Genomic DNA, 71186 nt, shown 5'->3' on the forward strand with positions numbered 1-71186 from the left:
CAGTTGTCCCAAAATATCTACCCACCTAACGATCATATCATTAAAGGGCATTTATGTCTTATCACGTCGGGCTGCTCCCTAGGCTATAAATAGCTGCCCCCTACAACCACTAGCTGGTTGGATGCTCTGAGAGAAACTGACACTTGTCATTTGAGAGCATCCCATCCTCCGAGGACTTTGAGCGAAAATCATCAAGTGAGGAAAACCCAAACCCAAACACCTACAAACCCAAAGTGATTGATCATCACTGAAGAGATTGATCCTGCGTGGATCCGACGCTTGTTACCTTTGAAGACTGTGCATCTTCCAGACGGTTGGGCGTCATGGTCTAGAGCATCCAAGAGGAAATTGTGGATCGCCGAGTGACCGAGTCTGTGAAGGTTTGGAAGTCACCTGAAGACTTACCACGAGTGATTGGGCGAGGTCTGTGTGACCTTAGCTCAAGGGGAATATGGTGAGGACTAAGTGTCCTGAGCTGCGTGTTCAGGACTGGGTGTCCGGGGCTGTGTGTCCTCAGGTTTAAATACCTAGCCGCCCTAACCAGACGTACAACTGTCACAGCAGTTGGAACTGGTCTACCAAATCTTTGTCTTCACCGAGCTAATTGGTTTCAATTCCTCAACCCTTCTATTTCCTCATTTCTATGTTGTGTGCTTGTTCATATCTGTTTGAAGACTTTGACTGAAGACTTTCTCAATTTCCTCAGTTCAATTTCTTCAGTCTGTTTGTCTTCATTCTGTTTATCCTGTGTTTACGCTTTCTGTACTCTGTGCTTGTTTTCATTTCATCATGAAGACCATGCTCATGCTCTATTACGTTTACTTCTGAGTACTTATTCCGCTGCAAGTAGTTCTTCTCTTAGGAATTTCCTCACCCTGAAATTCCTCGGTGAAGAATTCATAAAAATCGCCTATTCACCCCCCTCTAGTCGACTTAACGCACTTTCAGTTTTTTAGGGGTAAAACAAAGTTTATTGATCAAAAGTCGCATGAGGAGGGATACAAATTGGGTCATGTGGTTGGCAAGCTAAAGATGGCACCCATGATCCAAGAAATGAGCAAACTTTGCTATACTATGGGCATTGGCATTGGCTGCACGCCCCTCGTAAGAAAAAATACAGTTAAACATCCTAGACCGAATTCTAATCTCGTTGATCACCACTCCATAGCTTCCTTGGTTTTCTTCTTTTATGTCGTGGATCACCTGTTTTGAGTCTGACATGACGACAAAGTTTTGAAGCATGAGATCCTCAGCCAAAGATATTGCTTTGCGGCACGCAATTGCTTCAAGAGTAGTCACATTTTTCCATACAAAAAGAGAGAGATGCAGTTGTGATATACTCTCTGGTTTCATTACGGGCCACATGTGCCGCAAATCCTCCTAGTCCATTCCTCACGACCCCAACATCCACTTGGATTTTAACATAGCCAGGAGGTGGAGCTTTTGGTTGTCTTGCACCTGATGAGACTGCCCGCCCTCCCTGACTAGTAACAGGTTTCACTTCCAACACCGAGGGGTCAGCAATAAAATGGTTATAAATTGGTGTGTTGCATGAGGGCTCTAAAAATTACTCTCATGGATTGATTTATAGCTTACCGACCTAATGGCTCATAGCATCACCACAAACTTGATGAAAGCCTCGTCAGATAAGGTATCAATCATGGTGAAAAACCACTATTTTGTGCTTGGCTCAATAGTCACAACTAGGTGTTCTGCTAGCTTGTCGTCAACTAGAGCCCATATGCACCTGGACATAGTGCATTCAAGTAGTAAATGTCTCCATGAGTCCACGGCCCCCGCACGGACCACAAGCGCAGTTAGGAGCCATATTTCGGTTCATTCGGACATCCTTTGTTGGTAGGGAATGCCTTGCTAATCACTAGAAGAACATTCTGATCTTTGCTGGTATGTGCATCTTCAATAAAAGCTTCCATGATCCCATGTCCTGGTTTGTACTTGAAGATCCCGCCGAGCCTTCTAGCCAGGCCTCCCGGCACTGCTTAGTTTCTACTAACATATTGTATGCTGATCTAACAAAGAAAAACCCTTTTTTTCTCAAAATTCCAAGACCAGTAGTCTGTCATGTTTCGGGTTGGCGAGGGGATAATCACTGGAACATCGATGGACAAAAAGACGTTTTGGATCTTCTCCCTGTCCCAAGTGCCCATTGTTGCATCTATAAGTTCTGCCATAAGTTGATGTGGGCCATTCACTTTGTTGTCATATGGTCGCATCATTACATCATGAGGTAACCAATTATCCATCTAGATATTTGTTGTGTTGTCGTTATCTATTTGTTGGATCAGTCCCTACTTGAGGGTGTCCCTTCCCTCCAGAAGTGATCACCAAATCTTTTTCTTTCAAGGATACCTCAAAGATTGATGTATCAGAAGCTTAGATAGAAGGAGCCAAGAAAGGCTTTGCGTTTGTTACAACTTAGCCACGGCTTCGAAAGCCATACAAACGAGCCACATGCGGACTACTCGCCACTAGCTTGGGTGAGAACTCAAGGTCGTAGTCAAGATAGATGGTCTGGGAAGTATACTGACTTAAGGATCCTTGCCCCAAGAGATTTTGGGTGTTGAAGAATACGCCAAGATCGTCTAGCCAGCAGGGCTAGCTTAAAAAGTTCAAAGTCCTTGAACGCCAACCCCTCCATAGCTTATGATTGTGTCATTGACTCCCAAGAGATCCAGCTGGGTTTTCTATGATCATCCTTGCTGCCCCACCAGAATTTCCAAATCAACATGTTCATATGTTCACAAAGACCTCTGGGTAATTTGAAACAAGACATAGAGAATACCAATACTTCTTGTGCCACTGATTTAACCAAGACTTCCTTCCCTGCAGTGGACATGGTCATTTCAATCCATCCCTCCACTTTGCTCCATAGCCTATCTTTAATAAGGTATTTAAAGTCTCCATTCTTTGAAGGGCCATTATCAGAATTCAGAAGGCATCCTTAAATATTTCTCGTTTAGAGTTTCATTGAAAACATTTAGAATGCTTTTTATTTCTTGTCTCACATTCTCCAAACAACCCTTGCTGAAATAAATGGATGACTTTACATAGTTGATCCTTTAGCCTGACTAGTAAGTGTGCACGTGCAACACACGTTCGATAGTGCCATTCATTTTTTTTATTTCACATTTTCTTAATTAGTTTTATTTCTGTGGTTGTTTGTTCGTCTACACCTTTTTTTCAAATAGGTAAAGAAAAAAATGGAAATGTCATATGTGCTATTGTCAAAAATAAAAATGAAAATGAGTTTTGTACTTAATAACCATCATCTGGGATGACAAGTGTAATATTATGAAAAATTATTTGTTTGAAAAAAATATTGTGATAAATATTTCCAGTCAGTGTTTAGATCATATGTAGTGTTGTGGAAATCCCACCAGTACAAGGCTCAAACCATCAAATATCATAAAATCTTGTAGTCCATTTGTACCAGCAAGGTGAACGCCTTGTTCCTCTGCAAGCTTATGCTTCTTTCGATTCAGATTCCATCAAAAGTCTTCCACTCTACAAGTAATAGGTAGAATGCATGTAAGTGTAATCAATTCTTTAGGATTTGAAAATATCATTGTCACTCTTATGCATATCACAAAGTCTCCTCGGAAGGATTGTATCTCAGTTAGCTTCAGAAGCGCCTCTAGAGCAAGAGCGAGGGGGAAACAGATTCACAACGAGCTACAACTAATATAATCTATATATAGTTATAAAGCAAGTTGGAGGTCAACTTCTGAAGGGCTCACCGATCCACACCAGAATAATCACGGGAGAAACATTAACCATATCACAGTTGAGCTACAATAAACTAAACCTTGGTAGCAAATGCAAGGCTATCAACAAATATAACTAAGGAAGTCCTACCTTTGAATTGAATATGGACCAACATGATATGCTTTTGTACCAATCTACACTAATCCCTATTGCAACAAATAATAATGGCTGGCACAGTTGTACGCCACTAAAATTACTATTAAAATGTCACTTCAATCCAGTGCCGGGATAAAAATGAAACCTTGAACATAATCCCCCAACAACAAAATACACATGTAAATTGTAGTACCAAAATTGAGTTGACTGGTGATGTATTCGGATTTCAGGATGAGGCAACCTGAAGACTAACTACACCTATTTGTCAGAACACGGAACTAACTACAGTCAATCTTTCATGTGGTCTATTCAAATCAAGCTCAAAGATTAGAAATACCTATCAGTAATCAAGTCAACAAGGTCAAGAAGGAAGTCTCCCTCCGAAGATGGAATTAAAGATAACAAAGAAAAATGGATTAGGGGGAGTTTTAGAGGTCGGCTGCGTTACGCTAACAGAGCCGGCCCGTGATTGACCACATGGAACCCTATACCACGAGTCAGGTGAGAAATGATACATGAAAGCATGCTTTGTTAATAACTATTGTCGTGCACTGGTGGAGTGCTTTTGTTGCTTCAACTCCATCTAAAGTCCTATCAATAAATACTCTAAACTCCAACTCCACCAGGTCAATAAAAACTCAGAAGTCCTAGCTACATATTTGATTGAACAGTCAATATGGACTTCAAAATGCCATTGACAGGATGACGGTACATCAAACAGAAAAATTAGTTGCTTTAGAATTCCATGTTGAAGCTTTATATGTGGTCTATGTCATGTATCTGTTCTTCTGTTCCATATTCCGAAACAAAGAAGCATGTCTAAACTCTGCAGCATAGGATCTCGTGTATATGTCCTACCTGTTACATTGCCCATTTACTTTTTACATGGCCTTCTGTTCACCACAATAACTAAATTAGGCCCAAAGAACTTAGTCCTCTTAATTCACAACTTGATACACATAAAACTTATACCATGAGATAAAAAATCAAGTGAGCGAGCACAAAAAAGCAAAAAAGCAGCTACCTTAATCAATTAGAAGAACCACGATCTGACGCATGAGAACATACTGCTATGAAAAAGAAAGCGAGCACACTTGTAGGCAAAACAAGCAAGCAAGCAGCCATCTTAATTAACAGTTGGACCTTTTAGAACAATTTGGTTGACATGAGATTAATTACCTGCAGGTTTCGTGGGTGCAGCAAATCGGTTCTGTAGAGACGGCCAGCAAGCAAGTATCATGGCGGACTTGCGGCCAGTTTCCGACAGACGGGCTATTCGGTTTAGTTAGTACCTTGGCGTCGTCTAGACCGTGCCGTGAAGCTCCGTATGCACCTGTGTTGTGGCTGGTGCGTGGGCATGAACGTGAACGACGAAGGAAGGAAACATATTACTGGCTTCTCTGGCTCCTGGATAGGTTGGCGGCCATGCGCGCGACGATAGAGGAGGGCGGCAGCATACCTGGGGCAACGATCGGAGGAGCGGGAGCGGATGGCGGTGGCCTGCGCTTGCTTCCATCAGAGGAGGAGCCGGTCCGAGCTCGTTTTATGTGCGGCGGCGGCGACCCACGCTCGCGTCCTTCAACACGAAGCCGTCGTCAACGCCTCCTGGCGACAGCGAGAGACGGGGTGCTAAACCTGTGGCTGAGGACGGCAGCCTCCAGCAGGAGGTTGGAGGTGGAGGAGAGTGGTGTCTGCGCCGGGAAGATTTGGCGTGGGTGAGGGGTAGGCGGATCGGCCGTGGTTCGTTCGTGCGGCGGCCGCTCACGTCCCAAGTCCCAACAGGCAGCGAGAGGCATCGTGTGCTCGGGCGATTAGTTTCCTACTTTCGCGTCGCGTGATTAGGGTGGGGCGGGTCCTGGAATTCCATATTTTCCTTCACGGTGAAGTATGGTCAGTCAATTTAAATTACTAAGGGCACACAAAAAACGAATCAAGTTAAGAACAACCGTTAGATTAAGTTTAGTGGGACTAATTGTGTGGTGTTGGCTGGGTCGTGCGGTGTTGTGGGGCAAATGACGGGGTGCACGTAAAAAAGTTCTTGTTTGATTGTTTTTACTAGTAATGGGAGTAATGGGAGTAATAGGATGCCTGACAATATGTATCCAACAATTGGTTGAGTGTATGTTTTTTGAGCGGTATATGCGAGCATCTATCTTTGTACTGCGTTGAGAAAAAAAACTAAAATGGGCGGGGCCAGTCCATCGCTCGCTTAGCTCTTAGTGCGGCATGTCAGACATTTTTTGCCGCAATGAGCGGCGAATAGGAGGAATTGCCACATATGGTTGTGTTTGTTTGGGTTTCAGTTTCAACAGATTCAGCTGTGGGCTTGCTGTGCTGGCAAAACAGCTATGCTGAGGAAACAACTGTAGTGAAGGTTAGCTGTTTGGCAACGCAGCTGTGAAAACGACTGTGAGCTGGTGAAAAGCCTGAAATGCCCTTAGAGCACTGAGACCAGTGTAACTTGTTGATTCAGTGTTAATAGATTTTTTAAATGGTATTTTGACTGAGAGGGAATGATTTGTTCTATGTTAATGCATAAAATATTTCATAATAATAATTTTCTCACTTTCTTGCTCATATATACATTTGCCCATACAATACAAAAGATAGTCCATATAATTAATAATCGGTACAAAAGAGAGCTAAAGGATTAGACCGTCTATATAACTAATAATCCATACATATAATTAGAGGTCCGTACAAATACTAATCTATGTAGCTTGTCGCGCAATAAACAAAGAGCTCGCAATCCTATCTCGCGTGTCGTTCATGTTGCCTTCATCGGATGAAGTGGGAACGACATCGCCAAGCAAAGGTGTTGACCGTGAGACTGCAGGCATGTAATTTTCATTATCATCACATTTATCAAACTCTTTATCGCGTAGCTTGCTGTCCCTGATGAAATTGTGAAGCGTCATACAAGCGCTGATAATCATCGTCTGACTTCCCACCTTGAAGTGTGGCACATCCCTTAGGATGCGCCATTTCTGCTTGAGCACACCAAATATGCGTTCAATCACGTTCCGAAGAGAAGAGTAAAGATAATTGAACACCTCAAATTTACCACTCGCTGAGCGGCGGCCAGACCGAAATTCGGCAAGGTGGTAGGTTGTCCCTTTGTAAGGAGCTAGATACCCCACCCGGTTAGGATAACCAGAATCAACAAGGTAGTACATATCTACATCCATCGAGAATAAATTTGAGCACATGTACAAATTAATACAAACAATCTGTACAAAATTAGAACACTTGATTTGCGTACCTTCAGGAGGTGCAGGATAAGTACTAGCATACTTCAATATACTGTGGTGGAAAATCCGTGTGTCATGTACCGACCCCGCCCAACCGACAACGACAAAGGTAAATCTCATGTCAAAGTCACAAACTGCCAACACATTTTGACTTGTGTAACTATGTCGACCCATATAGTTGCAGGTCTCTTTAGCGGGAACTATAACGGGAATGTGAGTTTCATCAATTGCACCAATACAACCTTTGAAGTGAGGCCAGAAACGTTTGTCCCTAATTTTTGGATGCACATCTGTGAATGTAGGATCTCTAGGTTTGATGATGTCTCCTCCTAGAGAATTTACACAATGCAACACATGATTGAACTTCCTATGGATTGTTTCAGTTGACCGAACAAACCGATCTTCAGCTTGGCGAAATGATTGAGGGCCTCCAAGCATCCACAAGAACATGCCTAGACTTTCCAATGAGTTCATCTTGCTAGTTGACTCCAAATGGTAGTCACTCACTAAAAGATCATGCAAACTCAAGAAAACATCTGGATACATTCTAAACATTTTGTAGCAATATTTAGGACGTGCCAACTTTTCCATAACCCATTCATGACCAGTTTGTACTGCAATCCTCCTAGGCTGCCTAAGTTGCGTATTCAAACAAGTTTTGCTGTAGTGCATAGCCATTTGGCCCAAGGTTGCAAGATCAGTACTTAACTTGAGCAAGTTTTTGTTGACATCGATTTCGGCCAAAGTGAAACATGGTGCTTAGATATTACTAAAATAAAGTAATTTATATAAAAATAGCATGATGATTTTCTACCGCGCCACTCAATATAAAACAATAGGCCCGGAAATAAAAGGGAAGGGAATAAGCCATATCGCCATGTAAATTAGAGGATATATACACATACGCCATCATCAACGACGAAATCCTGATGTCGACACAAATTCAAGTTTTATAGACGATGCTAATATTGTCAATATATTATATCGCATTTACGAGAATTATTCTATCGTCATGAATGAAATATCAGCGACAATCACGTAAAACAATATGCTGCATGGCAGTGTAAAAAAAATCAAGTCACCGTATAATCATGAACTTGTGAATATTTTCTCATGCCATTAAAATCAATTTGGCTCAGCTATCCCAGTCATACAAATGGCTAAGTACATGTGTGGTGCAAGTACGAGCTATACGATGCATGCATGTGTTATGCATGGGTTAATTATACGGTAAGATTAAGAGCTAATTGAGTAATTAGCCAGCCCATGGCCACAACACGTATAGCCTGCATGCGTTAACTTATTATAATCAGTTGGGCCCATCCCACTAGATTTTTTCAGCCCACTAGAGAGATCAGAAAAGAAGTTGATCACGTAAAAGGCTCAGTCAAGTGCCTCACGATCGACGGAACGTGGGCAAAGCTCCCACTACCCCACGATCACAAGACGTGAACGTGCCCAGCCGCGCCGGCCGTTCGTCCCGTCTCGTTGTCCGTCCCGCCGCCGGTCGCCGTCTCATCATCGTCGCCGTCACGCCGGCCGTCCGTCTTGCCATTCGTCTTGTCTCGTCGTACGCCTTCTCCGTCCACGTAGGAGACAAGGTGAGACTATGGCTACGTCCTTGCTCCCCCGATGATGCCTTCTTCTTGCACCATATGTGTCCTATAGTTTTGGTGCCATACATTGCCCCCGCATATATAGTTTCTCATCTCTTGGTTCGGTCTTTCTCTCATGATACAAGTCAAGACTAAAAATTATACTCATCTTGTTTTGGTCTCATGGTGGTCTTGCACCTCCATGTTGATACAATTCAAGAACAAATTATATATGTCTTGTTTTGGTCCCATGGTGATCTTACATCTCCATGATGATACAAGTCAAGAACAAATTATGTCCATCTCGTTTTGGTCACATGGTGATCTTGAACATCCACGTTTCTTGTTTTGGTCTCATGGTGATCTTGCATCTCCATGATGATACAACTCAAGAACAAATTATATATGTCTTGTTTTGGTCTCATGGTGATCTTGCATCTCCGGATACAATTCAAGAATCAAACCATATCCATCTTGTTTTGGTCTCATGGTGATCTTGCATCTCCGTGTTGATACAATTCAAGAACAAATTATATATGTCTTGTTTTGGTCTCATGGTGATCTGCATCTCCATGATGATACAATTCAAGAACAAATTATATATGTCTTGTTTTGGTCTCATGGTGATCTTGCATCTCCGTGATGATAGAAGTCAAGAACAAATTATGTCCATCTCGTTTTGGTCACATGGTGATCTTGAACATCCATGTTGATACAATTCAAGAATCAAACCATATCCATCTTGTTTTGGTCTCATGGTGATCTTGCATCTCCGTGTTGATACAATTCAAGAACAAATTATATATGTTCTTGTTTTGGTCTCATGGTGATCTTGCCATCTCCATGATGATACAATTCAAGAACAAATTTTATATGTCTTGTTTTGTCTCATGGTGATCTTGCATCTCCGTGATGATACAAGTCAAGAACAAATTATGTCCATCTCGTTTTGGTCACATGGTGATCTTGAACATCCATGTTGATACAATTCAAGAATCAAACCATATCCATCTTGTTTTGGTCTCATGGTGATCTTGCATCTCTCATTTTGGTCTCATGGTGATCTTGCATCTCCATGTTGATACAACTCAAGAATGCAAATCAAGAATATAAGAGAAATTCATGCTGGTAGAAAGCAAGATAGGTTTTCTCCTTGTGAAATATGGGAGGCCAAGAAAAGTAAATATTGCTTGTCATTTGCATCGGCTTGAGCTGATTTAGTCAGATCACTCATGTATTACCCTCATATGAAGGCATGTAACAACAAGTTAAATTACATGATAGATAATTTCCCTATAGCGATTTGCACTACATACGACAGAGTGTGCTTGCAATATGGAAATACGTAAAATAAATTTGATATTGAAACATGCATAGTTTAGTCATATATAGCTAAACTTGAGTCGACAATCTTCATAGACCCCATCATGTCCATGCAAAACGTAACATACTTCCATTTGATTACACCATGAGCATACAATCTATGCTATGCCGGTGATAATACAAGCAAGAAGAAATCACCATACTTCATTTGGTTATGCTACACATGGGCACAATGTTGCTACATGATGTTAGTACAAATACAAGTGAAGTGAAATGCACTTGAGATTCAAACCCATATAAATATTTGACTAGATTCATTTAGTTGCATAAGATTATCTCTCAGATAAATTAAAATCAAACCATGAATTTCTTTCATATAGGTGCATGCATCTACAAAATTTAACTGGGGTCATAGCCTATGTTGATTATACTAAACATGGCATAGTACAATTGAATATGTCATCGCCAATTTTCATATAGTTCTCGCATATGATGGCTCGGTGCAATGCTTTATACGTTGCTATAAAGTAAATCAAATATTCCGCCATTTCAGGCATGCATATAGAAACCACATGCGTGTCAAAATTAACTCATAAAAAGAGTTATGCCCCATATTGCACATGCGCACGTTAGCTCGGCTGGTTAACCATTAAATAAATCTTCATATGACTGAAAAGACAATCACTACATATTTGCGATGGTTAATAAGTTAGGCATGAACGTGCTATATGAATGAACATTGTCAAATCATGAATGTTATGCAACGCATATGTTAGCATAGACGAAGTTCAAGGCTCTTCGAGTACGCCGACGTCGAAGACCGCGAGGAGGACTATTTATTTCTACATTTTGTAGTCTTCTTTTTCTACATTTTGTAGTACTCATGTGTTGCAATTCTATGTAATAGGATAGTTGGAATTCTTAATCAGGGGTTTTCCCTTCGGAGATGTAATTAACAGATCTTTTATGTAAATGTAAGAGTTCTGAAAATAATGTACCTGCAATGTTTGATCTCCTTTTTATTGTATGCATTTACGCATTTAAATATATTCATTCTGTATCAATGACGTGGATGCGTATTCTCACGCCCGCCATTTTCCCGTCATCAGTTTTGAAGTTGCACTGTCTTTATGTTAGCATCATCATCGTCACCACCTCCGCCGTCAATTCCATCAGTCTACAAATGGAACATGACAACAAGATTAGTTGTCATATCCATTATTCATACATATGGGAAAATAGCATTCAAATAAGCAAATGGTTCATATCCAGCAAAGCCAATAGTTCACACATGAATGGTACAGACCAACAGCATAATCCAAGCATTCAAATAAGCAAATGGTACAGACCAACAACATAGCATAATCCAAGCAAAGAACTAAGCAATTATTCTAAACGAGAAGTTACATAGCATAATCATGCGCTCTCTCGAGCCAATCAAACCTTCCTTCCTTGGTCTGAACCGATGCAAACATTTCTCTATACTCAGCCTTCATAAATAGCATGCTCGAAGAGAAAAAGAGAGGGTTTCCTTCCTCAACTCCACATTCACGAACCATCTCCATTGCCTCATTCATACTAGGGCCAACCGGAGTAGGGGGAGGAGCAACCAGAGGAGGGGGAGGACGAGCCATGCTGGAGCTAGATGCTTCTTTTATACTTTCAGCCGTTACACATATCACATCACTAGCCTTCTTGTACATCCGAACAAATGGGTTCTTCTCATCTTGAGCAGAAAAATCATCTTTACAGGACTTGGTCTTTCGCTGCTTCTTTGGTTTTGCTTTGATGACTTCATCATCATCCTCTGCACTATCAGTGTCATCACTAACATCCTCCTTGTCCAATGGTATCTCACCGGGGATAGCTGACTCGGCACCGGTGACATGACGGTCATCAAACATGAGGTCCATTTCAGCCAAGTTGGGTGGTCCTCCATTCCTATACTTTGCATGCTCCGGGTTTTTCTGAAATATAGCAAAAGAACAAACGGTCAGCTAAATGGATAATTAAGATAATATAAACCCAATGTAAATGCTATGAGTAACATGAACTTACTATTAGGTGAGTGTTCCACCAATCAGTATCAGCATCAATGGTTCCTAGCTTAGCATTCCATCCAAGTCCAGATGCGTCAATTTGCAGTTGTTTCCATTGATAATACATAGTTTTGAGATTTTCCCATCTATTCTTGAATTGCATCCTCACATAACTTTTCTTAGTTATCTGCAACCAACTCTCCCCTAAATTCTTATATCCTCTAGGACTCAAGAACGCCCCCGGCCTATTGCCTGCTTCAACTTCCCTCGCACATAACTCGCAAAATGCCCTAGTATGGTATGCATCCCAAATTGCCTTGTCTGTCTTGTCTGCCTTCTTCGCTGCCTTCTTCGCTGACTTATTCGTTGCCTTCTCCATCTAGTTCATTTTCACCATAATTTATACCAGAATACAGCACAAGGAAGAACTATGTATAGCAAACAAGCATGTCCAGCAAGCAAATAGAAAAAGATATGTCCATCATGAAACAAGCATAGCCATTTGACCCAAGCAGAGCATCTACATGTACATCCAGCAAGCAGAGCATCCACAACAAGCTTCAAATATTAATTTACCCATCAATGAACAACAACTATGCATCAAATATCAGCATCATGTATGAAGCCTCAATCAACCAGAGCATCCACATCAAGCAATATGCAGCATATCAATCAAGCAGGGCATCCACAAAGAACAGAAATTTCTGCCAAGAAAATCTCACCCCAACTGACGACGACATCGTTGCTCGAGGGAGTGGGCGTCGTTCTCCGGCGGTGGATGAGAAGGCCAGGCGTTGGCCGGTGAAGGGGACCGGCGAAGACGGCGAGTGGAGGCGGCGACGGCTCTTGCCGCGGCGGTGGCGTCTCTTGCGGTGGGCGAGGACGAGTGGAGGTGGCGGCTACTGACAGCGAGTGGAGGAGGCGGCGGTGGGCAACGGCGAGTGGAGGAGGCGGCGGTGGGCAACGGCGAGTGGAGGAGGCGGCGGCGGGCGACGGCGAGTGGAGAAGGCGGCGGCGGGCAACGGCGAGTGGAGGCGGCGGCGGCGGCTCTTGCGGTGGGCGAGGACGAGTGGAGGCGGCGGCTACTGACGGCGAGTGGAGGAGGCGGCGGCGGGCGACGGCGAGTGGAGGCCGCGGCGGCGGCTCTTGCGGCGGTGGCGGAACCCTAGGTTCCTCTCCCCCTCGCTGTCTCTGTTCGTGCGTGGGCTTGCAATGAGGGAGACGAGACGAATGGATTGATTGAAACATGGCTCGGTGGTATTCCTTTCGTAATTGCGCTGAACTATTAAATGCGTCGGTGGAAATTTGACTGAGGAAAATCAGTTTCCTGATAAAAGCACGACTGGCCTCGCTTCGCCCTATACCACGTAAAAAGACCTGAAACCGTTTTTGACTATGAGCCGAAAACTGTCCCGTTTTAGCTGTTTGTTACAGCTTTAGTTTATTTCTACCGGAAACTGCTCTCTAAAACCCAAACAAACACAGCCGTATGGTAGCGGCCCCGCAAAACTGCAGATACGTGTCGAATAGTAGCGGCCCCGCAAAACTGCAGATACGTGTCGAATCCACGCGGCCCAGCTCTCTTTCTCTCCTCTTTCACCAAGCCCTAGGCGCACCACCCTAAGCCACCGCAGCACCGCTGCGGCTTTGCCACCGGAGTTCGTCGGACCACCGTGTGGATCCCGGTCCGTCGACGCAGGCGAGGGCCTCCGACGCCGATCGAAGTGCTGCCGCCGCTGTTTGGTTAGTTTTTGGGCCCCCTCAATTTGCGATTCATCCGTGCGGGGACATGGTAGTTCGGTAGTTTCGGTCCAGCTGATTGCAGCACAGTACAGGGGCGCTTTGCGACAATCGCCTCAGGGGGTGGTTAGATGTGCTGCATTGAGTAATCTGGTCGGTTTATGGCCAACAGAAATTTGGTAGTTTTGGTCTAGCTGCTCCCCGCCAATATCTGCCATGAGAATCGATTTTCACATGTATTTGCAGAAAAAGGAATGTTTTTATGAGTAATTATGATAGCAGGGCAAGACTAATCATTACTAATGCTTTGGTCCCTTGCCGCTAATCAATCAGTGAACTGCATTGGACAGACCCAGTGCTAGAAGCTCCCACACAAGGTTGGGGAAGGATTAGTGAGCTGCATTAGTAGATGGTTAAATCGGATAACATGCTTAAAGATCCGATTTGCTATTACTCTTTTTTTTGGGTGGTGGATTAATAAGTAATAGGCATTGTTTGCACTTGGAGACATGTGTAGGTGCTGTAGTCATAAAGGAAATTGTGGGCCATTGATTTCTTGGTGAGTGTCTTGAAGTAACCTTTTTTTCCTACCACTAGTAAAACTGAAGCGTGAAGAACCACATACCTGTTTTAATCGACGGGCTTGTGCAACATAGATATTTTGGTGATAAGAGTGGCGGTGATAACAGAGTAAGCAGGAATTGGTTTGCATGGCTATAGGAATGTTGTTACTTTTGTTTTACTGAGTGGGCATGGTTTGCTTAGATGGTCGTGCGGCTCAGCCTGAACAGAATTGGCAATGCATCGTTCTGCTCCAGAGAGATAGAGGAGCATGCATGACGAACCACTGTTTCTATATTCGCCCATAGTGGTATTATTTGAGGATATATCTCTTTTTTGTTTGATTCGGCGTTTTCGTGTTAATTTGAATAGTAGGGTTCGGACTTATATATCTCCTTATGTTAGGTTGCTTATTGCTATTTTGTGCTCTGTTTTCAGTTTAGCCCGGTTGGTCCTCGACAACAGACTCTTCAGCTTGTTCAGTTCATGCAATGCAACCTCTGCGGCAACCGTTTCAACTTGTTGATCAGGACATGCCAGAAGCTAACATGGGGATGTCAGAGCAGATGCCACATTTTCCGCAACTTGGGCACCATATGCCTCACTCTGGTCTTGTTCTACCTGCACCACGAGCTGTGCTACCTGGTGGATATATGCCAAACATGGGTGCCCCTATGCAGCCTCCGTTTTATACTGTATGTGTTTCACTGTTTTATTTCGATGTATGCACATGGAAGGCTTCTCCCTCGCAGTAGTATATATCTAGAATGTTTTCTCTTTGCTGACAAGCTATTAATTCTACATTTCAGTATCAACAAATGTGGGTTCCTGTTCTAGTTCACCCCCTGGGTTCAACTCAGCATCACACCATGTCTCCTTGGTTGCCCTCGGTAAGTAGCAAGACCTTGGGTTCATTTTCATCACTTGATTTTTGTCTGCGACATATGATTAGTTCGTTTGCCACTTCATTCCATTTTTGTCTACTACATAAAATTGAAAAAGCTTTTCCCATGCATAAACTCAGTCTGCAAACTTGCAGGTTAGCTCATCTGACCCTAGCCCTTTGGATTGGCAAGAGCACTTTTCACATGAAGGGAAAAAGTAAGTTGTCTTTGAATTACTTTTTAACTAATAACTTCCCTTGTGATGTATGGCAGCATGATTCAATGTTACATGCTTTGGTATATCTTACTTATTGGCTTTGCTTGATATCATTATTTACCTAGGTACTATTACAATATGAGGACAAAGCAATCAAGTTGGTACAAACCTGTCGAGTTGATGATACCTTTGGAGGTCAGTTGTGATGTGTTCTTATTTGTTGGCTTTCCTACTGTTGTCTTTGTTCTCATGAAGTCTTGACTATAGTTTCATTTTCTATTTTCAGCATATTGTTATTATTTTATCGACCTGTAGATTTCCATGGTTGTTTGTCTTGTACAACGCACCTGTGATATTGCTACTTTCGGTTTACTTGGAAAAAAGGAACTTCAGAACTTTGCTTGTGTAAGGTGACTATTTATCTGCATTAGTAGCAGTGGCAACTTCTGCAATGCGTGCCCGTGTTTTATGCACTGCTTACATTTTTCTCATGACTGATATCTAAATTTAAAAAGTTGATGAACACAATGGATCACATGACCTCATGATTATGCTCTCTTTCATCAACACATTAGCAATACAGCACCCTGGCTTCTTCCATTTGATCCGTACAATTGCTTTCTTCCCATTTTACTTACCTTTGTTATATTTCTATATTATAAATATCTTGCAATTATTGTCGATGATTCTTTGTTTCTATTCTTCAAGAGGGCAGTGCAATTTCACTTCAGTGTTTGCTTCTGTTCTTCTGTTTATATTAATGAGCTGTTACGGCTTTTATTGCATACCTTCGGTGATATAACAGAGGGCTGATGCGACTACTGCTTGGAATGAATATACTACGGATGAAGGACGGAAGTAAGTTCGTACTGAATTTATTTCGCCACTGGTGTTTTCTTATTTGGTTGGAATCATGGATTTCCCTCATTCCAAAGTCTCACTATTCTACTATTCCAGGTACTACCACAACAGAGTGACGAAGAAATCTCAATGGACTATTCCTGAGGAGCTGAAGGTTGCTCTTTTTACATGACATCCAGAACTACTGTTTTATTACAAAAAAGATTGGGAATGCTTTTACAATTTCATTTCGATTTGTGTTTAGATTGCACGTGAACTAGCAGAGAAGGCGTCAAGCCAACGGCCTGATCAGGACGCTCAAACCACTGCTGGTGCCTATGTTGGATCCTCTTATGCTGCTTCAAGCACACACGATGCAGTGGCGGTCGTTTCTGAAAGAATAGATCAAGAGTTGAGGATTTGAGTCTTGGCCCATGGTAGCAACAGTTGCTTCAGGCTTCAGGCACACATGGTGCTGTAGGTAGTGGTCAGTCATCTGTGGTCTGTGGAACATTAGATCAAAAGTTGTTGATTCGAGGAAAAAGTTCTTAAGATTTTACCGAAGTTGTTATAAGGTACCCGTTCCAGAGTTGCTATACCGTAGTTGCTACTCCTTTGGGTATAAGCTACCCTGAGTTGTGGTTTTTAGTAGTAATATTACTCCTTTCATCCTTTGGGTATGTTTACACGGCCAGTAGCCAACTTGTTTTGCACGTTATTGAGCTGGTTACTGGCGAGTGGGGGTGGTTTTGCCCTTCTCCTGAACATCATTGGGTTGGTTTGGGGGCAACTATAATGTACTTCCTCCATTTCTAAATACAATACCTTTTAGAGATTTCAATGCTGACTATATACAGACGTATATAGACCTATTTGTAGATTCACTCATTTTGCTTCATACGTATTACCCCTGTCCTTGTTTATTGGTCCCTTTGCATTTTGTGCTAAATTTTGACATTAGATAATGAATGTATCCAAAAATAATCTCAATGGAAATTATGTTTAAATACGAATCCAACAATTTAATTTTTGATGACATGCATTATTATTTTCATAGTTACATCTAATCGTTATAGTCTGGCCCAAAATATTAAGGGCACCAATAAACCAGAATGGAGGTAGTGCTCCATGTCGAAAAGGTCTCAAGAGTAAAATGTATTGGTGCATAACATTCAGAAGGGCAGGACATCCCCGGCCTTTACGGATCAGGAGCGCGCCCATCAGGAGAGCTGTAGTGCTACCATATGTCGTAGACAAGGAGCCAAGCGCTACAATTCATGACACACAGGCACAGTTCAGGGGAGACAATTGGGCAACAAACACAAACAGAAAATACAAGCAACAAACGATTCAAGAGTCATATACCAGCGAGGGCAAACAGCATCATTAGGAACAACAATTCATCAGACCACCATATTACCTGGCAGGTACTACTAGTCTGATCTCACAGCCCAAACGGAATATTGCTCGAGCTAGATACCAAATTACCAAAGATGGATTCAATTTGCCAGACATTGCAAAATTTTCAGACCAATACCCCTGAAAAACTAAAGAGTTCAACATCGGCTTGCTTTTAAAGATAGACTTCTGTTTAGTCGCCCTTGCGGCGGAAGGAGCAACCCTCGGTGAGCCTGGCCTTGCCACCCGTTGGCTGGCAGAGCACCGTTTGGCAGCCTGGGCACACCACGACGGTCTGTGAGTGGCTGAACACAGTAGTGCTGCAATCACAGAGAAGAGTAGTTCAGCAATAAATCATAAATAAATAAATATCACAGGTGTAACCAAGCACATGTTGAAGTTGTGATCTACAAATATCAAAACAAAGTAGACTCAATGGTCGTAATGAGATGATAAATGATTGATATGTTATGTTCAAATGTATTGCATCGTAAAGTACTTAAAATAACTTTGTAAAATGGCACAGTAGACTGATGATTCAAGTTACAATTGTGAAACAATTTCAACATTAAGAACGCAGTAATTTACAACGATCATGTTTGAACTAGCGTGTTACAAGGCTTGTGCATGCAACTAGGTGGTAGTATACAATGCATTACCAAAAACAAACACAAAATCATGTTTGAAAAATGCATCTTCCATCCTTTTTATTTTAAATATAAAGCATATGATGTCACAGAAGAACAAAACACAAAGCAGTAGAATAAACTATGCACATGTATTTGGCAGCCCACTCTCATTACCAGTTTACTTATAGAAATAAGCAAGGACATTTTTAAAGCATGATAATGTCTTGTTATCAGATGATTATACGAGGATAACAGTAGCAAATGAACCTACTGAACTAAGCAGTTGCAAAGAAGACAAAAGGTGAAGAAAAATTACATGTTGAAGCAGCCCTGGCACTTGACGTCCTGCAACAGTTGACAAATGACCATCAGAAGTTCAGAACCACAATATCCAAACGGAAAAACAAAAATGCCAAACTTAAGCATAAGGAATGCACCGAACCGATTGTGGTCATGTGATGAAAGGGACGTGGCACTAAGTTACACGGGATTATACGATTCTATGATCCACAGAAACAACTCAGATCAGAACAGCACTTTCTACAGTGTTCACTCACACATCTGTTCTAGCATAGAGATTTCGGATACCTAGAACATGCGGCAGCATGGTTTGACATACAATATGCAAGGGTACATAAATTTTTGACAGACCTAACGCATGCTTCAAGATTAATCACAGGCAATCACGATCAGCCGCGTCATCTACCACGAGCCCGTGGTAACAGGCACCATTACTCAGCTACACCAAGAGCCTACCGAAGCAAAATTCTTCCAAATCAGATGAAGAATTCAGGCAACCAAAAGGTGACATGTTTTCTATATATGTCTCGCGCTGCATAGTACCACTACACGATGTACGAACACCGCTGAGAATGGTGCAGTAGAGGAGAAGATGCACTCACGGAGAGAAGATTCTAAGGGGAAGGGGAATTATTTACCATGAAGAAGGAGTTGGGAGACTGGACGAGGCGCTTCTTCTTGTGCTTGAGCTTCTCGAGCTCCGCCGGCGGGTTCAGCAGGTCGATGTCGTTCTGCAGCACCATCGTGGGAGGCTAGGGTTTGCTCGGGCACCGCGCTCTCTGGTCTCCGGCAGGGACGATCCGAAGAGGCGGCGGCGGCGAGGGGGTAGAGAAAGTGGAGACGGTTAGGGTTGGGGCAGTATTTATAGGCAAGGGTGAGGGGATCGGGAGGTGGAGGAATTATAGCGACCCGTATGCAGCAGTGGTCGCCCGTCTCGCCGGTTAACTGGGCCAAGCCCAGCACGCGCTGTTACACGCGTGTCCGCGAGCCACTGGCAGAATCGCTTCACGCTCTCCTTTTTTCTTTCTTTCTTTCTTTCAATTTTTTCTTTCATAATAATATTTTGGTGTTTCACTTTTTTATATTCCGGCGATTTTTTTACTTCAGTTGATTTAATTCAAATTTTAAAGGGTTACTGAATTCAAACATGTTTGCGGATTAGAAAAATGCATTTTGGAAAATGTCCATGAGTTTGAAAAAAAATGTTCGCAAACTTAAAGAATGCTCACAAATTCAAAAACTGTTCAAGAATTGAAATAAACGGTGAATTTTAAAAATGTTCACAAGTTCGAAAAAATCGCAAATTCAAAAAATATTTGTGTAACAAAAATAATGTTTGCAAACTAAAAAATATTTGTAAATTCAATACATGAATTTGAAAATTTTCGTAAATTTGCCAAAATGTTCATGAAATTTAAATATATTCAAAAATTCAAAAAATGTTTGCAAAATTGAAAAATGCTCATGGATATGATATCGAAAATTTAAAATTTTCTAAACTTTAAAAATTCATAAATTTTAAAAACATTAATTTAAAAAGTTCATGAATTCAAAAATGTTCACAAAATTGAAAACATGATTACAAGGTGTTCATGCAGCCATGTTGGTTATCACATACCAGCGCGTGCACTTCGGGATCCCAATTGTCCACTCAGCGAGGAGGGTGGGATCCTTCTGTGCGGCCTCCTCCTCATCAAGCATATGTTCCTCCTCCTTCAAGAGCGGCTTAGTTCGGACGAAGGAGAAACGACACGGTGAAAGTGAAAAAGGAGGTGGAGGCAAAGAGGAAGTGTAGCTACGTGTCAACACAGGTCCAGGATAATCTTTCCATAATGGCGGATGGCAGGAAAAAATGACGGCAAAGGACGCGAGGAATTAGGTACACGGCGGCAATTGGCCCGCTTCCTGATGCCATGGGCGTCTGCACCATTATTAGGGAGAGAAAAAAGGCCACGTCAAAGAATAGGAGGGAGGTGAAGCTTACCTCCTTCGCTCTTGGAGATGGAACGTGCACCAAAGCAACGTCCCACGGTCTCAAGATATGGAATCTCACCGCTCGAATTGGAGTTGCATCCATAATAAAATCACGGGCGAATGATTACTCTACTAGAGCGGCATTTTCGACCGAAATCACCAAACGAACACTCATATGGCAATTGGGCCGCTCTAAGGCAATTAATGATCTACCTCTATCATGCGAGTAATCATCTGTCACTCTTTTCCAATGTAAATCACAAAATCGATTATTAGAAGTAACACAAACATGATGCTACTTTCTCTCTTCAGTCTAAATCGATAATGTCGGAATAAGCCACGGCGTGTGTGGTCGGGCGCGACGAATGCGCGCGGGACGAACCGGACACACTGGTGTCGTCGGGCTCGTCGGACGCGTCGGTGACGCGCGGGACGGGCGGGACATGCGGGACGGAGCAGCGTGGCATGTGTGTAGTGTGTCTACTAGTAGCGTGTGTGTGCGCGCATGTGCATGGCATGGTGGTACGTGAGTCTACTGAAGGAAATATGCCCTAGAGGCAATAATAAAGTTATTATTTATTTCCTTATAATCATGATAAATGTTTATTATTCATGCTAGAATTGTATTAACCGGAAACATAATACATGTGTGAATACATAGACAAACAAAGTGTCACCAGTATGCCTCTACTTGACTAGCTCGTTAATCAAAGATGGTTATGTTTCCTAACCATGAACAATGAGTTGTTATTTGATGAACGAGGTCACATCATTAGTTGAATGATCTGATTGACATGACCCATTCCATTAGCTTAGCACCCGATCGTTTAGTATGTTGCTATTGCTTTCTTCATGACTTATACATGTTCCTATAACTATGAGATTATGCAACTCCCGTTTGCCGGAGGAACACTTTGGGTGCTACCAAACGTCACAACGTAACTGGGTGATTATAAAGGAGCATTACAGGTGTCTCCAAAGGTAGATGTTGGGTTGGCGTATTTCGAGATTAGGATTTGTCACTCCGATTGTCGGAGAGGTATCTCTGGGCCCTCTCGGTAATGCACATCACATAAGCCTTGCAAGCATTGCAACTAATGAGTTAGTCGCGAGATGATGTACTACAGAACGAGTAAAGAGACTTGCCAGTAACGAGATTGAACTAGGTATTGGATACCGACGATCGAATCTCGGGCAAGTAACATACCGATGACAAAGGGAACAACGTATGTTGTTATGCGGTCTGACCGATAAAGATCTTCGTAGAATATGTAGGAGCCAATATGGGCATCTAGGTCCCGCTATTGGTTATTGACCTGAGACGTGTCTCGGTCATGTCTACATTGTTCTCGAACCCGTAGGGTCCGCACGCTTAAGGTTACGATGACAGTTATATTATGAGTTTATGCATTTTGATGTACCGAAGGTTGTTCGGAGTCCCGGATGTGATCACGGACATGACGAGGAGTCTCGAAATGGTCGAGACGTAAAGATTGATATATTGGAAGCCTATGTTTGGATATCGGAAGTGTTCCGGGTAAAATCAGGATTTTACCGGAGTACCGGGAGGTTACCGGAACCCCCCGGGAACCATATGGGCCTAGATGGGCTTTAGTGGAAAGGAGAAAGGGGCAGCCCAAGGTGGCCGCGCACCTCCCCCTCCCCCTAGTCCTATTAGGACTAGGAGAGGTGGTCGGCCCCCTTCTCTCTCTTTCCCCCTCGGGGAATCCTAGTCCAACTAGGATTGGGGGGGGGAGTCCTACTCCCGGAAGGAGAAGGACTCCTCCTGCGCCCTCCTCCTGGCCGGCGCCCCCTCCCCCTTGGCTCCTTTATATACTGAGGCAGAGGCACCCCAGAAACACACAAGTTGATCCACGTGATCTATTCCTTAGCCGTGTGCGGTGCCCCCACCCACCATATTCCTCGATAATACTGTAGCGGAGTTTAGGCGAAGCCCTGCTGCTGTAGTGCATCAAGATCGTCACCACGCCGTCATGCTGACGGAATTCTTCCCTGACACTTTGCTGGATCGGAGTCCGGGGATCGTCATCGAGCTGAACGTGTGCTCGAACTCGGAGGTGCCGTAGTTTCGGTGCTTGATCGGTTGGATCGCGAAGACGTACGACTACTTCCTCTACGTTGTGTCAACGCTTCCGCAGTCGGTCTGCATGGGTATGTAGACAGCACTCTCCCCTCTCGTTGCTATGCATCACCATGATCTTGCGTGTGCATAGGAAATTTTTTGAAATTACTACGAAACCCAACAGTGGCATCCGAGCCTAGGTTATTTATGTTGATGTTATATGCACGAGTAGAACACAAGTGAGTTGTGGGCGATATAAGTCATACTGCCTACCAGCATGTCATACTTTGGTTCGGCGGCATTGTTGGACGAGACGAGCCGGACCAACCTTACGCGTACGCTTACGCGAGACCGGTTTCCCCGACGTGCTTTGCACACAGGTGGCTTGCGGGCGACTGTCTCTCCAACTTTAGTTGAACCAAGTATGGCTACGCCCGGTCCTTGCGAAGGTTAAAACGGAGTCTATTTGACAAACTATCGTTGTGGTTTTGATGCGTAGGTGAGATTGGTTCTTGCTTAAGCCCGTAGCAGCCACGTAAAACTTGCAACAACAAAGTAGAGGACGTCTAACTTGTTTTTGCAGGGCATGTTGTGATGTGATATGGTCAAGACATGATGCTGAATTTTATTGTATGAGATGATCATGTTTTGTAACCGAGTTATCGGCAACTGGCAGGAGCCTTATGGTTGTCGTTTTATTGTATGCAATGAAATTGCGATGTAATGCTTTACTTTATTACTAAGCGGTAGTGATAGTCGTGGAAGCATAAACTTGGCGAGACGACAACGATGCTACGATGGAGATCAAGGTGTCACGCCGGTGACGATGGTGATCACGACGGTGCTTCGGAGATGGAGATCACAAGCACAAGATGATGATGGCCATATCATATCACTTATATTGATTGCATGTGATGTTTATCCTTTTATGCATCTTATCTTGCTTTGATTGACGGTAGCATTATAAGATGATCTCTCACTAAATTATCAAGAAGTGTTCTCCCTGAGTATGCACCGTTGCGAAAGTTCTTCGTGCTGATACACCACGTGATGATCAGGTGTGATAGGTTCTACGTTCAAATACAACGGGTGCAAAACAGTTGCACACGCGGAATACTCAGGTTATACTTGACGAGCCAAGCATATACAGATAGGGCCTCGGAACACGGAGACCGAAAGGTCGAGCGTGAATCATATAGTAGATATGATCAGCATAACGATGTTCACCATTGAAAACTACTCCATCTCACGTGATGATCGGTTATGGTTTAGTTGATTTGGATCACGTAATCACTTAGAGGATTAGAGGGATGTCTATCTAAGTGGGAGTTCTTTAATTAATTTGATTAACTGAACTTAAATTTATCATGAAACTTAGTACCTGATTAGTATCTTGCTTGTTTATGTTTGATTGTAGATAGAATGCTCGTGCTGTTGTTCCGTTGAATTTTAATGCGTTCCTTGAGAAAGCAAAGTTGAAAGATGATGGTAGCAATTACACGGACTGGGTCCGTAACCTGAGGATTATCCTCATTGCTGCACAGAAGAATTACGTTCTGGAAGCACCGCTGGGTGCCAGGCCTGCTGCAGGAGCAACGCCGGATGTTATGAACGTCTGGCAGAGCAAAGCTGATGACTACTCGATAGTTCAGTGTGCCATGCTTTACGGCTTAGAATCGGGACTTCAACGACGTTTTGAACGTCATGGAGCATATGAGATGTTCCAAGAGTTGAAGTTAATATTTCAAGCAAATGCCCGAATTGAGAGATATGAAGTCTCCAATAAGTTCTATAGCTGCAAGATGGAGGAGAACAGTTCTGTCAGTGAGCATATACTCAAAATGTCTGGGTATAATAATCACTTGATTCAATTGGGAGTTAATCTTCCAGATGATTGCGTCATTGACAGAATTCTTCAATCACTACCACCAAGCTACAAGAGCTTCGTGATGAACTATAATATGCAAGGGATGAACAAGACTATTTCCGAGCTCTTCGCAATGCTGAAAGCTGCGGAGGTAGAAATCAAGAAAGAGCATCAAGTGTTGATGGTCAACAAGACCACTAGTTTCAAGAAAAAGGGCAAAGGGAAGAAGAAGGGGAACTTCAAAAAGAACGGCAAGCAAGTTGCTACTCAAGAGAAGAAACCCAAACCTGGACCTAAGCCTGAAACTGAGTGTTTCTATTGCAAGCAGACTGGTCACTGGAAGCGGAACTGCCCCAAGTATTTGGCAGATAAGAAGGATGGCAAGGTGAACATAGGTATATGTGATATACATGTTATTGATGTGTACCTTACTAATGCTCACAGTAGCACCTGGGTATTTGATACTGGTTCTGTTGCTAATATTTGTAACTCGAAACAGGGACTACGGATCAAGCGAAGATTGGTTAAGGACGAGGTGACGATGCGCGTGGGAAACGGTTCCAAAGTCGATGTGATCGCAGTCGGCACACTACCTCTACATCTACCTTCGGGATTAGTATTAGACCTAAATAATTGTTATTTGGTGCCAGCGTTAAGCATGAACATTATATCTGGATCTTGTTTGATGCGAGACGGTTATTCATTTAAATCAGAGAATAATGGTTGTTCTATTTATATGAGTAATATCTTTTATGGTCATGCACCCTTAAAGAGTGGTCTATTCTTGTTGAATCTCGATAGTAGTAACACACATATTCATAATGTTGAAGCCAAAAGATGCAGAGTTGATAATGAGAGTGCAACTTATTTGTGGCACTGCCGTTTAGGTCATATCGGTGTAAAGCGCATGAAGAAACTCCATTCTGATGGACTTTTGGAACCACTTGATTATGAATCACTTGGTACTTGCGAACCGTGCCTTATGGGCAAGATGACCAAAACACCGTTCTCCGGTACTATGGAGAGAGCAACAGATTTGTTGGAAATCATACATACAGATGTATGTGGTCCGATGAATATTGAGGCTCGTGGCGGATATCGTTATTTTCTCACCTTCACAGTTGAGTTAAGCAGATATGGGTATATCTACTTAATGAAACATAAGTCTGAAACATTTGAAAAGTTCAAGGAATTTCATAGTGAAGTTGAAAATCATCGTAACAAGAAAATAAAGTTTCTACGATCTGATCGTGGAGGAGAATATTTGAGTTACGAGTTTGGTGTACATTTGAAAAATTATGGAATAGTTTCGCAACTCACGCCACCCGGAACACCACAGCGTAATGGTGTGTCCGAACGTCGTAATCGTACTTTACTAGATATGGTGCGATCTATGATGTCTCTTACTGATTTACCGCTATCGTTTTGGGGATACGCTCTAGAGACGGCCGCATTCACGTTAAATAGGGCACCATCAAAATCCGTTGAGACGACGCCTTATGAATTGTGGTTTGGCAAGAAACCAAAGTTGTCGTTTCTGAAAGTTTGGGGCTGCGATACTTATGTGAAAAAGCTTCAACCTGATAAGCTCGAACCCAAGTCGGAGAAATGTGTCTTCATAGGATATCCAAAGGAAACTATTGGATACACCTTCTATCACAGATCCGAAGGCAAGACTTTTGTTGCTAAATTCGGAAACTTTCTAGAGAAGGAGTTTCTCTCGAAAGAAGTGAGTGGGAGGAAAGTAGAACTTGACGAGGTAACTGTACCTGCTCCCTTATTGGAAAGTAGTACATCACAGAAAACTGTTTCAGTGACACCTACACCAGTTAGTGAGGAAGCTAATGATAATGATCATGAAACTTTAGATCAAGATACTGCTGAACCTCGTAGATCAACCAGAGTAAGATCCGCACCAGAGTAGTACAGTAATCCTGTTCTGGAAGTCATGCTACTAGATCATGATGAACCTGCGAACTATGAAGAAGCGATGGCGAGCCCAGATTCCGCAAAATGGCTTGAAGCCATGAAATCTGAGATGGGATCCATGTATGAGAACAAAGTATGGACTTTGGTTGACTTGCCCGATGATCGGCAAGCAATTGAGAATAAATGGATCTTCAAGAAGAAGACTGACGCTGACGGTAATGTTACTGTCTACAAAGCTCGACTTGTCGCAAAAGGTTTTCGACAAGTTCAACGGGTTGACTACGATGAGACCTTCTCACCCGTAGCGCTGCTTAAGTCTGTCCGAATCATGTTAGCAATTGCCGCATTTTATGATTATGAAATTTGGCAAATGGATGTCAAAATTTCATTCCTGAATGGATTTCTGGAAGAAGAGTTGTATATGATGCAACCAAAAGGTTTTGTCGATCCAAAAGGAGCTAACAAAGTGTGCAAGCTTCAGCGATCCATTTATGGACTGGTGCAAGCCTCTCGGAGTTGGAATAAACGCTTTGATAGTGTGATCAAAGCATTTGGTTTTATACAGACTTTCGGAGAAGCCTGTATTTACAAGAAAGTGAGTGGGAGCTCTGTAGCATTTCTGATATTATATGTAGATGACATATTACTGATTGGAAATGATATAGAATTTCTGGATAGCATAAAGGGATACTTGAATAAGAGTTTTTCAATGAAAGACCTCGGTGAAGCTGCTTACATATTAGGCATAAAGATCTATAGAGATAGATCAAGACGCTTAATTGGACTTTCACAAACAACATACCTTGACAAAATTTTGAAGAAGTTCAAAATGGATCAAGCAAAGAAAGGATTTTTGCCTGTGTTACAAGGTGTGAAATTGAGTAAGACTCAATGCCCGACCACTGCAGAAGATAGAGAGAATATGAAAGATGTTCCCTATGCATCAGCGATAGGATCTATCATGTATGCAATGCTGTGTACCAGACCTGATGTGTGCCTTGCTATAAGTCTAGCAGGGAGGTACCAAAGTAATCCAGGAGTGGATCACTGGACAGCGGTCAAGAACATCCTGAAATACCTGAAAAGGACTAAGGATATGTTTCTCGTATATGGAGGTGACAAAGAGCTCGTCGTAAATGGTTACGTTGATACAAGCTTTGACACTGATCCGGACGATTCTAAATCGCAAACCGGATATGTGTTTACATTAAACGGTGGAGCTGTCAGTTGGTGCAGTTCTAAACAAAGCGTCGTAGCGGGATCTACATGTGAAGCGGAGTACATAGCTGCTTCGGAAGCAGCGAACGAAGGAGTCTGGATGAAGGAGTTCATATCTGATCTAGGTGTCATACCTAGTGCATCGGGTCCAATAAAAATCTTTTGTGACAATACTGGTGCAATTGCCTTGGCAAAGGAATCCAGATTCCACAAGAGAACCAAGCACATCAAGAGACGCTTCAATTCCATCCGGGATCTAGTCCAGGTGGGAGACATAGAGATTTGCAAGATACATACGGATCTGAATGTTGCAGACCCGTTGACTAAGCCTCTTCCACGAGCAAAACATGATCAGCACCAAGGCTCCATGGGTGTTAGAATCATTACAGTGTAATCTAGATTATTGACTCTAGTGCAAGTGGGAGACTACTGAAGGAAATATGCCCTAGAGGCAATAATAAAGTTATTATTTATTTCCTTATATCATGATAAATGTTTATTATTCATGCTAGAATTGTATTAACCGGAAACATAATACATGTGTGAATACATAGACAAACAAGAGTGTCACTAGTATGCCTCTACTTGACTAGCTCGTTAATCAAAGATGGTTATGTTTCCTAACCATGAAAAAGAGTTGTTATTATTAACGAGGTCACATCATTAGTTGAATGATCTGATTGACATGACCCATTCCATTAGCTTAGCACCCGATCGTTTAGTATGTTGCTATTGCTTTCTTCATGACTTATACATGTTCCTATGACTATGAGATTATGCAACTCCCGTTTGCCGGAGGAACACTTTGGGTGCTACCAAACGTCACAACGTAACTGGGTGATTATAAAGGAGAATTACAGGTGTCTCCAAAGGTAGATGTTGGGTTGGCGTATTTCGAGATTAGGATTTGTCACTCCGATTGTCGGAGAGGTATCTCTGGGCCCTCTCGGTACTAATGCACATCACATAAGCCTTGCAAGCATTGCAACTAATGAGTTAGTCGCGAGATGATGTACTACAGAACGAGTAAAGAGACTTGCCGGTAACGAGATTGAACTAGGTATTGGATACCGACGATCAAATCTCGGGCAAGTAACATACCGATGACAAAGGGAACAACGTATGTTGTTATGCGGTCTGACCGATAAAGATCTTCATAGAATATGTAGGAGCCAATATGGGCATCCAGGTCCCGCTATTGGTTATTGACCGGAGACGTGTCTCGGTCATGTCTACATTGTTCTCGAACCCGTAGGGTCCGCACGCTTAAGGTTACGATGACAGTTATATTATGAGTTTATGCATTTTGATGTACCGAAGGTTGTTCGGAGTCCCGGATGTGATCACGGACATGACGAGGAGTCTCGAAATGGTCGAGACGTAAAGATTGATATATTGGAAGCCTATGTTTGGATATCGGAAGTGTTCCGGGTAAAATCAGGATTTTACCGGAGTACCGGGAGGTTACCGGAACCCCCCGGGAACCATATGGGCCTAGATGGGCTTTAGTGGAAAGGAGAAAGGGGCAGCCCAAGGTGGCCGCGCACCTCCCCCTCCCCCTAGTCCTATTAGGACTAGGAGAGGTGGTCGGCCCCCTTCTCTCTCTTTCCCCCTCGGGGAATCCTAGTCCAACTAGGATTGGGGGGGGGAGTCCTACTCCCGGAAGGAGAAGGACTCCTCCTGCGCCCTCCTCCTGGCCGGCGCCCCCTCCCCCTTGGCTCCTTTATATACTGAGGCAGAGGCACCCCAGAAACACACAAGTTGATCCACGTGATCTATTCCTTAGCCGTGTGCAGTGCCCCCACCCACCATATTCCTCGATAATACTGTAGCGGAGTTTAGGCGAAGCCCTGCTGCTGTAGTGCATCAAGATCGTCACCACGCCGTCGTGCTGACGGAATTCTTCCCCGACACTTTGCTGGATCGGAGTCCGGGGATCGTCATCGAGCTGAACGTGTGCTCGAACTCGGAGGTGCCGTAGTTTCGGTGCTTGATCGGTTGGATCGCGAAGACGTACGACTACTTCCTCTACGTTGTGTCAACGCTTCCGCGGTCGGTCTGCGTGGGTACGTAGACATCACTCTCCCCTCTCGTTGCTATGCATCACCATGATCTTGCGTGTGCGTAGGAAATTTTTTGAAATTACTACGAAACCCAACATCTACAGCCATGTGAGCTAGCTAGGTGGTTAGATGCATTGGAAACGGCCGGTTAGCGATGCACTGGAAACGGCCGGTGAGCGCGTCGTGGGCGCATGTGGCCGGGCATGCAGGTCGTGCGTGCGTGCCCAGCGAAAGCGTAGGGGCTGCGCTGCAGTTGGCTACAAAACTGTATGCTCTTGTGTTTGTTTTGCGAGGCAGTTGGTGCTTTGGAAAGGAATAGTAACGGGGCTGTATGTAGCCGGGTGAAACTCCAGTGTTGTGTGCTCCTCCTTCTTCTACCTCCATCCATCCGTGTGAGAGAGCGGTTCCAACAATTGGTACCAGAGCATACAGTTTTGTACCGGACGTGTCGGGCGCGTCGGGACCGCGGACATGGACCGCGTCGAGGCGCTGGACCTGGTTGCGCAGATCGCGTACGTGCGCGGCGGGAGCGCGGGCCGGGAGCGCGGGGACGTGGGGAGTGCGGCTACGACGACAACGACGACGACGGACTCCTCTAGGCCATGGCTTAGGGTGTGTGTTGGAATAAGCCACGGCGTGTGTGGTCGGGCGCGAGGGATGCGCGCGGGACGGACGGGACGCACTGGTGTCGTTGGGCTCGTCGGGCTCGTCGGACGCGTCGGTGACGCGCGGGACGGGCGGGACATGCGGGACGGAGCAGCGTGGCGTGTGTGTAGTGTGTCTACTAGTAGCGTGTGTGTGCGCGCATGTGCATGGCGTGGTGGTACGTGAGTCTACAGCTATGTGAGCTAGCTAGGTGGTTAGATGCATTGGAAACGGCCGGTTAGCGACGCACTGGAAACGGCCGCGGTGAGCGCGTCGTGGGCGCGTGTGGCCGGGCATGCAGGTCGTGCGTGCGTGCCCAGCGAAAGCGTAGGGGCTGCGCTGCAGTTGGCTACAAAACTGTATGCTCTTGTGTTTGTTTTGCGAGGCAGTTGGTGCTTTGGAAAGGAATAGTAACAGGGCTGTATGTAGCTGGGTGAAACTCCAGTGCTGTGTGCTCCTCCTTCTTCTACCTCCATCCATCCGTGTGAGAGAGCGGTTCCAACAATTGGTATCAGAGCATACAGTTTTGTACCGGATGTGTCGGGCGCGTCGGGACCGCGGACATGGACCGCGTCGAGGCGCTGGACCTGGTTGCGCAGATCGCGTACGTGCGCGGCGGGAGCGCGGGCCGGGAGCGCGGGGACGTGGGGAGTGCGGCTACGACGACAACGACGACGACGGACTCCTCTAGGCCGTGGCTTAGGGTGTGTGTTGGAATAAGCCACGGCGTGTGTGGTCGGGCGCGACGGATGCGCGCGGGACAGACGGTACGCACTGGTGTCGTTGGGCTCGTCGGGCTCGTCGGACGCGTCGGTGACGCGCGGGACGGGCGGGACATGCGGGACGGAGCAACGTGGCGTGTGTGTAGTGTGTCTACTAGTAGCGTGTGTGTGCGCGCATGTGCATGGCGTGGTGGTACGTGAGTCTACAGCTATGTGAGCTAGCTAGGTAGTTAGATGCATTGGAAACGGCCGGTTAGCGACGCACTGGAAACGGCCGCGGTGAGCGCGTCGTGGGCGCATGTGGCCGGGCATGCAGGTCGTGCGTGCGTGCCCAGCAAAAGCGTAGGGGCTGCGCTGCAGTTGGCTACAAAACTGTATGCTCTTGTGTTTGTTTTGCGAGGCGGTTGGTGTTTTGGAAAGAATAGTAACGGGGCTGTATGTAGCCGGGTGAAACTCCAGTGCTGTGTGCTCCTCCTTCTTCTACCTCTATCCATCCGTGTGAGAGAGCGGTTCCAACAGATAATGCTCTCAACGCACCATGTGCTGAAGCTTTGACATTGCTGCGAGGTCTAAAATTGCTCACTAAAGTTGGTTGCAGCAAGGTAACGAGTGAATTTAATGTTTGAAACTTGTGGAAGCATACAATTATATTACTAAAGTTTGGAGCCCGTACTCAGCATCATGACGGCCATTTGCTTCCGTTTAGCTCATGGAATTTCCAGGATTTCATTTCAGGGGAAGCAAATGGATTGACACGATTTCCTAGGTACACTTTTCTGTATACAAACACTAGTTGTGTTCGGGTTGTTAAAGTTCCCTGACTTCTTGTAATGGCATGTGTTGCTTGATTTAACTTTGCCAAAGTTTAAATAAGGCGTCATGAGTCTTTCCCTTCAAATAAAAAAAATACAATAGTGTACTACTTTCTGTCTTTCGTATTTCGTATTCAAATAAAAAACACAAGCTCTTTCTTCCGTATATTAAATACATTATCCGTTTTCGCCCAAAAAACCCCCTCTTATAACCAGCGAACTGTCGCTGGGAGGATGGAAATACGAATGATTTTGATGGCAATTTGTGATGGTCAAGGATGGTAATTTCACTTCGTGAGCATGGCCGCTCCATCTTTTTAGTTATGTTTTTTTTCCTGGAAGATTGTCGTCCTTGCAAACTAAAGTTGCCATCCTTGTGGCGATATAAATATTTATCAAAAGTAAGTGTATGTGCGTATGTCATGTATGAGCGTCTGCGTTTGTACTATGTTTAAAAATATATATTTGTAATTGCATCCCTCTCATTCGAATGGCATTACCGGAAAAAAAACATTATCTGAAAATAATCTATCCTGCATGGTTTGTAACAAGATCTAGTTTTCTGTCTCCTGAAAAAATGGCGAGAGCCAGAAATAGAGAAACAAAAGAGAAGGAAACGGGAAAGGCGGCATCATGAGCCCCCGTCCATGCAGCGATCTTGCAGTCGGTCAGTTACGAGGACGGATCGAGCCATCTCATCGATCACCGCCAGCACCATTCCGCGCCGACCCTCCTATCCGATCCCATTCACCTCACGGCGAGCGCTCAAGCAAGAACTAATCCGGTGCCGGCGGCGAGAGAGAGAGAGAAATAGAGAGAGGGCGATCGATCCTCCCCGCCGTCGGCCATGGCGCGGTCGAGCGCGGACGACATGGAGCTGAAGCGCGCGTGCGAGGCGGGCATCCTGAGCAAGGAGAAGGCCCCCGAGAAGGTGGTGATGTGCATGCGCGTGGCCAAGGGCCGCACCAGCGGCGGCACCTGGGCCGGGAAGGCCGGCAAGCTCGCCTCCCGCCACAGCAACATGGCCAAGCCCCGCGTCCTCGCCGTCACCAGTCAGCACCCCCATCCGCCCATCCATCCATCTCTCTTCCATCTCCATCTCAGACAATCATATGCATCTTGTTTGATTCCCCCGTGGCAGCCAAGCCGAAAGGGCAGAAGACCAAGGCGTTCCTGCGAGTCCTCAAGTACTCCAATGGCGGAATCCTCGAGGTGATTTCTCACGACCACCTAACCAATCAGTCAATTGGGTCGATTTACCGAGCTGCAGATCGATTTCTGACATTACCCCCGTCCTCGTCGATCGATCATCGCTCATCAGCCGGCGAAGGTGTACAAGATCAAGCATCTCCACAAGGTGGAGGTCGCCACCAACGATCCCAGCGGATGCACCTTCATATTGGTACGTGTATCATCATTCCTCACGATAAATAATTACTGTCCAACCTCTTGATTTCACACGAAAATTGTGCATGTCCAGGGGTTTGATAACCTGAGGAGCCAGAGTGTTTCGCCTCCTCAGTGGACGATGCGCAACAAGGACGACAGGTGACGCGTCAGCCAGTTCGTTCGTTCGTTCGTAGCATACATGTTCACCATTCTCTTTAGTTTTCAATCCATTCATTTGTGCATACTATTGTCTAAGTCTTGCAGGAACCGTCTGCTGATGTGCGTTCTCAACCTGTGCAAAGAGCTGCTGGGTGGCATCCCCAAAGTTTCTGGCATGGACATCGTCGAGATGGCTATCTGGGCCAAGGTACATTACTTTCTCACTTTTTGGGGGGTTGTTGCGAGCTTCGAAAATTTGTGAACCATGAATTTTGATATATGTTTTATCATGAATAATTAAGTGCGGGATTAGTACTCTAGCCAGCTTTAGACCGCGCGTGTATTTCAAGTAACCTAAGACACATCATCCGTAGTCCCCATGTTCACGGCAAATAGATCAATATAGTCTTGTATATTTACCCGTACCATGACTGTTTTGGCCGCTCAACTCTATCGAATATCCAATGTTTTAGACTTGGAGTGTCCTGTATGATTTTCATAACACGAATTATAATATTAAACTGAAATGCAGGAGAACACTACAACAAAGGCTACGCAGGTGTCCACGAATGATAGCCCCTTTGATTCACTGGTGCTAGAGGCTGACTCTCAAGTTGCCCTAGAGAAGGACCTGGTTTCACAAGCGGAGGAAGAGGACATTGAGGCTCTCCTTGGCAAGTAAGTTGCCGAACTGGTAGTGGCATACTTAGACATCTACGGGGCACAACAAACTTCTTTTTTGCATGAAAACTATGATACTGATGCCCGACATTTTATATCGGCATAGCTATGTCATGGCCATTGGTGAAGCAGAGGCATTTTCAGAAAGGATGAAGCGTGAACTTGTAGCTCTCGAATCTGCAAATGTGTATGCCCTTGTGGAAACAGAATCTGTTGTGGATGAGGTATGCGAGCATTTTTTTCCGCTATTCTGTAAATGCACTCTCATCGTCTACATGCCAATTGGAGCATTACTGTTCTTTTATGTAGTATGCGACGTCAATTCAGTATCTGAGTTTTGGCTAGTTTAACCTTGTATTGATATGAACTTGCACATTTTGCTATATCTCCCATTATCATGAGGTTCCTACCAAAATGTTAGTTATTTTAATTTTATACTACTTTCAGCTTACCCTTCCTTGAAGGACCAAATTAGTTAGCCGTATACACACCTCCTAAAAGTGGTCATGCTATTTTTCCATCTCTCATTAGCAGATAAAGCTCATCCCGAGTTGGTTCAAAAGATTGTTCACAGCAGGTTATTTGACATGTGAATGATGCATACAGTAATAGCCTATTTTAGCATTACATATATCGCTGGATAAGTGTGCTTAAAACTTCTTTCAGGAGAATGGATTGGTTTTTTTTACATCCAAGGATTAACTACTTTATTTATTTTACCAATTCATTTGCATATATATGATTATTGTTAGTAGCCTTATTTGTATGTCTTAGTTCTAAACTGTTTTTTATGCATTGTTATACATATTAGTATATTACGAATCAGAGAAATTTGATGCCTCACAACTTCAAGTTTTGGGTTCTACAGGTATTGCAGGGCTTAGAAGTAGCTACCATATGTGTTGAAGATATGGATGAGTGGCTTGGCATTTTCAACATCAAGCTCAGGCATATGAGGGAGGATATACAATCTGTAATTCTTCTTACCTCTAGTAGTCCATTTAATTTCAGGATTACCATAAGCTTATATTCACAGGTTTGCAGGTTCACAGCTTTGTTTATCATACTGATCTATAGTATCATGAATTTTAACTGTTAGTACCTAATTACCTATGATAGGGTTTATTTATTTATTTTCCCTTAAAAAAGAGAGTAAACATCAACGAACTACAACATTGGGTCGAAGGTTTCAAAAAACCAGAACTCTTGGGGCTAACGGATACAACCCACCCAAAATGCACAACATGCGGGACCCACCATCAAGTGTCGGGTCGGAGTTACCCGAGGACGAGCCCGACGAGCCAGCGGAACTGCTGGTGCTGGACATGATTCTGACCTATCACTAGGTCGTGTTCCTCGCTCCCAATGGAGGACATGCTGAAAGCCCACCGATGAGAGGCCGCTGGCGCTCCTGGGGCAACCGCTCTTCCCGTAATTGTCTCCCGCGCTTGCCGATGCAGCGGATGTGGCAGAGGCGAGGGTGCTTCTGGCAGTCGAGTTTGTGGGTTGTGGCCATGGTCTTTTTCATCAACTTGACCGACTAAGCTGTCGGGCGTGTCATTGCTGCGCTGCACTGGGTGGCCACCACCGACTACTACCGGACCAGTTCCAGTCTGACCCAGCTGTTGAACCCTGTCTGACTCAGCGCGTGACGAGGCAGAGTGGCTGCACTGGGTGGCCACCACCGACTATTTCCTCCTAAAAGTTTTTTGAAGCCATATTTAGCAGCAAATCTACTACCCCATTCGATCCATATTAGTTGTCGCTCAAACAGATGTACCTAGTAGCACTGAAATACGTCTATATACATCCGTTTTCAGTGACAATTAATATGGATCGGAGGGAGTGAAGATAATTAGACCGGATTATAATATCCATTTGTTGTTTGAGAGTGAGTTGAAGCGAATGTTTCTTTCATCACCTTGAGTATAAGCTTCACTAATTCCTTTGTTTGATTTTCCAGATAGAATGGCGTAATAACAGGTTGGAAATGCAATCTGTAAGTAATGTGGCATTAGGTGAGGAGCTAGACAGATTGCTTGTGCTCTTGCAGATTCCACCTGAGGTGGGCACTGAATAAGCTTGTTACTCTTGCACTATATCCATCTACAGTTTGGTGATTACAATATTCATGTGATTAATCATGTTGTAGTATGAGGTGTCATTGACTGGAGGTTCATTCGACGAGGGAAATATGGTCAAGAATATAGAAGCCTGTGAATGGTTAACCAGTGCTATAAAGAACCTAGAAGCGTCCAACATGGATCCAAGCTATGCAAAAATGCGTGCTGTATGTTTTCTCTTTTCCTTGTGTCATAATTTTCTGTCTTGATGATTATCTTGCTCAGGGCTTTCCTTTATAGGTATTATTCATTATTATTTAGATTGAACCGAAAATTGTCAAATAAGTCCACTGTATGGTAATCTCCCACTGATCTGGAGCACATGAAATACATGGAAGGCTTACTATGTACTCCCTCTGTAAATTAATATAAGAGCATTTAGATCACTAAAATAGTGATCTAAACGCTCTTATATTAGTTTACATAGGGAGTACATGTAAATACATCTAGCAGAGACTAGTAGGAGAAACTTACAGCAAACAAGCCGACCTTTTCCGAATGGAAGGTTCGTGAAATGATATTTCCTGCAAAGAAAACCATGCGAACATTTTAGAATCGCTTCAAAGTTGTGCACTGTCTTTTTCTTCCTCATCAGAAACTAGGCCTGTTGAGTCTGGTATTTAGTTCCTTTACAAGTCAAATACCTTTTTTCCCTTGTTAGTTAACTTTGCCATGAATCTCCAGTAACGATTGTACATTCTATCAACATGAAAAGTATCTGAGGGTTTACCGATCCATGGATTAAGAGTTATACATAATTGGCAAGCTGCAACGTCTCTAGTTTTAAAGATTACCAAAATAACATTTCTCAGCCAATGTGCATTTTCTGTTGAAATTCATACAGGTTAGAGAAAAACGTGCAGAATTTGTACTTCTAAAGTGCACATTCGTTCGGAGAGCGTCAGAATTTTTAAGGAATTACTTTCCAACTTTGATTGATTCCATGCTAAATGATAAAGACAACTTCACTCAGGTAAAACCACATCCAATAATTGCAATGAGTTTAATTTTGGGCCAAAAGAGGACTTGTATGAACATTTTATAGACACTTGCAGAAAGGGCAATTGCAGAGGCCTGACCATGCTGACATGAGGTACAAATGCAGGACTTATGCTCGGCTTCTACAGTTCATCAAGGTTACTTGCATGTTATCTTGGTGTGATATTATAATCCTTCTGCAAATAGGGAATAATTAGTTTACTTCATGCTCACTTTACACTACATTTTTGTAGAGTCTGGACAAAAGTTGTATGATTCCTTTACGGAAAGCTTACTGCCATTCTCTGAACTTGCTAATTCGACGGGAGGTAAGGTTCTTTCTGTACTGTCTCAAGTTGTTACGTGATTATATTTCAAGACACCGATGCGTTGATTTGGTATAGCTGCTATGACCATGCAAAGATAACAACTCTGTTTAGCCATTTTGATAAATAAATTTGACTGTTGATCTTCTGAGAGGTGTTATCAAGTAACAATCAAGACTTCCATTGAGACTCGTTCAGGGCGCGCCACACGCTGCTTGGCACTTGGGGCCCTTAACCACGTCTGCAACACTTGACTCGTTTTCAATTAGCCATGCATGCTACGTACATTAACAGAAAGGGATGGAGTACGAGGGGTTACAGGGGTTTAATCGGGACGATGTAATTAGAGAGGGGCACGTGCTCCTCCTTGGTTATAGTGTTTAGCCGCTCCTGCCTAACAAAGCAAAAGGGATGGAGTATGATGAGCAACACACTCATCCTAAAAATATGATCAACTCATGACCATCGGTGCATGGAGGATTCGACATTCAGCCCACCCCAGAGGGTGCAGGACACTGCTTCCCGTATAGCACGTATGCCAGCAATAACATTTTGATAGCTTCTTCAATTGGTGCAACATGCCGCGAGAATCCGTGTCCATGGGTACGGGACTGCCTGCAAATGCCTGCAGTGCATCCTTTCTCTATGTTCTACCAAAAATACTGAGCCTTGAAGTTTCTGTAACTTCATTAGCAATGCTTACAATGCTGAAAGAGCAAATCGACTAACTCAGTGACCACTCACATATCTCAGTAGCAAATAGCCTATGGGCAGTTAACCTCCAGAATAGCAAGCTTTTTCTGTAAATGCAAACTGCAATCTTAGTTCTTTTTCTGGGTACCTTATCGAGAGATGCAGCAAAACGAAATTTAAAAAATGGACATGACATGTGTATTCTTTTTGTAGGCCCGTGAATATTCTAATGAGCTCCGAAATAGTTCAAAAGCATCAAAGAGCAGCGCACCATCGTTTGAAGGTCCTGCAGGTGCAAATCAGCCAGCTGGTATTGCAGATAGTCCTGCAGAAGCGTACTCCAAAATGATTACTGCCTTTATTCCTCATCTTGTTGACGAGGTGTTTCTATTTCTACGCATTTTATGTGAGATTTCAAAGTAAATCCTGTCATATTATTAGAATTCACATGTAATATTTTTCATCATGGATGTCGATGATGCAGAGCTTGTTCTTGGCACATTTTATGTGCTTCGAAGTTCCTACATCGGGTGGTTCAGATAGTGATGAAGATAGTACTCCGAAAACTTCTGGGTCCTCTGGGAGTAGTGCCAAACCAAGTTAATAAACCACCGACACTCAAGTTCAACAATGTTCTCACGACGATAAAATTGTTCTTGCTTTTTGCATGATATAGAACTATCATCTTACTAAAACAATTTTCCAGGTAACAACAGTTCAGCCGATTTGGGAGTGCTAAACGAATGCTTACAGGAGATGCTCGATGGTATTCAGGTTGATTTTCTTGTCTTTCTCTTGTAAACATTGGCGACATGGTTTTACAAAAAAATTGAGAAACATAAAGCTGAAATTTAAGCTATTCAAGCGTACAGGCTTCACATGTTTTACATGCCATACTTTCAGGAGGACTTCTATGCTATAGTTGACTGGGCATTCAAGCTAGATCCACTGAGTTGTATACCAATGCACGGCATAACAGATCGTTATATTGCTGGTCAGAAGACAGAGGTTGCAGGATACGTTTCGGTGCTGCTTGATGACTTGGAGTCAAGAATAACCATTTTGTTTAGCAGGGTCTGACACTTTGACTCTAGCTCTAGGCAGAGATCTGTGGTGCTCCCACTTTGGAGCCTCTACTTTGTTCTTTACTGTTTCAATTTTCTTGGGCAGCACAGTTCGTTGATGATGCCTGTTTCCAGATCGAAAAGTATGAGCGTAATGTAAAACAAGTTGGAGTTGTACCATATATTCCCAGGTACATTGTTATGTGTTTCATAATACTTATGTAGAATCCAGAAAGACCACTGTCTTGCTCAACATGATGCATAGCTTAAGTCTATGATATCCATCTAGTTTCCTTGTTTCTTTTTATATAGGTTTTCTCAACTTGCAGCACGAATGGAGCAGTATATCAATGGATCCAGGGATCTAGTTGATCAGGCATATACGAAAATTGTAAGACCTTCTGCAATGCGGAGCATTTGTTTCTTAACGAACAAAAGGAAAATTTATCCATGTACAAACTCTGTTAGATGATAATCAATGATGATTCTTTTCAACATACCCAATATTTTCTACTATTCAGAGCTATAGCTACACTATCCAACCATGTTCCTAGTTTACATAATATGCTTCGGTTTCTGAAATAGGTGACCATTATGTTTGTGACTCTGGAGAAAATTGCTCAAGTGGAGCCCAAATATGTTGATATTGTACTCTTGGAGAATTATGCAGCCTTCCAGCACAGGTTCTCCCCCCCCCCCCCCCCCCCCCCCCCCTAATTGGTGCACCTTCAACGTACAACTTTGCTCAAGAGTTTACACAACTTCTATTGGAATGCTGGATATCTACCCATGATTATCCAGAATACCTGGTGGTCTCAACAACTTAATAACATTTTATATTTGATCTGATGTACAGTCTATATGATTTAGCGAATGTTGTGCCAACACTTGCTAAATATTATCATCAAGCCAGTGAAGCTTATGAACAAGCTTGCTCGCGCCATATTAATCTTGTCATATATATTGTAAGTTGTTTGCAACTTCTTTCGGTCCCATACTGCATTTGGCCATGTAATACACCGAGGCATTTATACTACCACATTCCAATTTTTTTTCTGCATTTTTTTTTCTTTCAGCACTTCGAAAAATTATTCCAATTTGCTCGGAAAATCGAGGAATTGATGTACAACATGAGCCCTGAGGAGGTAAGTAGTGGCATTTGGCCCTTCACTTCAGTGTGAAATTTAATATCATTTATTTATCGTAATTTCGAAGCTGCATTTTCTCTGGACCTATTTTTTTTAACCTTCAGTGTGAACATTTGCTAATATTGTTCTGTGCACCTATTTTTTTAACCCATTCCAGACCATGGTGCATTTCTTGATCACTTATATATTCTGGCCAGAAAAGCAAAATAGTTATATGTCACCACCAATAGTAACATGGAATTTAATTGCGATTTGTTTTAATATAAATAGGAACAGAAAAATACTAATTATTCATGCTTTCCAAGTGAAAAAAATTATTTTTCTAGATTCATGTGTTTGCTTCCAGACACATACACATCTCTGACTATTTAACGCTTATGTTTACATACACAAGGTGTAGTGCCCAATGATCCTTTTGCCAATATATTTTTCCATGGATCTCTCTTATGACATGATTGTACAGATAGCCTTCCAAGTTGGAATGTCGAAGGTAGACTTCCGCAAGATGCTGAAGTCCAGCTTAACTGGTGTATGTAAAGAGTAGAATCAGTTTACTTCTCTTCCCTACGAACTATCTGAGATGGTCTCAAATATTTTTTTTCTTAATACTCCTTTTAAATTTATAACAGCTGGACAAAACAATCACTGCAATGTACAGGAAACTACAGAAAAATATGACTGCAGAAGAGTTGCTACCTTCTCTATGGGAAAAATGCAAGGTATTCCATCTTCTTAAATATAAACTAAAAGATGATCAGGGAATCTCCCTTCCATTGAAATTTGCAAAGTAGGAGAAACATGGTTCCTTTGGATAGATTGCTTGACTGAAATAATGGAAGTGTTGATGAGTGCCAGTTCCATATTGATACACGTTAGTTTCGTGTGACCTGGTGCATTTTATCAGTGCTGGTAGTAATTAGCTAGAAAATCATGAGTAGTTCATTCTGATTAACTACAAGTAATATCTTGCTTACCTTTGCTGGATGATCTGTTGGTTGCAGAAGGAGTTTCTCGATAAATATACAACCTTCCTCAAACTGATTGCCAAAATATATCCCAACGAAACGGTGACATCTGTGAATGAGATGAGAGACATCCTAGCTAATCTGTAGCAACTTTGCTCTTTTATAAACTTTACAAGGTAACTTTGTGCACTATTGGTATTTTTATGGAACTTACTGGTATTAGCTGTTCTTCTTCTTTCTATGGTGTATGAATTATTCTAGTTTTTTTGTTGGTTCAATGGATATGGTTTTCAGCTATCCCTCTCTTAGATAATAACATGTAGAGTATATTTATTTTACAGAAACAATTGTCCAGGTGTTCCGGCTATTCGTTGTAGACAGGAATGAGCGGATCTGGGCCGAGTTTGGGGGGACTGATGTTGGCCGACGGCATGCTTCACCAACCACTCAGTGCTATGTAAAAGTATGTCTAAATTAACCGCAAAAACAATATTTTGTTTTACCGAGTGACCAAATGTAGTGCAGTGTTCCTACTATTCTTGCACGTAAGTATGTAATAAGAATAATAGAAACAATGCAATGTAGATTTTGAGAAATCGTAGGTGTCTACATATATTCTGGTTTGCACATGAACATGGCACCCTCTGCATATGTCGGCGAATGCGCTTGCTGAATTATTTTCACAAATATGACCATATGTTACACTCTGGTTGATCACCGACATACTGTGGTTGAAAATTGTCCCTGAAACAATATATCCTAGGTCGCTTATGGAAAAACACCAGTTATGTATTTCTGTGTAGCCAAAGATGGTTCGGAAGTTCTGAAAATGGCATGAGTTAAATGTTTAGTCACGAACAACACTCCAAGGCTTACCCTACCTTGACGCACGTAGGTAGCCACAAGAACAGGACCTTTTGGTAGCGCGCGAAAGCAACATGATAGAAAATGTTTTCATCATCGTAACCACATAGAAAGTATGTCTGTTTTGGAAGCTTGAGTCCCGGGAACTTTGTCGTGAGATGCTTGCCCGGCATTGTCCCACATGTTCGCATTACTTTTCTTGGGATTGGCATGCCCGCCTCATCTCCAGGGAAGTGTCCCGGGCGAACGGCGAACCCTAGCGCCGCGGTCACATTTCCTCGCTTCCCTCATTAACACCAAGCAAAACTCACAAAGCGATGAGCTAAGGTAGAGCTCCTCCTTCGCTCGACACCAGCATGACAGAGCTGGATAGTGTAGCGCTCATGGCGGAGCATGGGCTCCGAGGCGGTGGCCTCGGGTTATTTCAGCGGCATTGTGTTGGGATTTAGTGTTTAAGGACTAGGGGGGTGGGTGAACAGTCCCATAAAAAAAAAATACTACACCTTGTTTTAGTAGTTCACATTTTCGAAGCAACAACTTTCTAGTAGGTCTTTAGGAGCACTTAAAAATCAACTTCAAAGTGTATGGCTGCGCGAAAAGCAGCATGGGCTGCGATTCCAAACATGGGCTCAACGATGTATTTCCCATGGTCGTATAGTTGGTGCTATCCTAGTCCCATGTCAATGGAAGCTTCGAACCAATTGGTTCTAGGGTCACTCGGGGATCCCGGTTGTGTTGTGCACCAAGGGCCCACCAAGTACAACCAACCTTCACTACTAGGAAAAACCTTATACATAAAATCTTACCAGTAACGCGTGTTAAAATGAGGCGCTACTACTACTTAGCAGTAGCGCGTGGTCAGAAAGGGCGCTACTGCTATCCACTTAGTAGTAGCGCGGCAGGAATAAAACGCGCTACTACTATAATTGCCACACCATTGCCGACATGCTAGGTATAGTAGTAGCGCCCTTCTACAAACCGCGCTACTGCTATCAAATTAGTAGTAGCGCGCTTTTAGGGTAGGGCACTACTGCTAAGTTTGAACTTGTCCACAGGACGGTCCTAGCTTAGCAGTAGCGAGTTTGTGAGAAGCGCGCTACTGATACGTATTTTAGCAGCAACGCGTTTTCTTTTCCCATGCTACTGCTAAAACTATTTTGACATAACCCCCTGCGTGGGCTTCCCTCCTCTGCTTCCTCCCCCAATTCCCCACTCTCTCTTCTCCCCCTCGTCGCCTCCTCCAGAGCCCTTGCCCTCGCCCTCGCCGGAGCCCCTGCCCTCGCTCTCCGCCGGAGTCTGGCCACGATGCCTGTGCCTCCTCCTCCTCGACCTTGACCTCGCCGCAGCCCCTACCCTCGCTCTCCGCCGTCGTCTTCCTCGTCCCCGCCTCGCCACCGTCTCCCCCGACCCCGCCTCACCGTCGTCTCCCCTGACCCCGCCTCGCCGCCGTCTTCCCGGACCCTGCCTCGCCACGCCTCGGTGCCGCCGTCTCCCCCGACCACATCTCTCTCCCCGCCCTCTGTAAGCACTCTCCCCCTCCCCTCTTCTCTGCTCTCTGCTCTCTGCTCTCTCTCTCTCTCTCTTAGTATGAACCCTAGCTATTTAGTGCTAGTTAGTATGAACCCTAGGCTATTTTTAGTGCTAGTTAGTTAATTACAATTAGTATGAACTCTATTCAACTAGGTAGTATGAACACTAGTTAAAAAAACCTAGGACATATTAGTGGCTATTTTTTAGTGGTAGTTAGTATGAACCCTAGGTTTCAAACTATTGCTATTTTTTAGTTAAAGCAATTGTTGCTATTTAAAAAAACTTCTTGCATTTTTCTTCAAGTTCTATATTTTTCTTCGTGTTATATGCAAATTTGAAGTGGACATGTGATATGTGGACATGTGATTTGGAGATATCATATTTGGAATTTGGACATGTGATGTTTTGGACATGTTATATTCAGAAAATGATGATTATGTGCAGGGTAAATGATCCGAGCACGGTTCTCGGGCGCCAGCCATAAATGGTTCAAAAGAAAACAAGAAGCAGAAGTTAGTTACTTGAGGTTCACGCTAACGCGAGAGAGGACTCATAACCGTCGCCTCATGTACTACATAGTTTCGCTCTCACTCATATAGTGATAGCTCTTCTTGTCTATATCATTGTTTAGATGGATGACGATGTAGTTGCAAGTATTCGAGACATCTCATAACTTGTATCGCTATTTCGAGATGATGACGAGAGACATCATTTTGTATTGGATGATGATTATGGTGATGACATGATCAATTTGATGAGACTATTTGTATGTGTATGATATGATCAGATTTGTATGTGTATGATATGCTAGAGACTATTGTATAAAACACTAAACAAAATTCAGCAGCACAAAATATGAAGCAGAAAAAAAATCAGGAACTAATAACAGTAGCGCGGGGTATGGCTTTAGTAGCAACGAGGTCTTAGCAGTAGCGCCTTTTATACTAGGGCGCTATAGATATTAGCAGCAACGTGTTTTTGCGATGACTGCTACTGCTATCCCTAGATAGCAATAGCGTGGGTCAACACGCGCTACTGCTAAGCGTTAGCTGTAGCGCCGTATCAGTAGCGCGGCTGCCCGTGCTACTGATAAGCATTTTGCCCGCGCTACTGCTAGGTTTTTCCCTAGTAGTGCTTCCACCATGGCATATCAATCTCCAATGTCATATCGATCTCCAATGTCAAGCATCACTAAGGCGTAGATCTTCATTAAGTAGGCGATCTTCGAGCCTTTACAAACTCTTGATTCCTTCACAATATAGTGGATGAAGGCTATCGAGTGACCCCTGACCGTCTAGGAGACACACATCCTCCAAGAGTAACAAGCAAAACAAAATCACTTGGTAGAAGTCAAAATATCTTCAATCAAACCATTCCCATGACTCATAGGATCTCTCTCCCTCCCTCTCTCTTCTCTCTCTCTCCCTCTCTCTCTCTCACACACACACATAGAGAGAGAGAGACGAATGATGGGGTTGGTGCAACAAGAGTGGAACACTTAGGAGTAGGGGTTCTGTAAGTGCATCTAGTGCCACCCCTAGTTGGTTTTGGAGTATTGACGACAAACTTGGTTCAGGGACTAATGTGTTTGTGAGAATTGCAGGATAACACAGGTAGTAGTCCCTTATTGATTCGATTTACCTACCAGAGATGAGCCCTAAAAATGTGTGAAGACATTGAAGACACTGGTGGTTCGTGAAGACATTCATGATGAAGATTATGACATGTGAAGACATTCACTTAAAGACTATGGAGTGCGAGGACATAGTTGTTTCGTAGTTTCCTTTTCTTCCTTGTTGAGTCATAGGAACCACCGTACTGTTAAGTGGGGTCCAAGTGAACAAAGTCAGAGTGACTGATGTGATGCTCAACCTAAATCCTATGTCTTTGAGCGAAGACAATGAGAGCAAATCTTATCCAGAGTTGGATAAGTTAGCTTTGCTTGTAGCCCAAGTAAAGTTGTCGCGTGTGTTTGAAATTCGACCATTGGACACGTGTCGGTTCCTTAGTGACCCAGGGTCATTTCGGACATATCAGGCCGAGTTGCCTCCTGGCTATAAATAGCCCACCCCTTACACCATAAATTGGTGGCTGCTCAGAGTTAGTGCATAGCTTTTGTCGTTTGAGAGCAACCCACCTCTGAAGCATTTGAGAGAGAGATCCTTGCGAGGAAAAAGCCCAAACCACCCAGAGCCAAAGAGTGTTAGGCATCACTGAAGTCTTTCTGTCCGTGTGAACTGAAGACTTGTTACACTTGAGGGCTGTGAATCCTCCAGCCGGTTAGGCGTCGCGTTCTGAGCATCCAAGAGTCATTGTAGATCGCCGATGAACGAAGTCTGTGAAGGTTTGGAAGTCTACCTTGAAGACTTACCAAAGTGATTGGGCGAGGACTGGGTGTCCTTAGCTCAAGGGGAATAAGGTGAAGACGCAGTCTTTTGAGTTAAATCTCAGCCTCCTTAACCAGCCGTACAGTTGTCACAGCAACTAGAACTGGTCTACCAAATCCTTGTCCAAGCAACTGGTTCCATCCTCCACTTCCCTTTACTTTATAGTTTGTCTTCGTGAAGTCATTGCCTGCTTGTCTGATCTGTTTGACTTCACTGAGTGAAGACTATTTCCTATTTGGCTTCATATTGTCTTCCATCCTGATCCATACTACCTAGCTGCTGATAGTCTTCGTGCTTTCACTACATTGCTTACTTGACTATGGCTTGTCTAGTGTAGTCTATCTTTCGTTGCATATCAATAGGTTCATTTCTACTGTTTGTCTTCAAAGACCTCGTGTTTTGAAGGCTTTCATAAAAACTGCCTATTCACCCCCTCTAGTCGATAACTAGCACTTTCAATTGGTATCGGAGCAAGGTGCTCCCTTGTTCTGTGTGATTCGGTTTAACCACCTGGAGTTTTAGCTATGTCGACTGCAGGGATAATCAAGGTCTCTGTTGCGTGCCCGGTCTTTGATAGCACTGATTACCCCTACTGGAATAATAAGATGTGCGTGCAGCTTGAAGCCATTGATGTCGACCTCTGGTATCTCGTCAAGAATGACGTTCCCAAGGTCGGTGAAGGTGTCACCGCTGCTGATGTCAAGAGGTTCATACAACTAGATTCGACTGCCAAGAACATCATCTGTGGTCATCTAACCAAAGGACAGTACGACCGTGTGAGTGCACTGGAAACTGCGAAGCTGGTCTGGGACTGGCTCTCCAAGGTTAACGAAGGCGTCTCAACTCAGAGAGATTCAAGGATTGATGTTCTTCGCAATCTCTTCAACCGCTTCAAGAGAAACGAAAATGAGAATGTCCAGCTCACATTTGATCGCCTCACTGATATCACAAATGAGCTTCGTGCACTTGGCGCCACTGAGATCACCAAGCATGAAATCGTCAAGAAGCTCCTGAGATCACCTGACAGCTCATTCGACACCCTGGCCCTAATGATACAAGAATGTCTTGACTTCAAAGATCTTGATATGTCTGACATACTTGAGAGGCTCAACACACATGAGTTTCAGTTATCTGAGAATAGAGACATCTATGGTCCCAACTATGGTCGAACCCGTGCTTTGAAGGCAAAAGCTGTCTCCTCATCTGAAGAAGAATCTGACTGCAGTTCTGAGGATCCTGAAGACATTGGAAAGGAGATAGCTATGCTCATGAAGAAGTTCCAAAAGTTCTCCAAGAAGAATCACTTCGGAAAGTCTTCAAGATCCAGCTCAAGAAATGATGAAGCTTCTACTCATGACCACAAGAAGAGAACATGCCACAAATGCAAGAAACCTGGTCACTACATCTCTGAGTGCCCTCAATGGGACAAGGAATCTAAGAAGAAGAAGAAGAAGAAGAAGAAGAAGAAGAAGAAAAAGAAAAAGAAGAAGAGCAAGAAATATGATTCCGATGATAAGAAGAAGAAGAAATCCTCAAAGTCTTCTTTAAAGTCTTCATCAAAATCTTCATTTCACAAGAAGAGCTCGTCCAACAAGGCTCGTGCGTTTGTTGGCAAGGAAATGGATTCGGAGGAGTCTGCTTCTGAGGAGGCGGAGGTTGAGTCTGAGGAGGATTCTGATTTAGGCGTGGCAAGCCTAGCTCTAGCTTCGGCTTATGTCGCCAAGTCCATCTTCAACACCGAAGACAATGGCCACGTCGTCGATGCCGAAGCTGATGATGAGGATGACTCTGCTCCGACCTACTGCTTCATGGCACATGGTGCCAAGGTAAACTCGCGTGATGCTTACTTTCAAACATCCAGTGAAGATGACTCTGAATGTGAATCCAAACGTAGCTACAAAACACTTGCTAAAATTGCAACTGAACAACAAATTGCTATGGAACATATTCAAAAGTTGCTAGACAAAAGCGATGACCTGTTGGACGCGGAAATGAATCGAACTCAGTCCTTAATTGAAGACATAAAAAATCTTCACGTTAAGTACGAAGAACTCGAAATTCGTCATGCAACTCTCTCAGCTACTCATAAGAAGCTTTCCTATGATTATCTTCAAAGGAAGCAAGAACTTGAGAACCTAAGAGCGTCTCATGAAGATCTTCAAAAGGAGAACGATTCACTTCATGCTCAACAGATCAGTTCCGCTCAGGGAGACTTTGAGCCACCATGTTTAAAATGTCTTGAGCGTGATAATGCTGTCTCTGTTGCTGAATGTTCTACTTCTGCTACTGTTGCAATATCTTCAACTGCTGATGTGGTAACTAACACCTCTTCCGAGGATACCACTACTATTGCCGATGAGAATGCTAGGTTGAAGACATTGCTTGAAACAGGGATGTACAAAAGCCTCAAAGGCCATCAGACACTATGTGATGTCCTCAAGAAACATATTCTGAATCGAAACCCTAGGAAAGAGGGTGTTGGGTTCGAGAGGAAAATGAATGTTGATGATTCTTACTGGAAGCCTGAGCAGTACCCCAAAACCACATGGGTTGCTGCAAAGAGACCTTCAGTGGATCCATCTACCTTATCTGGATCACTCGTGATAACCCTATTATCATTGATGAATCCTTTGATGCAAATTATAAATAAATAAAAAGAATGGCAAAGTGTTTGCCAGGTATATTGGTACTAACTGCAGGAATGGACCACCTCTAAAGAAGATCTGGGTCCCCAAAAGCTGTCTTGAGAAGCTTCCTATGAATGTCATCATGACACCACCTGGGAAGAAGACAAACCCCAGACTAAAGGCTTCATATGGTCCAAAGGCTTCATATAGACAGAGGACCCACAAGGGTTGTTGGGGATGCAACTATTGGGTTAACCAACCCAGGAGGGGCCGGGTTAAGCCACGGAGGTCTATCAAGACAAAGCCCATAAAGGCGTCGAATATGGCGGTTCACTATGAAGACTCGTTAAAAGGCCCAAGGCCCAGAGGCGGCTTAAAGCCCATAAGCGTAAACTGCCGTATATGTATGACTTGTATTGTAAGGCATGTGTATTTGGTCACCGAGCCGGACACGTTATATGAACCGGCTGGGACTCTGTAAAGCCGGTGGGCGTCAACCTGTTTATATAAAGGGATGACCCGGCGGCAGTTTAGGGCAAGAGACAATAGATCGAAAGCTAGGTCAAGCGTATTCGCTCCCTGGTAATCGAGACATAAGCAATACCACCTCAACTGGAGTAGGCATTTACCTTCACCGCAAGGGGCCGAACCAGTATAAACTCCCGTGTCCTTTGTCCCGTTTAACCCCTTTAAGCTAACCTAGTGCGATGGCTCCAGGACTAAGTCCTCACACTAGGACATGTGCCGTGACAATTCCATGATAGTGGGTGCCCACCGTGGGGCCAACGCACGATGGTTTCGAGTTCTTATAGGGCAACTTTGAAGGGATCAAAGGGTATGTTGTGGGCCGGATGACCAAGAGTCGTCGCGACAAGCTTTACATCGAAGACGCAGGCTAGGCCCCGAGGCCGGCTCAATCGAGTATGGGTACCGGGCCCCCTTCGGTGGAATTCATGTCTTCATCGGCAAAATCGGCGTGATGGGCCTTGAGCCGGACACCTGCACCGACATCATCTAGACGGCTCAGCGTGCGAGACCCGCCCGAGTTCAGCCCGAATTCATGCCTTCGTGGGATTCATCCATGGAGCAGAATTTGAGGAAGGATCCGTGTCTGGCGGTGAGACGGAGATATACTCTGAGGGTGAGTCGTCCATGGGCGAGACTGCTTTGTTGTATCAACTGCAGGACGACAGGCTTGGGGGCTATTCCGATGGCGGCAGTATTCCGGACTCCTATGAGCCGCCGAACCGGGTCGCGATTTTCATGGCCGGTACACAGCCAATACATAATTCTTCAATTGCGACAACAATGGTTTCCGGGTCAGCAGCGGCACCGGCGGCCGTGGCAGGAGGCCCCGTGCGCCCGCTGGCTCAGGTCCTGTCTGATTTACCGGACACTTTGACAACATTGTTGACAACAGAGGTTAACCCAGCAAATCAAGCTCAGCATAACGTGGAAGTTGCGAAGCTGCGAGATGAGATAGCTCAAGCCAAGGAGGATCTGGCAGCGGAGGACGCAAGGATGACTGCGGAAAGAACCGCCTTGGAGGCTTAGGCGCAAAGAATCCAGGTCGATTCCTTCCGGCTCTCGTTGGATCAGAACGCGTCAAATGAAGTTCTGAGGAGAAGGCACCGAAGTCGTCTGCCTCCGGTTTACGAGGCAAGAAATATCTTCAACACACCTGGTGCAAGGACCAGTGACCCGCCAGGGGTAAACCGGGCAGTAACTGTGACGGGGACTGGAGTGCCGGCTCAACCGCGCACGGCAGATCTACCTCGTCAGAATAATATGCCACAACATGTGCCGACACCACCGGGTCATTACTCTAACCCTTTGGATAACATGATTGCTGCGGCGGCGCGATTGGTGGCTCTCCTAGTTGAAGGCGAGTCTCCAGCTGCGGTTGAAACACAGAGGGCTAGAGATCTTCTTCAGACATCATTGGTGCAGCAGGAAGCTTATTCTTACAGTCGTGAGAGGGTCCATTCAACCTCTCGCCCAAGCCGGAGTTATAGCAGACACATGGACTCCCCAGCGGTGTCAAGAAGCGAGCAGCATCGTAACCCGCCCCGTGGACATGACCCGCCCCATAATACTCAGGCCCTGATGGATCAGGATAGAGTACGTCGCGAGGCTGAGCCGGTGGCTCAGAACGCGACTCGTCAACCGTCTCCAGTTTATCTGATAACTTCGGTGGAGTTAGGCGTGACTTCCAGATCCTTGGGAGTACCATGTTTAGTACCGTCTCTACGTAATGTACGTCTGCCCAAGGATTTCAAGGGTCCTCGTAAAGTGCCCAACTACACAGCTGACTTACCCCCTGAAACGTGGGTTGAAAGTTATGAGATGGCGATGGAGTTGTTGGACGTCGATGATGCTGCATGTGCTAAGTATTTCACCATTATGTTGGAAAGGAATGGCTCGTACCTAGTTAAAGGGGCTACCAGCCAACTCCATTGGATCATGGGCCGAGTTAAGGGCCCAGTTTATCTAGCAATTCAAAGACACGTGCAATCAGCCTATGTCAATTGTAGACTTGGCTGCATGTGTTCAAGAAGAGGGTGAGTCGACAACCCATTGGGTGCGTCGGGTCTCAACAATTCTACACTCATCGATTCGTATCAAGGCTGATTCAGCAGCCCTAATGTTGGAAAACAATTGTCGTTTCATACCCCCGAAGCAGAAATTAGAGTGACTTAAACGCCACTGCAATGACATGGGGACGCTCATGGTGGCTCTGGTTAAATATGCCGACTCTGACAGTACCAAGGATCCCGAGTCTGATGAGGAAAAGCCGGGTAAGGGAAAGAAGAGTAGCAGCACCAAGGGGCAGCCCAATAACCCGATGAGTCAAGGGAACAATGGTAAGCGCAAGGCTGATAATAATTTTTATTTTGTGGCTAACACTAATATGCAAAATAATGGCCAACGTCGTAAGGGAAAAGCACCTCCTCGGACGGGAGGATTAGGTGTCAATCTTGAGCGGCTGCTGAATCAGCCCTGCCCAAAGCATGTCACGCAGGAAAGACCATCCAGTCACCTTTGGAAGGACTGCCATATTATGAAAGAGTTCAAAAATTCCAACTTTTTCCAAGACAATCATGGGCCAGGCGGCGGCTCGGGTTCCGGTTCTCATGGCCCGGGTTACGGTGGTGGCGGTTCTAATACCGATTTTCAGGGTAACCAAGGCAATCAAGGAAATCAGGGCGGTTATCATCAATAGTCCGGTCAGGGGAAACAGCAACAGCAATCTGGATATCGGAGTAACCCGAAGCAATTGAATAGTGGGCAGTACCACGTCTTCACCACGAGTTTATGCAAGCGGGATCAAAAGCTCCATAAAAGGGCTGTGAACGCCGTTGAGCCGGCAGTTCCTCGTTGCTTGCATTGGTCTGAGCAGCCCATTGTGTGGAGTCGTGAGGATCACCCGCCCCGGGTTGATAATCCGGGTCACTTGGCTTTGGTGGTAGCACCTCAGGTTGGAGGATATAAATTCACTAAGGTACTCATGGACGGAGGGAGCAGCATCAATATCCTTTATTATGAAACCTTCCGTCGCATGGGGTTAACTGATAAAAATCTTAAGCCATCAAACACTGTCTTTCACGGTGTGGTGCCTGGTAAGTAGGAATACCCGGTTGGAAAAATAGCTCTGGAGGTAGCATTTGGGGATGATTATGATTCCAGGTCTGAGACGTTGACCTTTGAAGTGGTGAAGATCAAGAGCCCTTACCATGCTCTATTTGGACGGCCGGCTTATGCTAAGTTTATGGCAAGGCCTTGTTATGTTTATCTACAGCTCAAAATGCCGGGTCACAAGGGGACCATCACGGTGTATGGAAGCCGGAAGATAGCTTTGGAGTGCGAGGAAGGTGATGCAGCCTATGCTGAGTCTGTCTACGCAACAGAGGAATTGAAGTTTTATAAAGACAATGTCGACCTGGCCGATATGACATCTTTGAAGAAGCCAAATATGGAGCATGATCCGGTCTTGAAGTTTAAATCGGCGGATGACACCAAGCTAGTTGATTTCGTTCCTGGCGATTCATCCAAGCAGTTCAGCATCAATGCTAATCTGGATCCGAAATAGGAAAGCGCGCTCATCGAGTTCATCCGTGAGAACCGGGACATCTTTGCATGGAAACCTTCTGACATCCCAGGTGTACCGAGGGAACTCGCTGACCACACTCTTAATATTGATCCGAAGTTCAAGCCGGTCAAGCAGTTTCTTCGTCATTTTAATGAAGAGAGGCGTAAAGCCATTGGTGAAGAAGTGGCGCGGCTCTTGGCGGCTGGTTTCATTATTGAAGTTTTTCACCCTGAGTGGTTGGCTAACTCGGTGCTGGTGCTTAAGAAAAATGGCATGTGGCGTATGTGTGTGGATTACACGGACTTAAACAAGGCTTGTCCGGCTGATCCCTTTGCTCTCCCTCGTATTGATCAGATTATTGATGCTACGGCGGGTTGTGAGCGTTTGAGCTTTTTGGATGCTTATTCTGGTTATCATCAGATCAAGATGGCAGTTAAGGACCAGGAGAAGACGGCTTTCATCACTCCATTTGGATCCTTCTGCTATGTGTCTATGCCTTTTGGGTTCAAGAGCGCCCAGGCGACTTACCAACGGTGTGTGAAAAATTGCCTTCACGATCAAATCGATCGTAATGTGCATGCCTATGTGGATGACATTGTGGTGAAATCTAGAAAGAAGGAAACCTTGATTAACGATTTGAAGGAGACCTTTGACAACCTCCGGGTTTATAAGATGATGCTTAACCCGGCCAAGTGTGTTTTTGGTGTGCCAGCCGGCAAACTATTGGGTTTTCTAGTTTCAGAACTGGGCATTGAGGCTAACCCGGAGAACATAAAAGCAATCACCTCTCTGGCTAAGCCGACGTGTATTAATTACGTTCAACGCGTGGCGGGTCGTATTGCGGCCTTAAGCCGGTTTATAAGCCGGTTGGGTGAGAAGGCTATTCCTTTGTACCAGATGATGAAGAAGATAGATCACTTTGTCTAGAGTGATGCTGCTGATCAGGCATCGAGGCCTTGAAGAAACAATTGGCTGAGCCGCGAGTTCTTGCTGCTCCCATTGACAAGGAGCCCTTGCTGTTATATGTGGCTGCCAATAGCCGAGTTGTCAGTGTTGCCATTATAGTGGGAAAGGAAGGGAACTGGCAAAGAATATCCGGTTCAACGGCCGGTTTACTACATCAGTGAAGTCCTTATTGAGTCCAAACAAAGGTATCCACATTGGCAGAAGCTGGTGTATGGGGTTTTTATGGCTAGCCGGAAGCTTAAGCAGTATTTTCTGGGTCATCCTATCATTGTGGTTAGTTCTGCCCCCTTAGGGGATATCATTCAAAACAGAGAAGCCACAGGTCGGGTAGCCAAGTGGGCCATTGAGCTTGGTCCTCATGGTTTAAAGTATGTGCCCCGTACAACCATCAAGTCTCAAGCACTTGTGTATTTTATCAATGATTGGACAGAGTTACAGACGCCTGAGGAGAAGCCGGACAACACGTATTGGACTATTCACTTCGATGGATCTAGGCACTTGGAAGGCTCGGGGGCTGGAGTTGTATTAACTTCCCCACGAGGTGACAAAATTTCTTATGTTATCCGGCTGATGTTCCCTTGTACTAACAATGCATCCGAGTATGAGGCCTTGCTCCATGGTCTTCGGATGGTTAAAGAGATGAGTTTAAGTCGGGTGCGGTGTTTCGGCGACTCAGATCTCGTGGCTCAACAAGTTTCTGGCACTTGGGATTCCAAAGATCCACTCATGGCGGCTTACCATCGAGAGGTTGATGCTATTGTGGGTCACTCTAAGGGTTATCAAGTTGAACATGTTGATCGCAGGAAAAATGAGGCGGCTGATGCTTTAAGCCGGTTAGGGTCTCAACGTAAGCCGTTGCCACCTAACACTTTCCTGGATATTCTGCATAACCCTTCTGTTAAATTACCTACAGAGGAGGATTTGGCTATTCCTGACTCGGAAGCACAACTGGTGGCGGCTCTTCATGTAATTCCTGATTGGAAAATTCCATATTTGGCTTATATGATCCGTGGTGAGTTACCTGAGGACGAAACTTTGGCCAGACAGATAACCCGGCGGTCTAAATCAATGACTATTGTCAATGGAGAATTGCATCATCGTAGTGTCGTAGGGGCGTTTCAACATTGTGTTTCTCCTGAAGAAGGCTGTGAGATTCTACAAGGGATTCATGAAGGGGATTGTGGTCATCATGCCGGGTCTAAATCTTTCATAGCCAAAGCTTTTTGTCATGGGTTCTATTGGCTGACGGCGCACATTGATGCGGAGAATCTAGTCAGTAGATGTGATGGTTGTCAGACGTTCGCACGACGCGCCCATGTGCCGGCTCAAGAGTTGAGGATGATTCCAATTACTTGGCCATTTGCAGTCTGGGGGCTTGATATGGTTGGACCTTTCAAAAGGTCCAAAGACAAAAAGACACATCTCCTGGTGGCGGTCGATAAGTTTACAAAGTGGATTGAAGCAGAGCCGGTCAGTAAATGTGATGCGGCGACGATGGTTCAATTCATGAAAAAGGTGATTTTCCACTTTGGTTTTCCCCATAGTATTATAATTGATAATGGCACTAATCTATCCAAGGGGGCCATGGAGGAATTTCGTCAACGTGAACACATCTGGCTTGATGTATCATCAGTGGCTCACCCCCAGTCTAATGGTCAAGCATAAAGAGCTAATCAAGAGATCCTAAAAGGCATCAAGCCCCGAGTTATGGTTCCTTTACAAAGGATGCCGGGTTGTTGGGTGGAGGAGTTACCTTCTATGTTATGGAGAATCAATACTACCCCTAACAGATCTACAGGTTATACGTCTTTCTTCATGGTTTACGGAGCAAAGGCAGTTCTCCCCAGTGACATTCATCATGATTCGCCTCGAGTGGCGGCTTATGTAGAAGCTGATAATGAGAAAGCACGTTAGGATGCACTTGACTTGTTGGATGAGGAGCGTGACCTTGCGGCGGCTCGTTCGGCGATTTACCAGAAAGATTTGCGCTATTATCACATCCGCCGGGTCAAAACCAGAACCTTTCAAGAAGGGGACCTCGTGCTCCGGCTTATCCAGGATCATACGGATATGCACAAGTTATCCCCACCTTGGGAAGAACCCTTTGTGGTCAGCAATAATTTGAACAATGGCTCATACTACCTTATCGATGTTCGAGACCACAAGGACTCACGCACGTCGGAGGAGGAGACCCACCGGCCGTGGAATATTGCTCATCTTCGGCCTTACTACACCTGAAGCCATCTGCTCTTGTGATGTACATATTTTGATGATGTATATATTATAAGGAATATAATAGAGCTGGCATCCCTGATAAATCAGGGCCTTTGTTGTTTCATTTCAAGAATAATGAGTCTTTGTCATTACAGAAAGATCACTTGGGAGCTTCCTGTTCAAACATAGGTGTATTCACCAAATAAAACATAGTGTTACTACTGAGGGAGTCCCGGATTAGGGGGTCTACGGATAGACGGACTATATCCTTTGGCCAGACTGTTGGACTATGAAGATACAAGATTGAAGACTTCGTCCCGTGTCTGGATGGTACTCTACTTGGCGTGGAAGGCAAGCTAGGCAATCCGGATATGTATATCTCCTCCTTTGTAACCAACCTTGTGTAACCCTAGCCCCCTCCGGTGTCTATATAAATCGGAGGGTTTTAGTCCGTAGGACAACATACAATCATACCATACGCTAGCTTCTAGGGTTTAGCCTCTCTGATCTCGTGGTAGATCAACTCTTGTAATACTCATATCATCAAGAACAATCAAGCAGGACGTAGGGTTTTACCTCCATCAAGAGGGCCCGAACCTGGGTAAACATCGTGTCCCCTGCCTCCTATTACCATCCGCCTTAGACGCACAGTTCGAGACCCCCTACCCGAGATCCGCCGGTTTTGACACCGACATTGGTGCTTTCGTTGAGAGTTCCACTATGCCATCACCATAAGGCTCGATGGCTCCTTCGATCATCGCTAGCGATGCGGTCCAGGGTGAGGTTTTTCTCCTCGGACAGATCTTTGTATTCGGTGGCTTCGCACTGCGGGCCAATTCACTTGGCCATCTGGAGCAGATCGAGAGCTACGCCCCTGGCCATCAGGTTAGATTTGGAAACTTGAACTACTCGTCCGACATCCGCGGAGACTTGATCTTCGACGGATTCGATCCCATGTCGGATGCGCCGCACAGTCGCGACGAGCATGACGTAACTCTGCCGTCGGACAATGTTCGGGAGATCGCATTCGCAACCACTCCGGCCTTCAATCCGGAGCAAGTTGCGCCATCCGAGAGCGGAGGGATGGACCCCGCCATGGAGGCCGCACTCTCAGTGGCGATAGAGCCAGATACTGACTTCACCCCTTACGAGATCCGTGTCACCGAACCACTGGATTCATCTCCGGCCACGGACTCCGAGCTGCTCACATCCGTGCCCGTCGAGTCCGACTGGGCGCTGTCAGTGTCAAAACCGGCGGATCTCGGGTAGGGGGTCCTGAACTGTGCGTCTAGGCCGGATGGTAACAGGAGGCAAGGGACACGAAGTTTTACCTAGGTTCGGGCCCTCTTGATGGAGGTAAAACTCTACGTCCTGCTTGATTGATATTGATGATATGGGTGTTACAAGAGTAGATCTACCACGAGATCAGAGAGGCTAAACCCAAGAAGCTAGCCTACGGTATGATTGTATGTTGTGATTGTTTTCCTACGGACTAAAACCCTTCGGTTTATATAGACACCGGAGAGGGTTAGGGTTACACAAGGTCGGTTACAAAGGAGGAGATATCCATATACGTATTGCCTAGCTTGCCTTCCACGCCAAGTAAAGTCCCATCCAGACACGAGACGAAGTCTTCAATCTTGTATCTTCATAGTCTAATAGTCCGACCAATGGAGATAGTCCGGCTGTCCGGAGACCCCCTAATCCAGGACTCCCACAGTAGCCCCCGAACCAGGCTTCAATGACGACAAATCCGGCGCGCAGTATTATCTTCGGCATTGCAAGGCGGGTTCCTCTTCAAATTCTATGTACCTGTCGAAATAATGTCCGGTTCCTCGTGATGGTTCGTACTTCTTGGCTTCTACGCCCAATAATGGCCACCTTCCACGTGTTGAGCGAATGTGAAGAGCCAGGGTGTTTTCACATTTACCCCTAGCTATGTAAATGAGCCGCCTATTTAAAAAGACGAGGATTCAGATCCAAATCACCTCATCCTCCCCTGCCGAGTCTTCATCGGAGCGCGCCCGACAGAGATCCATTCCACCATGGCCGGTCGACGCGGCTCCTCCTCTCGCACCCCTAGTTCCAAGCCTAGAGATTGGGAGAGATGTTCCATCCTGCACAGCAAATTGGTGATGCTTCAGTCCAAGGGATTTCTTCCCCCAGCGTACCTGGTCCCGGTTCGAGCCGGGATTGCCACCTATAATGGCGGAGAGCAGGCGGAGAGCCATCCCAATACCTCCAAGGAAGAGCGGGTATGCCTTGTCCCTTATCTGGTAAGAGGGCTCGGATTCTCAATCCATCCGTTTCTCCGGGGGCTTCTGGAGTTCTATGGCCTCCAGCTGCACAACCTTACGCCTGCCTCCCTGCTGCATATCGCGGGATTCGTAGCCCTTTGCGAGTTATTTTTGGGCTGTGAGGCTCATTTCGCTTTGTGGAAGAAGTTGTTCTGCCTTGTGCCCCGTTCTAAGAAGGGATCAATATATCAAGTGGGCGGAGCCGAAGTGTGGCGTATTGCTGGGACCGGATACCTATCCGAGACCCCGAAGAAGACGTCCGAAGACTGGCCTTCAGAATGGTTTTATATAGAAGATGTCCCCCTTCCGGACCCTATTCGGATTGGCCTTCCTGAGTTTGACAACGCCCCTTTGAAGAAGCGCCAGAGATGGCGTCCACGGAGCCCCCTGGAGGAAGACGACCGAGACATTCTTTATTTGATGAGCCGGATAAGCTCTTTAGCTCGATCCGGATTGACCATGATCGAGGTCATGGCTATATGCATTATGCGGGGGGTGCAGCCGCTCTAGTATAGAGGCCACCCCATGTGGGACTTCAACAGGGAGGATGACGCCACCCGCCACGACCGCAAAGGGCCGGGATCGACTGCGGACTTGACAAAGATCTTGTCCACTTTGTACAAGGGAGAAGAGGAGGAGTTCCTCCGTGTCAACCCGCAGGGCGGATTCTCCATGTACAATCCTCCGAGCTGGGTAAGCGGAGATTTCTTCTCGCCCATCCGTTTTGTATTCCCGTAGTTTAAGTATTCATTCTAGCGATTTCATCGCAGGAGCTGCGCCAGGAAGTAAAGGAGATAACCAGCCCTCCTCCACAGCCCGAGGACCCTGGACGATCCCTTGGTCCGGCCTCTCAGGAGGATCCGGACATATCCGTGGAGCTGATCGACAGGGTATTTTACCAAGGGAGTAATGACAATACCTTGGTGGCCATTACGGCCGATTACCCTGGAGAACTAGTTCGCCAATGTTATAAGTTTTGGCTCGTACTTCTCTGCTTTGGTATCTGCGAGCCTGTTGCTAGTAAAATGCGGAATGGGCTTTGGCCACATCATGCTCTTCCTCCAAGGTGTCCAGACTGTCCTGCCGATCGAGCTCGGCTTCTCTTTCTTCGTACATGCGCACTCGAGGTGAGTCATGAATTATGTCACAGGGCAGGACTGCCTCTGCGCCGTACACCATGAAAAATGGTGTGTATCCGGTACTACGATTTGGCGTGGTCCGCAGCCCCCAGAGTACGGAGTCGAGCTCCTCTACCCAGTGCATGTCAGACTCTGTTAAGGAGCGCACTAGTCTGGGTTTAATGCCGCTCATTATAAGACCATTTACTCGTTCTACTTGACCGTTAGTTTGTGGGTGGTAGACTGAAGCATAATCGAGCTTGATGCCCATTTTGTTGCACCAGAGTTTTACCTCGTCGGCCATGAAGTTCGTGCCGTTATCAGTGATGATGCTGTGGGGGACGCCATAGCGATGTACAATCCCGGATATGAAATCTATCACCGGTCCAGATTCGGCTGTTTTAACCGGTTTGTCCTCTATCCATTTGGTGAATTTATCCACCATGACCAATAAGTATTTTTTTCTTGTGGGCTCCACCTTTAAGGGGTCCAACCATGTCAAGCCCCCAGACCGCAAAGGGCCATGTAATGGGGATTGTTCGGAGGGCGGTGGGTGGCATATGGCTTTGATTTGCAAAGAGCTGGCAACCGGCGCAACGCTGGACTAAGTCCTGTGCGTCTGCCCGGGCCGTTGGCCAATAGAATCCTGTACGGAAGGCCTTGCTCACAAGAGCCCGGGCTGCGGCGTGATGACCGCCAAGTCCGGCATGAATTTCTACCAAAAGGTTCCGTCCTTCCTCTTCGGAGATGCACCGTTGAAGGACTCCGGTAGCGCTTTTTTTGTACAATTCTCCCTCGTGGACCCTATAGGCCTTTGATCGCCGCACTATGCAGCGTGCCTCATTTTGGTCCTCCGGGAGTTCCTTCTAGTTAAGTAGGCCAGGAATGGTTCTGTCCACGGGGAAATAATGGCCATTATTTCGTGGGCTAATTTTGTTATTTCGGTGGCGGAGCCTCCGATTGTGTCAAAGAGTTTGGTATCAGGTATTTTGGCCGGGTCTGGGCTATTGTTACTGGTGTCCCCTTCCCATGCTACGGATGGCTTGAAAAGCCTTTCCAGAAAAATGTTGTGAGGGACCGCGTCGCGTTTGGCGCCAATGCGGGCGAGGATATCCGCCGCCTGATTGTTTTCCCGGGCCACATGGTGAAATTTGAGCCCTTCGAACCGAGCTGACATTTTTAGGACGGCATTGCGATAAGCGGCCATTTTTGGATCCTTGGCATCAAAGTCTCCATTTATTTGGGATATCGCGAGGTTTGAATCCCCGCGCACCTCTAGGCGTTGAATGCCCATGGATACTGCCATCCGGAGACCATGTAGAAGGGCCTCATATTCGGCTGCGTTGTTGGAGTCCGTATACATTATCTGTAGTACGTATTGAATGGTGTCTCCTGTTGGGGATGTCAAAACGACACCAGCCCCCAGACCAGCCGACATTTTGGAGCCGTCGAAGTGCATGATGCAGTTTGAATATGTGCCGTACTCTTTAGGGAGTTCGGCTTCCGTCCATTCAGCGACGAAGTCAGCCAAAACTTGCGATTTAATAGCTCGCCATGGCTTGTAAGTTATGTCGAACGGGAGGAGCTCAATGGCCCATTTGGCAATCCGGCCCGTCGCGTCGCGGTTGTTTATAATATCGTTAAGTGGTACTTCTGAGGCCACCGTTATCGAACACTCTTGAAAGTAGTGTCGCAGCTTCTGGGATGCCATGAATACTGGGTATGCTATCTTTTGATAATGCAGGTACCGTGATTTGCATGGATAAGGACAGTGGACACGTAGTAAACCGGCTTTTGAAGGGGAAATTTGTGTCCGTCCACTTCTCGCTCAACGACAAGCACTGCGCTTACTACTTGATGAGTTGCCGCAATGTATAATAGCATTGGTTCGCCAATGTTTGGCGCGGCCAGGACTGGGTTTGTTGCCAATATGGCCTTTATTTCGTTGAGTCCGGCCGTGGCGGCGTCCGTCCACTCGAAGTGTTCGGTGCGCCGGAGGAGGCGATAAAGGGGTAATGCCTTTTCTCCCAAGCGGGAGATAAAGCGGCTTAGAGCTGCCACGCATCCAGTTAATTTTTGTGTTTGTTTGAGGTCTGTTGGGGTAGCCAACTATGACAATGCTTGAATTTTGGCCGGATTGGCTTCAATACCTCTATTGGAGACAATGAATCCCAGGAGCTTTCCTGCTGGTACGCCGAAAACGCATTTTTCCGGATTGAGCTTGATGTCATATGTTCGGAGGTTGTTGAATGTGAGCCTCAAGTCGTCTACTAGAGTTTCGACATGCTTGGTTTTAACGACCACGTCATCCACGTATGCCTCCACTATTTTGCCGATCTAGTTTGCCAGGCATGTCTAAATCATGCGCTGATATGTTGAACCGGCGTTTTTTAGCCCGAAGGGCATTGTGTTGAAGCAGAATGGGCCGTATGGTGTGATGAATGCCGTTGCGGCTTGGTCTGGCTCTGCCATTTTGATTTGATGGTAGTCGGAGTATGCGTCGAGGAAACACAATGAATCGTGTCCTACGGTAGCTTCGATGATTTGATCGATGCGGGGGAGGGGAAGGGATCCTTTGGGCAGGCCTTATTAAGGTCCTTAAAATCGACGCACAAGCGCCAGGATTTGTCCTTCTTTGGTACCATCACCAGGTTTGCTAGCCAGTCCAGATGTTTTATGTCTCTGATGAATCCGGCCTCCAATAGCTTGGCTAGTTCCTCTCCCATGGCTTGTCTTTTAGGCTCGGAGAAACGTCGAAGAGCCTGTTTGACTGGCTTGAATCCTTTTAGGATATTTAGGCTGTGTTCAGCCAACCTGCGTGGGATTCCTGGCATGTCTAAAGGGTGCCAGGAAAAAATGTCCTAGTTCTCGCGTAGGAATTCTCGTAGTGCGGCGTCGACATCAGGGTTTAATTGTGCCCCGATGGAAGCTATTTTTGTAGGGTCCGTTGGATGGACTTGGAATTTAACTATTTCGTCCGCCGGTTTAAAGGAGGTGGACTTGGATCTTTTATCGAGTATCACCTCGTCCCTGTTTACCGTGGAGCACGGCACAGTTAGTTCTTCGACCGCTAGGGCTTCGGATAGTGCCTCAAGGGCCAGTGCAGCTGTCTTATTTTCGGCGCGGAGTGCTATGTTCGGATCACTAACAAGAGTGATGATTCCGTTGGGCCCGGGCATTTTGAGCTTCATGTACCCGTAATGGGGTATGGCTTGGAAGATTGTAAACGCCTCCCGCCCTAATAGAGCGTGGTATCCGCTGCTGAGCGGGGCCACTTGGAATGTAATTTCTTCGGACCTGTAATTATCCGGCGTGCCGAATACCACGTCTAGTGTGATTTTTCCAACGCAGCGCGCTTCCTGACTGGGGATGATTCCTCTAAAGGTTGTGCTGCTTTGCTTAATGCGGCTCCAGTCTATTTCCATCTTTTGAAGAGTTTCCTCATAGATGAGGTTTAATCCGCTGCCGCCGTCCATGAGTACCTTGGTGAGTCGAAAGCCGTCCACGATTGGACTGAGGACCAGTGCGGCTGGTACTCGGGCTTTTCGGAATTTAGGTTCGTCACTGGCATTGAAGGTAATGGCCGTGTCGCTCCAAGGATTTGTTTCTGCTATGAGGCAAATTTCGGACGTGATGCGGAGTGTTCGCTTCCGTCTATTATTTGACGCAAAGGTCTCGAAGACCGTTAAGACCGTATTGTTGTCCTCGGGGTGGTGCTCTGTGGTTTTTGGAAGGAGTAGATCCTCACCACTTTTGGCCACCTGCCGGAGTATCCAGCATGCTCTAAGGCTGTGCGTTGGTGTCGCATCCGCTGTACTATGAATTTTGCAGGGTCCGTTGAGCCATCCCTCCAGTACGGTTCCTTGCCCCGTAGAGGGCTTTTGATTTTTGGTAGTTAACCCAGGTGTATTGTGATAGTGCACCCTTTTATTTCGGACTGGGTTTGTATTCAGGGCCAGATTATCCCAACATTTTATTTCGGTTTTCCAGGCGCTTTCCATCGCACAGTACTTTCCTACTATGGACACCAAGTCGGCAAAGCGTGTAATTTCGCGACGACTTATGGCGTTGAGGATTCCCTTGTCCGTGCAATTATTGCAGAAGAATGAGATTGCGTCTTCCTCGTGGCAGTCCTTTATCCTATTCTTAACTAGGAAGAATCTGGCGCAGTAATGGTGTACTGTTTCTTCGGGCTCTTGCCTAATTTGGGATAGATCGCATATGTTTGGGTGGGTGGGTGGAATTGAATCCGAATCCTCACCCAATCTGAGGCTCAATGGCCAAGGAGTTTCCGAACTCGAAAGTTTGGATTCTTGGATGTTTTCCGGTAAATCTTGCCCGCTGCCTGATTCTGGGTTCGGGCTTTGAGTGACATCCTTCCCTCCGCGGGTATCCGGCTTGGAGGGATCGGGAATCCGGCCGTAGCTAGTCCTTAAGATGGATGAAGGGTTGCCGCAATGTTCTTCCACCACTGCGACGTGATGGGTGACCTAGGGAGAGTTAATTTCTCTCAGATCAGGTTGAGGCCAATCTGATCGTAGTCTGTAGCGACTCCCAGGGAGGCAATGCGATCCAAGAGCTCGTTTAGGGAAGAGAGCTCCATTGGGTTTAACTGCTCGGCGAGTTCCGAGTCGACGTGAAGATTGCTTTCGATGACCCGAGAAGTCATCGTCGGCGCGGCGGCCGACCAGGCGGTCATAAGAAAGCCACCTAGCCGGAGAGTTTGGCCGACAGCCAGGGCTCCCTCAGCGATAGTGCCGTCTTTAAAGACAGGACGAGACATCCTTCCTAGTGGCGACGGCACAACGGAACCCTCAATGAAAGCACCAATGTCGGTGTCAAAACCGGCGGATCTCGGGTAGGGGGTCCCGAACTGTGCGTCTAGGCCGGATGGTAACAGGAGGCAAGGGACACGAAGTTTTACCCAGGTTCGGGCCCTCTTGATGGAGGTAAAACACTACGTCCTGCTTGATTGATATTGATGATATGGGTGTTACAAGAGTAGATCTACCACGAGATCAGAGAGGCTAAACCCTAGAAGCTAGCCTACAGTATGATTGTATGTTGTGATTGTTTTCCTACGGACTAAAACCCTTCGGTTTATAGACACCGGAGAGGGTTAGGGTTACACAAGGTCGGTTACAAAGGAGGAGATATCCATATACGTATTGCCTAGCTTGCCTTCCACGCCAAGTAAAGTCCCATCCGGACACGAGACGAAGTCTTCAATCTAGTATCTTCATAGTCTAACAGTCCGGCCAATGGAGATAGTCCGACTGTCCGGAGACCCCTAATCCAGGACTCCCACAGGCGCCGATCATGGAGTTCACCTCTGTGGATATCTTTCAGCACTCACCTTTCAGAGATGTGCTAAATCCATTAAGGTCTCTCTCCCTGTCAGGAGAACCTTGGCCGAACTATATCCGGCTAGAATGGGATGCGGACGGCAAATAAATTCGCTGCCCACCCACCACCCACTTAGTAGCAGATACGTCTCCGTCGTATCTACTTTTCCAAACACTTTTGCCCTTGTTTTGGACTCTAACTTGTATGATTTGAATGGAACTAACCCGGACTGACACTGTTTTCAGCAGAATTACCATGATGTTGTTTTATGTGCAGAAAACAAATATTCTCGGAATGACCTGAAACTCCGCGGGAGGTCTTAGAAAAAATAATAATAAATCCTCGCCAAATATGAAGACCAGGGGGCCCACACCCTTCTCATGAGGGTGGGGGGCGCCCCCCCTAGGGCGCGCCCCCTACCTCGTGGGCCCCCTGTTGACCCTCCGACGCCAACTCCAACTCTATATATTTGCTTTCGGAGAGAAAAAAATCAGAGAGAAGAAATCATCGCATTTTATGATACGGAGCCGCCGCCAAGCCCTAAAACCTCTCGGGAGGGCTGATCTGGAGTCCGTTCGAGGCTCCGGAGAGGGGGATTCATCGCCGTCGTCATCATCAACCATCCTCCATCACCAATTTCATGATGCTCACCGCCGTGCGTGAGTAATTCCATCGTAGGCTTGCTGGACGGTGATGGGTTGGATGAGATTTATCATTTAATCGAGTTAGTTTTGTTAGGGTTTGATCTCTAGTATCCATTATGTTCTGAGATTGATGTTGCTATGACTTTGCTATGCTTAATGCTTGTCACTAGGGCCCGAGTGCCATGATTTTAGATCTGAACCTATTATGTTTTCATGAATATATGTGAGTTCTTGATCCTATCTTGCAAGTCTATAGTCACCTACTATGTGTTATGATCCGGCAACCCCGAAGTGACAATAATCGGGACCACTCCCGGTGATGACCATAGTTTGAGGAGTTCATGTATTCACTATGTGCTAATGCTTTGTTCCGATTCTCTATTAAAAGGATGCCTTAATATCCCTTAGTTTCTAATAGGACCCCGCTGCCACGGGAGGGTAGGACAAAAGATGTCATGCAAGTTCTTTTCCATAAGCACGTATGACTATATACGGAATACATGCCTACATTACATTGATGAATTGGAGCTAGTTCTGTGCCACCCTATGTTATGACTGTTACATGATGAACCGCATCCGGCATAATTATCCATCACTGATCCGGTGCCTACGAGTTTTCCATATACTGGTTCTTGCTTATTTACTTTTCCGCTGCTACTGTTACAATCACTACAAAATACCAAAAACATTACTTTTGCTGTCTTTACTTTTGTTGCCGCTACCACCACTATCATATTACTTTGCTACTAAACACTTTGCTGCAGATACTAAGTTTCCAGGTGTGGTTGAATTGACAACTCAGCTGCTAATACTTGAGAATATTCTTTGGCTCCCCTTGTGTCGAATCAATAAATTTGGGTTGAATACTCTACCCTCGAAAGCTATTGCGATCCCCTATACTTGTGGGTTATCAAGACTAATTTCTGGCGCCGTTGCCCGAGAGCATAGCTCTATTCTTTGAGTCACTTGGGATTTATATCTGCTGGACACTATGAAGAACTTGAGAGATCCAAAACCCAAGATCTATCCCTCAACTACGAGGGGAGGTAAGGAACTGCCATCTAGCTCTGCACTTGATTCACCTTCTGTTATGAGTAAGTTTGCGACACCTACATCTGCTTCTGCTATTCGTTCCGATATGTCGCATGTTATCGATGATGCCACTTCTGCTATGCATGATACTTATGATGAAACTGCTTCTATGCCTGATACTACTGTGCCCCTTGGTGAATTTCTTGATGAACAAATTGCTAGGGCTAGAGAAAAAGAAATTATTGAATCTGAATACGATGATGATAGTGATTATGAAAATATTCTTGTTATTCCTGAAGGTTATCTTTTTGATAGGGAATCTTCTGCCGCTATTTTTGCTTGCAAAGATAGATATGAGCTTAAGAGGTTATTAATTAAATGGAACAAAGAATCACTTAGAGATAAAATGAGACCCGACCCTGCTTTTGCTACTTCACCTATATGTGTTCCTGATAAGGATTATGAATTCTCTGTTGATCCTGATATAATTACTTTGGTTGAATCTGATCCGTTTTATGGCTATGAATCTGAAACTGTTGTGGCACATCTTACTAAGTTAAATGATATAGCTGCCCTATTTACTAATGATGAGAGACCGCGTTACCTTTATATACTCAAAATATTTCCGTTCTCATTAAAGGGTGATGCTAAGATATGGTTTAATTCTCTTGATCCTGGTTGTGTGCGTAGTCCCGAGGATATGATTTATTACTTCTCTGCTAAATATTTCCCTGCTCATAAGAAACAAGCTGCTTTGAGGGAAATATACAACTTCGTGCAAATTAAAGAAGAGAGTCTCCCACAAGCTTGGGGGAGGCTTCTCAAGTTACTTAATGCTTTGCCTGATCATCCTCTTAAGAAACCTGAAATACTTGATATCTTTTATAATGGACTAACCGATGCTTCCATAGATTACCTGGATAGTTGTGCTGGTTCTCTTTTCAGGGAAAGAACACCGGATGAAGCTGAAATTCTATTGAATAATATGTTGACAAATGAAAATAATTGGGCACCTCCTGAGCCAGCTCCTGAGCCATCTCCTGCTCCAATTACTGAGTCTATTCCTAAACCAACTCCGAAGAAGAGAGGTATTCTATTTCTTAGTCCCAAAGATATGCAAGAGGCAAAGAAATCTATGAAAGAAAAAGGTATTAAAGCTGAAGACGTTAAGAATTTACCTCCTATTGAAGAAATACATGGTCTTAATTCATCGCGTGTTGAAGCAACATATGATCTTAATTATTTATTTATTGAAGAACCTCCTGACCCCGATATCCCGACACAGGTAGTAAAGGTAAATTCTCTCTATAGATATGATAAAGCTGAAGTCCCTCCTACTAAAATTGCTAGTCAATGCTTGGATGAGTTTGATAACTTTATGTATAAGCAAGACGACTTCAATGCTTATTTTGGTAGACAATTAAAAGAAAATGCTTATATGATTAGACGCTTGGGTGATTATATGGCTGATATTAAAGGTGAACTTAACTTGTTAGCAAACATGCTTCTATGGTTACCACTCAAGTAGAACAAGTACTTAAGGCTCAAAAAGAAGTGCTTGATGAAATGAATAATAAGAAAAATGATTATGCTGTTAGAGTGGCTACTAGAACTGGTAGAATGACTCAGGAACCTTTGTATCCTGAAGGCCACCCTAAGAGAATCGAGCAAGATTCTCAAAGAAATAATATTGATGTTCCTAGTTCTTCTAAAAATAAGAAGAAGAAAAATGATAGAACTGTGCAAACTTCTAGTGAACCTATTGCTGAACCACCTGATAATCCAAATGATATTTCTATGTCTGATGCTGAAACACAATTTGGTGATGAACATGAACCTAGTAAAAATATTAATGATGATGTTCATGATGATGCCCAACCTAGTAATGATAATGATGTAGAAATTGAACCTGCTGTTGATCTTGATAACCCACAATCAAAGAATCAACGTTATGATAAAAGAGACTTTGTTGCTAGGAAACATGGTAAAGGAAGGGAACCTTGGGTTCAGAAATCCATGCCTTTTCCTCTGAAACCATCCAAGAAAAAGGATGATGAGGATTTTGAGCGCTTTGCTTAAATGATTAGGCCTATCTTTTTGCGTATGAGATTAACTGATGTGCTCAGAATAAATCCTTATGCTAAATATACGAAGGATATCATTACTAATAAAAGAAAGATACCGGAAGATGAAATTTCCACCATGCTTGCTAATTACAATTTTAAGGGTGGAATACCAAAGAAACTTGGAGACCCCGGAGTACCTACTATACCTTGCTCCATTAAAAGAAATTATATTAAAACTGCTTTATGTGATCTTGGAGCCGGTGTTAGTGTTATGCCTCTCTCTTTATATCATAGACTTGACTTGAAGAAGCTGACACCTACTGAAATATCTTTGCAAATGGCTTATAAATCAACTGCTATACCTGTCGGTATTTGTGAGGATGTGCCTGCTGTGGTTGCGAACATTACTATTTTAACGGACTTTGTTATACTTGATATTCCCGAGGATGATAGTATGTCTATTATTCTTGGAAGACCTTTTCTTAATACTGCAGGGGCTATTATTGATTGCAACAAAGGCAATGTCACTTTTCATGTTAATGGTAATGAGCATACGGTACACTTTCTGAGGAAACAACCTCAAGTTCATAGTATCAACTCTATTGGAAAAATTCCATCGATTATATTTGGAGGTTTTGAATTTCCTCTTCCTACTGTCAAGAAGAAATATGATATTTTTATTATTGGGGATGTGCATATCCCCATTGAGGTAACTTAGTGTTATTCAAAATTTCTCTGGTTTCATGATTATCGGAATGAGTTTGTTAACAAGACTTGATCAACCTTGTTAGTGGATTCTTTTTGATGATCATGAGATGGATGAAACTAGAAGCACAAACTTGTGTACCCTCTCTATACTTTCTGTTATTTATATTAAATAAAGTAAAAATAGTATTTTTCTGTCTGTTTCCTGACTTATCTGTTCAATATAAAAATATCCCGAAAATAAAAGTCCTCAGAATGGCATGCCAATTTAATATGATTTTTTCAGGAATATTTGAGGATTTACTCTGCAAAAATTACCGTGGGAGGAGCTGCCACCTGGCCACGAGGGTGGTGGGCGCCCCCCCCCCTATAGGGCGCGCCCCCTGCCTCGTGGGCCCATGGTGGCCCTCCTCCACTTATCCCAGCACCCATCTTCTTCCTCTATCTCACACAAACCCGAAAAACCAACTCAAGCACGAGTTCCAGCCACTTTTGCTGCGATTTTCGATCTCCTTGCTCAAAGCACCTCTCTCAAAACTGCTTGGGGAGATTGTTCCTTGGTATGTGACTCCTCCATTGGTCCAATTAGTTTTTGTTCTAGTGCTTTATTCTTTGCAAATTTGTGCTGCATAGGTGGCCATGTTCTTGAGCTTGCATGTCAAATTTATATGGTTCCAAGTAGTTCTAATGCTTGATATAGGCTCTAGGCACTTGTAGAAGTTGTTGCTATCAGTTTTATTGAAGTTGGTTCACTTTTATTTTGAAGTTACTAAAAATTTCAGAATTTTTCAAAGAAAAACAATATGTTTAGGAAGATGTTCCAAGGTGGTTCCTCTAAGAAGAAAGGACCCAGAATTGCTATGCGCGATGCTGACGAGGATCCACCAAGAGACGCTCCAGTACGGCCTTGCGAATGGCCGTCGGAAAATTTTATGGACTGTGCGGGAATTAAAGAAGAATTCAAATCATATTTGTGCAATGCCGGTCTTGAGGATTTTGAGGCTAACAAATTCCCCCAGTATCATGATCTCACAAGTTCATTTGTGAGGAGGTTTGAGTATTCATCTTCGCATAATTCTCCTTCAGTCATGTTTGATCTTTATGACAAATCCTATACCATGGACCTAGAGGATTTCACTCTTGCATGCAAACTTCCATCATGGGGTAGTGTTAGGGATCCCCCTAAATCTGAATTTAGAAACTTTCTTGCTAGTATAACTGTGGGGGAATCTAGAGATATAACACAGGCTACCATAGGGAGCATTCACTTTCCTGCTATACATTATTTTGCTCTTTTCATCGGTAGATGCATAAATGCTAAGGATGAAGCATGTCACATGTGTGTCCCTGATCTCAGCATTCTTAGGAGTGCTGTGTTGGGAGACCAATCTTATCATATGGGAGCCATTGTAGCTCGTAGGTTGCATCATAATAGACATAATGGAGATTTCTTTGGAGGAATTTATGCAACCCGCTTAGCTCATTTTCTTGAAATAGACATTCGTGAGGGTGATATGGAGTTGCCTCCTGCATATTTAGATTATAACTCTATGGCTTCGCACCAGTTTGTCGAGAGGCCTGAATCACCTCTCTTATATCGCTTAATTTTTGATAAACGACGTGTTCTCCGTATTACTCTCCCTGCTCCTGCCTTCTTTGATTCACAGACAAAAGGAAGATATGTTATTACCAGAGAGGAGGCAGAAGAGTACGAGAGGAGAGCGGAGGCAGCCCGACTCCACGCTGCAGCTCAGCAGGCGATAACCGCTGCACATCAGTATGATCCCAACTATCCTTCCTCA

At 44.8% G+C, this 71186-nt stretch overlaps 4 protein-coding genes across 4 annotated transcripts; 2 read left to right on the top strand and 2 right to left on the bottom strand.

Annotated features, from left to right (window-relative positions):
• Nucleotides 1–11368: 11368 nt before the first annotated feature.
• Nucleotides 11369–13297, bottom strand: LOC125550685. The gene is made up of 3 exons (XM_048713739.1): nt 12813–13297; nt 12110–12469; nt 11369–12018 (listed from the first exon to the last, which is right to left on the bottom strand). The coding sequence occupies exons 1-3, from the start codon at nt 12828–12830 to the stop codon at nt 11455–11457; spliced, it is 942 nt and encodes a 313-aa protein (XP_048569696.1). The 5' UTR covers nt 12831–13297; the 3' UTR covers nt 11369–11454.
• Nucleotides 13298–13526: 229 nt separating this feature from the next.
• LOC125550686 (pre-mRNA-processing protein 40A-like) lies at nt 13527–17002 on the top strand. Its single transcript, XM_048713740.1, has 8 exons — nt 13527–13833; nt 14830–15086; nt 15201–15281; nt 15431–15492; nt 15618–15687; nt 16298–16350; nt 16450–16507; nt 16598–17002. The coding sequence occupies exons 2-8, from the start codon at nt 14883–14885 to the stop codon at nt 16754–16756; spliced, it is 687 nt and encodes a 228-aa protein (XP_048569697.1). The 5' UTR covers nt 13527–13833; nt 14830–14882; the 3' UTR covers nt 16757–17002.
• A 663-nt stretch (nt 17003–17665) lies between these two features.
• Nucleotides 17666–19524, bottom strand: LOC125550687 (40S ribosomal protein S27). The gene is made up of 3 exons (XM_048713741.1): nt 19298–19524; nt 18676–18704; nt 17666–18050 (listed from the first exon to the last, which is right to left on the bottom strand). The coding sequence occupies exons 1-3, from the start codon at nt 19400–19402 to the stop codon at nt 17924–17926; spliced, it is 261 nt and encodes an 86-aa protein (XP_048569698.1). The 5' UTR covers nt 19403–19524; the 3' UTR covers nt 17666–17923.
• Nucleotides 19525–32744: 13220 nt separating this feature from the next.
• On the top strand, nt 32745–41674 carry LOC125553548 (exocyst complex component SEC3A-like). Its single transcript, XM_048717320.1, has 25 exons — nt 32745–33024; nt 33114–33184; nt 33294–33374; nt 33453–33520; nt 33626–33728; nt 34053–34198; nt 34308–34425; nt 35070–35174; nt 36165–36266; nt 36354–36491; nt 37169–37297; nt 37380–37460; nt 37557–37631; nt 38535–38702; nt 38806–38920; nt 39028–39095; nt 39225–39395; nt 39497–39576; nt 39698–39776; nt 39971–40068; nt 40242–40350; nt 40462–40530; nt 40997–41062; nt 41163–41252; nt 41535–41674. The coding sequence occupies exons 1-25, from the start codon at nt 32820–32822 to the stop codon at nt 41643–41645; spliced, it is 2646 nt and encodes an 881-aa protein (XP_048573277.1). The 5' UTR covers nt 32745–32819; the 3' UTR covers nt 41646–41674.
• The last annotated feature ends 29512 nt before the right edge of the window (nt 41675–71186 follow it).

This window comes from Triticum urartu, chromosome 4, assembly GCF_003073215.2.
Source record: "Triticum urartu cultivar G1812 chromosome 4, Tu2.1, whole genome shotgun sequence".
Classification (NCBI taxonomy): domain Eukaryota; kingdom Viridiplantae; phylum Streptophyta; class Magnoliopsida; order Poales; family Poaceae; genus Triticum; species Triticum urartu.

What these genes read in the sequence shown, in the direction of transcription:
- LOC125550685 (XM_048713739.1), bottom strand. An exon ending in GGTGGAACACTCACCTAATA is followed by an intron (nt 12,019 to 12,109) that starts GTAAGTTCATGT and finishes GCTATATTTCAG; the next exon opens with AAAAACCCGGAGCATGCAAA.
- LOC125550687 (XM_048713741.1), bottom strand. Translation starts at nt 19,402, where the DNA reads ATGGTGCTGCAGAACGACATCGACCTGCTGAACCCGCCGGCGGAGCTC. An exon ending in CTCCCAACTCCTTCTTCATG is followed by an intron (nt 18,705 to 19,297) that starts GTAAATAATTCC and finishes CAACTGTTGCAG; the next exon opens with GACGTCAAGTGCCAGGGCTG. An exon ending in TGCCAGGGCTGCTTCAACAT is followed by an intron (nt 18,051 to 18,675) that starts GTAATTTTTCTT and finishes CTGTGATTGCAG; the next exon opens with CACTACTGTGTTCAGCCACT.
- LOC125550686 (XM_048713740.1), top strand. Translation starts at nt 14,883, where the DNA reads ATGCAACCTCTGCGGCAACCGTTTCAACTTGTTGATCAGGACATGCCA. An exon ending in TGCAGCCTCCGTTTTATACT is followed by an intron (nt 15,087 to 15,200) that starts GTATGTGTTTCA and finishes TCTACATTTCAG; the next exon opens with TATCAACAAATGTGGGTTCC. An exon ending in TGTCTCCTTGGTTGCCCTCG is followed by an intron (nt 15,282 to 15,430) that starts GTAAGTAGCAAG and finishes GCAAACTTGCAG; the next exon opens with GTTAGCTCATCTGACCCTAG.
- LOC125553548 (XM_048717320.1), top strand. Translation starts at nt 32,820, where the DNA reads ATGGCGCGGTCGAGCGCGGACGACATGGAGCTGAAGCGCGCGTGCGAG. An exon ending in ATGCGCAACAAGGACGACAG is followed by an intron (nt 33,521 to 33,625) that starts GTGACGCGTCAG and finishes TAAGTCTTGCAG; the next exon opens with GAACCGTCTGCTGATGTGCG. An exon ending in CAGAATCTGTTGTGGATGAG is followed by an intron (nt 34,426 to 35,069) that starts GTATGCGAGCAT and finishes TGGGTTCTACAG; the next exon opens with GTATTGCAGGGCTTAGAAGT.